Raw genomic sequence first — 72,089 nt, 5'->3', positions numbered from 1 at the left:
CCAGATGCTTTGTGCACCTGGACGAAAGCACACACACACACACACACACACACACACACACACACACACACACTTTCACTTTACAGATGATGTGTGGGCTTGCTGATGCTTCATTACCTACTGGAAGCATGGTTCTCCTTGTAAACATTTGTCCAAAATGAGTAAAAACAAACAGTCATAATTTGCAAGATATTGTGCTTGTGTAGATTAAGTTCTACAGGCTAGTTGAGAGTCAAGTGAAACACTCATCCATCTACTTAGATATTCCAGCATACATATCAAAATATCTGCCATGTTATCTTACATCTTTGTGCCTTATGAATGTACAACATTTAAAATATGAAGGATCTCTTATGGTTTCAGTTCCTTATAAAATAAAAAATTCAAGGACAATAACCTTGCATACAGTGGAACATTAACTGTGGACAGATGGCAGTGGGGAAAAGCTGGATCAATCTTAGATCAGAGTTTCAAAATTTTTGTCCTGCAGATCCTCTGAAGTGTTTAGTGTTTTCTTCACTCTAACAGTTATTATTCAGTTTATCGTCAAATCCTCAAGTCCTTTGTGAGTGTAATATGTGTTGGAGCAAATTCATCAAGTCCTTTGTGCATGGGTGCTCCAGAACTAGAACAAAGGCAGTTCTTTCCTATAGATTAAAAAATGGAAATCCTCTATGTGATGGATCTAGACTTCTATGGTATACTGTATATGGTTGGACATATGCCCATTGACAGGTTTTTACCCTCTGAAGCTAGACATACTCAAGATGACTCATTATTTTCACAGACTTTTCAGCTTCTTAGAAATAATAATTCCTAATACACGTGCTGTGCTTTAATGAGTCTGACCCGCATTATTCACTGACTTTTATTACTTCAGAGTTGTTTAGGGAATTATTTGATTGCTTCCCCACATTTTTGCTTAGTAACATGAAAGCAAAAGACTCAAAGTGCACTAAAGTACATTCAAGCCAAATATCGCTTTTTCCTCTATAACTGTCCTATAAGTCATTTTGATGGCACAGTATGAAAAGTATAATCATAGGCAATAACATGTCTATAAATGAAGTGGTAAAATAAAAACAATTATTTTAGGCTGAGAGATCTCCAAATCTATCATTTTAATATATGTTTAGTAGTTCTTTGTTAAGCCTAGTGAATGTGTGTGGGTGCCATCATTAAGTATACCATTTCCCCACTCATTTCACTATTCCTACCACGCATTATTTGATATGTGGCCTTTTACCCCTGCTGGAAGATAACTTACAAATAGCCTTACAGTGAAATATTTAAGTGGATTTAGTGTAACACTTATTGGATGCAAAGCAATAATGAAATAGTAACAAGTACATTTGTAATTCTGGTTTTTAACAGTCGTGAAATCAAACAACTGTCCTTTTTGTTGTGCATCTGTATAATCATTGAGAACACAGAGCAGGCCCAGACTATAAAATATAACAGCAGAAAAGACAATCCAGCCCTGCTGAATGTTTGCTGAACTAATTAGCAGAGCAGAGAGATGAGAACCAGTGGACCAAATGTAAAAGTCCTTCATGGTAAGTTTATTTCCAGTTTTTATATCTGGTTGCTACAGTGAACTCTTTGTTGGGGTTTTTGGTGTAGAAGTATGTGCTTCAGTTTATGTTGATTGATGCTCTCTGATAACTTTCACTAACATCAACCGACTGTGTGTAAGAGGATACAGTATAGAAACATGTTTCATGTTATAGTTCTGCATTGATTTCTTTGTTTTTTATGTTTTAGCCTGATTTTCGATTGGTACACTGGATGAGATTACTTTAAAGGATGCTTGGTGAAATGCATAACCTGCTTAACATCTTTAATCACTGATCATCCAAACATGACTAATCCCTGCATCTATCTATACATTTTATACGGAGTGCAGTTTGCTGTCTAGATTGTCATTTACAGATTGTGTCATTTTGATTTTAAATGTTTTGATTGTAAATGTATAGTACAAAATGAAGCCTTATTATCGAAGCACTAGGCATTCATTGTACTTGCATGTGGGTTGGAGTAATTTTAAAAGGATGCTTGGCAATAAATCAGATATTACTCAGGAGACTCTTCTTGTTATACTGTAGTAATACATTTTGAGGTCCAGGATGGATTTCCCCAGGGAAACAGCTTGTTGAACAGGCTTTGGGTTACAGCATTCAGCATAATTACAAAAACTGAAGAAAAGTTTCTACTACTAGTTCATCATAAGTATAATTCATACCTTTGTGAATTGAGTGCCCTAAAAACAGAAGAGTGCAATTGTTCTAAAGAATGTGAAATATAATGAGTCTGAGCTTTGGTAGCAAAGAGGAATAAAACTAAATCAATACAGAAAAAGAAAATATTTTAACATTGATGTTTAAACTCCATTTTGGCAACATTGTACCTCAGAATGCTTCAACATTAAGATAAAAATGATCCCAAATGTGACAAATCTTAGGCAAATATTCATTTAAAAAAAATTGGATCTTGAAATTCATTGTCTTAGAATGTTTATTGGGGCTCTTTTAATTCTCTCCTTATTCTGTATGGTACTAATAGCTTGCAGTAATGGCAACCCTTATTTGAAACCTGCTATACACAGTGGTAATTTCCAATTAATCTTGGTTCATTTGCACATCTTTGCTCAATTTTCATTGCAACTGCTCAAGCTGTGACCTAGAGAGTCAATGAGACATCAGTATTTTGACTGGAAACCTCAACCTCATGGGCATACTTATGGTTGACCATCGATTACCATGGCAACGCTGCATGGTAGGGCAACCTTTTTTGTTGCTATATTAGAAGTCTAATAAGCAACTGATAGAGAAAATATTTTCAATTTTGTAAGAAATAGAAAGTGTCCTTGCTACCTAGATCCAGTCCGAAACAGAAAACAATCATCATGCCTATGATTACACATGTCTCTTTATGTCTTTGTGGGAGGAACATTGGAGCAGAGGGACAACCTTTCAGATTCGTCCCCCCGCAGATTTGTACTTCCCTGTGTACAGATCCCAAGATTATGTGGAATGGTATTTCCTCTTTATTTTGAATTGTGAATGTCTTTATTATGTTCTGGAACCTAACAGAGATATGTTTATTATCTCAGATGTACTCAAAGCTGTTCTGTTTCTGCACAGGTAGGGTCATTGAACAAATATATGACTTTTTGAAACAATGTTTCGCATACACAGCTCCTTCTTCCTCCACATTGGCCTACACACATTCACAATCACCCACCTACTAACCACCAACATCTGCTATGCACACCTGATTTAAATACAGCGATACAATGAGAGGTTATAAAGACACTCAGTGTTTCTGTGCATTACAAAGTAGTGTTGAATCCTTAGTCTAGTCTGTGCCTTGTTTCTTCATGTCTGTTATGTCAGCTCGCAACTTCATTTAGACTTTGATATATGAGTTCATGACAATACAACTCTTTTCCACATAATAAAGTTCAATGCTTATACACCCAGCCTACACAGGGGACTATAATACAGAAACTCAAATTCTACATTATCTGTTTGGTAACCATGACAATTTTAGTTATCTAATATTAACAATTTTAGCCCTCTAATTGACAATAGATATAACTTTCTAAGTTCATTATCTTATCTCCAATAAAAAGAGTTTAACTTAAGCATCATAACTTGCCAAATACCCTAAAAAAGGGTCCTAATAATAAAATAGCTCCAATTATATCCTATCATATTTTTTGCTTGCATTTCTACTATTTTAAAATTTATAATGAAATGGTGTATTTCACAGGAAACTGTCACATCAGCACATAAAATTCAAATTTTTTTTTTCCATTTTTGTCCAACAGGAACTGTTTAAAAATAACATGAGAAGCCACAAGAGGAGACATGGAGGTCTTGTCATGATGACCTCTTAACCATAACCATGGTAAATAACAAAATGGTAAAACCAACACAACTTTGATCGTCTTAATCTTTTTAGTGTTAACAAAATTAGGTCCCAATATAGGATATAATGTAAATTTGGTACAAAGAAATTCTAACTTGAACTTGACAGATCTGTTTTGTTATATATTTATTGACTTGTTAAAAATAGTATTTATTTCTTTATTTCTTTATTTTTATGGACATCAACACATGGATTAGTGAGGACTGAAATCAGTTCACTCTATTTTTAAATTCAAAATCTGGGACATGCCAAAAATCTTTCAAACTGTCTTGTTCATTTCTGTTCTTGATTGTATTAATTTATGGTTTCATCATATATACTGTATAGTTCCTGGCTGTGCATTTGTTCCTCTAAAACTAATATTCATTAAAATGATTAATTAAAAATGGGTCTCTGCAAGGATCTTAAAATGTGTGGTTGACCAAACTGAAGTCAGTGCCTTGCACATCAGATGTAGATAATACTTAATATGTTTAATTTCATGCTTTATTTATTTCCACCATACCTTTGCTTTTGTTGGAGGTGGGAGGATAGACATCATAATATACTTGTTGTGACATCCAGTCAAAATCTCATTTTTTCAACTTAAGATGGCAAATCTACTAATGGATTGCAGGGAGCACTAGTCTCACAGAGCTGGAGGGTCATTGCAAGGGCTTTATACTAACCAGATAACTCTGCTACAGTCAAAGAGTCATGACGAAGACAGAAAGGCAGTTGCTGCAAGCCGGACCTCCAAAGTTCATCCATTTTTCTTATTTTTTTTTACTGAAACATTCAAAAAGTAAATAGATTTTTGGTGTGTGCATAAGACAGAGAATAGGTCTGGTTGTAATTAAAAGGAGCTAGAAGTGTTAGAATGTAGGGGCATGTTGATTACAACCTGGCTTATTCAGTAACTGTGGACATAATCAGCAACAGGAACACAGGCATTCCTCTGATGGCAAAACAAATGTAAAACAAAGAAAGACAGAAATGAGGAGCATGGCAACTGTAATATTACCGCTAATTCTAGCAAGAGTACGGTGGTACAATAGGATTTATGTAAACAATATATACAATACAATGACAATCCAAACAATGACAGCACACACAATGACAACACAGGTGCAACAGAAGATGAGGGTGAGTTTCAGCACAAAAGCTGACCAGAACTTTCCATTTTAGCAAAGTTGAATTTGTGAGTCTTTTTTTTTTAATGTAAAATATGCATGTGGTATGTACAGAAGTGAGTTTAGCCAGTGTTACAATCAATTTTTTTTTTTTAAAGAGTAAATGAAAAACATGTATTTACACTATGTTTTGGTAACTAGATGGATTTTGGGTACAGCAGGCCACAGTGATATAAGGCCTGATGTTTGGTGTCCTACTGACTTCATATTGAGTGGGTAAATCCCATTCTATTGGCTGAAACTGCTGATTCCTGCTGGGTAAGAGGATACTGCTCTGCATGTTACTGTAGGCTCTAAGGGAGCCTGTGTGGATTAGAGGAATGTAGGGCTGGCGCTTAAATGGCAGGTGAGACGCTTTTAGACTAGATTTACAAGTGAAGGAGTGTAAATAAGGCTTATGGAGCTTTTGTATTTTCATGGAGTTTAGCTAGGTGCTTTCTGAAGTTTGTGAAAACTTGAGAGAGAGAGAGAGAGAGAGAGAGAGAGAGAGAGAGAGAGAGAGAGAGAGAGAGAGGAGCCTCTCTTGCTTAGAGATGTGAGCAGTTTATTTGTGATATTACACACATTATAGTCTTTCAGCCTGTTCTCCATATTTTTTTCAGAAGTGCAGTTGTGGGAGTTAAGCCACGTTCTTGTTTTCTTAATGTTAATAATATTAGGTCGTATGTGTTTTTTTGTGAAATAAATAGCTATTTTTGTCTAGGTTTGCCTATATTGTCTCCACCTGCTTATCCCATATTCCACTCCATTTGGTAGTGTGTTTTTGCTATTCATTGAAACGTATAAGGCAGAGCTTACAAATATCAGCTGAGATGAGGCTTATTATCTCATGCAACATAGGATGCCCGCAGGATGGTGGTTATTCTGTATGTCTGATCTCTGTCCCAGGGGAAAAAGGTAAACATAGCAGAAAAAAACACTAAAACTGTTTGCTTCTGATTTATAAGGCAGCTAAAGAAAGGGCAACAACAGAACAGTCATGGTTTACCCACACTTGACAGATTATCAGCTAAGCATGTAAGACTTCACAAACATAAATCCAACCCCCTCCATGATTCTTATTATCAAAGCACCATGATAATAAAGTCCACACTGAGACAGCCTCTGTCTCTGATCACTGAGATTCACAGAAGACAAATCAGGCATAATAAGATGGACTTATGCATGGTGAAGCATGCACATGGCTAATGTGCTTTTATTGATGAAACAAACATTTGGCCTGTTTATGGGATGGCTGCTGGTAATTCCTTAATCAGCATCATCATGATGTTTGATTTTCTTTCTGCTTTCTTTTCTGATTGTATAGACTTGAGCCAGTGCTGAGCTCTTATGGTACTGATGGTTTTGCTGACAGAGAGGCCTCTGGCATCGAACTGGCTTTAAAACACGCTGGCCTACAAATGTATTAAATGGTTTGATGGCATAAGGGAATTTTAAACTGTACTTTAGTTCTTCCACTACTCTCTCTCCACACTTCTGCCAAATGTAATCTGACATAGTGTTCTGCTTATCTGACTTGCTCTTTCCCTCCATAAAACAAACAACAAAAAAAGATGATAGTTTACCATCGCATTTTATGTATGCAGCATATGACATAGATACATATTTATTTGTTATCCTTCCAGTAATATTTTGTTTTTGCTTGTTGGTTGCATAGAAAAACACCTACCCTTTATAAACCCATCTACCCTTCGACATGTTTTCATATGCTGGAAGCATGAACATTGCTCCCTATTGTAACTGAGCACACACTCTATGTTCCTAACATGTTTCTACCATGTTCTTAATTCCTGAATCATTTGAAGAGTATGACAGTCCAGCTTTACTGCAGTGATAAATACATACGTTAAAGAGCATTATGGCTTTTAATTGAATGATTGAGTTGTATATTATAAAAATGCTTTAAAGCATAATATGTGTCTGACTGAATACATGTTCTACTGAGAATGTGCTAAACATTCACTCATCCCTAGGTGGTTGCTCAAGAGGAGGGCTTTAGGTGTAAAACTACACTTTACATCACAGTTTATGACCCCGACTAGGGGATTGAATCAATAAAAAATCCTGCCCACATTTTAATTGCAAGAGACAGCTAAGTCCTTGATCTTAAAGTGAAATGAAAGGTTTAAAAAGCTATTCTAAAATAAGCACAACACATACTGAATTTTCTAATAATTTAAAATGACCATATGAAATTTTAAATAAACAATTAGAGAAAAGTTACCTATTCACCCATATATTATAAATACCACATGTGCTTGTTTTTGTTAAATACATTAATTACCATATTTCTAACCTTGAATCATCACCCACATGCAAATTATGCATTGCTAATGCACAACAATTATATTTCAGACTCATAACAAAAGCATAATATATTCAATCTGACTGCTTGAAACAAACTACACCATTGCGTCAGCCTTTGCCTTCTTACCACCTGCACTGTGAATAGTCTTCAGCAGTCTCAATCTGTGGACAGTAAAATACAGACAAACAAACAAAAACATATCTGACAGTGTTCTTCGGAATATTGCGACATTCATGTTCTTGTTTCCAAGTAGAATATCATTTTTGCCATTGGTGGATTATTGCCCCTTACCCCACAGATAATAGGATAATTATATGTAATTTCCTTCTTTTTTTTTTTTTCCATTTTGGCTCTTATTACCACAAAAGATTTGCAAACTTCTAACTCAATGCACCAATACTACACTGTGATTAACAAATGTTATACCAAAGTACAGCTGAATGTCTACGACATACATAAACACAAAAACGTTAGAACGTCTGTATGTATTACACAAAACATTATGTCTTCAGCCTCAGTACATCATATGGAATATAACACATATTTCCCTCAACATTACATTGATTACATAATTTATATTTTGTGTAAATATACTTAGACAACATTTAAATAAAGTGGCACTTGAAACTCATTTCAACCATTACTATATAATTTTAAATCATTTTCAATGGACTCAGTGCTATGATGGTTTTGGAACATTCAGCACATGTTATACGGTTAGGGGGTAGGGGGTGTTAGCAGTATGCTTAAAAGCAGTATAAGGGGGAAAGGTCAAGCTCTGCGAGGGATAATGGTGAGCCTCACAAGGTCTATAGCTTTAAGGTAAGGTTGAACTAATTTAGAATAAGTCATGTACAATCGCTCCCCCCAGGAAGAAAGTCAAGAGAAGAATTTGTCGTCTTAAGGGATTTGCTCTCTAACTTTGTCCTTTTTGCTGCTAGTGTCCTTAAACACTGAACTCTACTCTGCTCATGCTTTAATGTGGATGTTGTACTCTAACTTGTTATACCCTAACTCTGACTTAGTATACCAACTGCTGAAGTGGCCAGATGAAATTTAATTCTGACTAGGAATAATTAAAGATGCTTTTCCTTACCTGGATTTTACTACTTAAACACTAAATAGCCTTGTAAACTATCTGTATCATTACAATGTCTACATAACACTATCAGATAATTGAACTTACTCATTTCCCATTACCATATAATTGGTATGGATATTGCGATTGCAGTGTGATGTTTTTAATAGTCGCCTCACATTCTGTGGCCATTTGCCGTCTTCGTGCTATTGTAGGGAAAGATAATCTTGATAGTAAGCATAGATTCCTTTGATAATGTTGTAATCAATAGTGGTTGTAATGTAAAAGTACTGATCATATGGCTAGTTACAAAATATATATTTATGTATTTATTAATCGAGTAGCGCATATATATATATATATATATATATATATATATATATATATATATATATATATATATATATATATATATATATATATATATATATATATATATATATATATATATCTCATACTGGAAACTATACATTGCATCAGCAGCTCATATTTGGGGGTTCCAGGTTGATATCAATCTTAGAGTGAAAAATACATAAGTTAAAGCTGTATGTTTTAATTCTATAAAGCATAAATAATGGATGTTTTTACTTACAGAATGATCTTAATTTATGCACCAAAATGTCATCTGCAACTCAGCAAATAATTTTATGCATATGCAACATGTAACTAATTAACTTAGTAAATAAATGCTCATTCTCACTGATGTATTCTGCTAAAAGTTTATTCTATTCTCCCTATTCTACGAATCAGTTGAGTTTATTTATTAAGGCTGGTATTTATTTATGCAGATTTATTGCACAGAATTACTTTAGATCTGAAGTACTTTTATGCCCAGTGCCCTTGTACATATTTCCACTTAAAAAAAAACAAACAAAAAGGTCTACATTGCATTTCTCTGTGTAGAGAGTCATTTTCTGCTAGATGTATTATTCAGTGCATTGCAGTGGTAGGGTTAGTAGGACTGGAGCTCTCCTTTCCAGAGCCATGCGGTAGGGGCTGAGGGGCAGAGAGCGGGGTGAGAGTGGAGGGGTATCGGGGGGTTCGAGAAAGGGGGGTTAGAGAGGGAAGCGTCTGCCACATCCAGATGGCAAAAATCTGCTCTTGTTCACACTCTCTGCCCTGCTCGGATGCATGGATAGGTACTCTGTTGTTTGCGGGGCTGTGCCTGTCATTTTCTGAGGAAATAAGAGAATATCACCATTGCTTTTCTGATGTGATTTGCCCACTTCATTTCATCATATCAGAGCATATTGCACTGTTTGCCAAATCATACCAAAGCATTCAGACTGCATGTGAAATATGGTTCCATGGTGTGGTTCTCTTGAGCATTTATGCAATGTCACAGAAGACATCGATATTTTACAGACATAAAATCATGTTTTGGAGTAATTTTGGAGAAAAGCAACACTGGCACTATCACTTAAAACTACTTTATACAAGTTAAACCTTTTTTGCTTTTTTTTTTTTTTTTTGCTTTTAATACAAGCAAAACATTATATTCCAAACTATCACATGGCATGCCCAGCTAATGCGTCTCAGCACTCTCTATTAGGCATGTACCCAGAACAAATAACCTTTTTAATTAAATAACATTTTTTACATTTCACATCCTAAGTGAACAAGATGAGTCAGCAAGACAATAGACAGGAAAACAAATAACCAACAACAACTGACAGCTGAGAATGGCTACGTCTGAAACTGCACCCTCCTAGGCATTCCATTCCCTATTCGCCAGTACTGTTAACTGCGGCAAGAGTCACACTACTGCCTGTAGTGTTTGTATTGCACATTTGGTAGCCATCTGTATGTCTTGTTCACATGTTCTATACTTGGATATTGAAGTGTCCGATGAGGAACCATATTTGATCATGTCCTCCTACCAATGCTGTATGAAGCAGTGTATCCTGTGAATATGTTCCCTAGGTCTGTCATCCATCCCACCAGTTCCCAGCCTCACTTCTAGGCCTCTTCAGCCTCTCTAGCCTTGTCCTTCAGACTCTTGGAACAATGGCTGTGTGCATTAAATTGTGACATCACTTGATGGTTATCACATGGTTATCACATATGGTGAGACCCCTTTATATTTTTCAGACGCTACCAGCGTTCTTTTCCACTTTTCCTCAGTTCTTTTCATGGAAAACAATGATAGCCCATTTCTGTGATGGCTCAGCTTGATAATGACCCCTTGTCACAATTATATTGCATTCCATCAGTGGTGATGCCCCACAATGGTCCTGGTTCCAGGCCCAGACAGGTTGTGCTTATTTCTACTTTTGTCTGTTTACCTCAATTTATTTCTGTCCCTCAAACCATTTTTAGTTTTTGGGGTTTTTTTCCCATATGTGGACATAACACAGTTGTGCTCTCTCCTACAGCTTCACTTTCTGCCCTGCCTAATTTATTCTCTGGCTTTCCCTCTGCAATGGCTACTCTGTCTAATCTGGCCACAGGCAACCCACTGACATCGGTTTTTACCTTGCCTACTCTGTTTTCGTCTTTGCAGTCATCTCCTCTTTAGCACATCTCTGGTCCACTCTCTTGTCCTCACTGCCAAATACTCTTAAGTGCAAAGTTTTTTTAAGTGCAGCTTCTTTTTTTAAGTCCCACTCTTCCACTGCCACCAATATCCATTTGTCCATTCATATCACCATTCACTTCAAAAGCTGTCCAAGATTTTCTATCAATCTGACCCATTGTCTGATTGATTTTCCTGAATGCATATTTGCTGCTATTTGTTCTCCACCTCTGATTCCTATTTCATCAACCATTCTCCTCTTGCCTATGGCATCTCCTCTCTCTCCTTAACCTTCCATTACCTTGGTGTTTATTAGGTCCCTTCCAAATCTTTAGATTTCTTCAATGTCCTGCTAGCTGCAGTCTCTCTTCATCAAATGAAGCTCAGTTTCTTCTCTCTTTCTTGGTAGAGCTCATCCAAGTCCTTCACCTTATACATCAGGACCCATTCCTCCATGTCCCACTTTCATGATCTCATGACATCAGTGCCTTTACTGCATGAAACCATTTCTCTGGATGGCCTTTGCCTCATGAAGCTTTAGCTTTTGACTGCTCTTCCTTCAACACTTAAGATGACAATACCTTTTCAATGATTTGTAGTTTTTCCTAGATGTTGCTATATGTACTAGTTTTTATGCTTACTGTAGAGGTCAGCAGTTAACTTCTTCCTGGCTGGTTCCTTAGTCCCTTGGGAGTTAATTTTTTTTTGTCATTGCCATTCTTTGGGAACACAACTACACAAGTTCATATCAATAATTTAGCAGCTGTCCAAATCAGTGCTTAGGATATTGATTATAATTGGTGCAAAACTCATATGAAACAGCAGCATGCATAAAGCATACACTCCTCTCCATTATGCACATTATGCATTACCTTAAATTGTTGGATTCCAAAATACAGCTCAGCAGTCCTGAAATTGCAATTACTATTGACAAAAGTAGAATATATGCTGCAGACTAGATGTTAGCCAGGAATACCTCTCATAGGTCATCTTACAGATTCAACGTACATAAGTATTTCCATTCTGACTAAGATTTATTGATGGAACTAGCCGCGCCTCACTGAGATATTCTGAGGTTTTCATTGAAGCATAGTCTTGAAAAAGGCTTTTAAAATAGGTATTCAACAATGTCTGTCTCAAATGTAGTTGCCATTCAAAGCTAGCTGGCTACAGTAACTTGTTCATAGACTATGACATTTTACTAAAGAATAATGCTGAGAAAGGCCAGGCTTACTGTAATTGGTCAGATTTACTGTCATTTTGCTAAAAGACTTTGCTAAAAGATATTGCAGAACCCTTCAAAATATCATCAGAAGAAGCACGTAGGCACATATGCTGCAACATGTCCCCACAGCCTTTCTAATGAGCAGTTTAGATTTGTTCCACTCTCAGATAGAAATATGTGCTATAGTAACCAAAAATCTATAAAGTAGTCTATATGAATAGATTATTTATATTTCACTTTATGGATGAAATATGTTTAAATAGATTTTTTTTTTGGCACCGTTTTTTTGAAGGGCCTGACTGCACACAACTGACAGAAAATGCCATGCAGCTTCTTGATTGCTAAGTATCTCATGCATCCCTCATTGAAATTCAAATGCAATTGCACAACCTCAGAAGAGATTATAAGCAGCTCATGCTAACATCGTCTAGTTTTGGGGGACTAGCATTCAAGCACAGAGCAGAAACCCTTTGAACTCTACTCCAAGTTTTCTGAGTTCTTTCCCCTTTCTGCAGATAGTTACTGAAGAGATTGTCCAAACTTGTAAAATTTAGTTTTTGAGGTAAATGACTAAGCCTTCCAGTGCACTGTTAAGCATATATACTCTACTGACAACAATTCTTCTTTTGTCACCAGTTTATATGGCACATTTAAAAGTGAGATTAAATATAAAAATCATTCATTCATTAACATAAATAATGATAAGCCTTGTAAACTGAATACAGCCATGTATCTTATCCAGACATAAATGGCCATATGTAAGCTTAGATAGCAGTGGCACACAAACTCTTGTGGTGTCCTTTTGGTCCTTAGAAATTGTTTTCCTTCATCTGAAAGGAAACTACTTTGGCTCACTTCTCTAGGCATCCACTTTGTAAAATGAGTTCAGTCAGTGGTTTTGCGATGCACTATAGAACAGAATGAGGCAATAAATTCACGCACTCTCAAAACACTGCCCAGTGGTGGCAAAATAATTCTGTTTAGATGAGTGGGGTAGGAAAAGGCCCTATCTAGCAACACTGGTCTGTATCCATGTTATGACTAGGCTGGCTTCATCTGTCTCCTTTTTGAGCAGGAGGACTGTTCATGTCCAGATGTCAGAGTGCAAAGGACATTCAATTATTAAACACATCATTTGTAATATTCAGTTTGTCTGGATATAGCCAACTTGGCCATGTTCAGCCAAAACTTGGCCATGTTCAGCCAAAATGTTAACATAACACTCTAAAAAGATAAATCTCTAACCTGCAGGTATGGTTGTAGTGCTATCAGTTTTTTTTTGTTGTTGGTTGTATTATGTTAGTGTGTCCTTTTGTCTTTTATGTGGGTCTCTTCTGTTATTTTTTATACATTTGGCCTTTAAAGTGTAGAATCAATCCCAGGGTAAAATGCTGCTGCTGCTGTTGTTGTTGTTGTTGTTGTTGTTGTTGTTGTTGTTGTTGTTGTTGTTTTCTGTGATTTCCTATGGAAAGAGAGCTGGCTAGAAATGACCAACAGAATCTATTTGGTGTTTGGAAACAGCAAGAGTAAGCACTTCATCGCACAGTTAACACTGGAGTGCAAGGTGAGCAGACACCTCCTAACCTTTGAGCGGGCCTGGTGGATTGCTTCAGAAGTCAGTAGGGAATGCATTCACGGCCATTAGGAGGTTCACTTCCAATCTCCCCTACCAAAGCAACAGCGCTCGGATGGCAGCAACAGAAAACAATATCAGAGAAGGGAAAAATAACATTTAGTACCATAGGAAAAAAACATGAAATAGCGACACAGTTGGTTTCACAGAAGTATGCCTGGACAGTTCAATGTGAACAAACACATCATCATACATATACAGTAAGTGTCAAGTGCTTGATTTATATTTTGGTATTAAATTAAAATCTCTCCTTTGTCATGATTAGTACATCTTCATCCATCATCATCATCATCATCATCATCATCATCATCATTATCACCTTTCTCTTTATTAACATCCAAAAAATGCTCTGGTCTACACATAAGGAAATAATTTTATAGGTATTATAAATAAAAAACATAATGATGTAAAGAACAGGTGTCCCAACTTTCTGTACATATTTGATAATACTAAACTTAATATCATTAAATAACTTAATACACAAACATTAATACAACTAAAATAAAAATAAATATAAATTGTCCTATTACTAAATGAGTACTTCTAAGAAATTACAGCAGACAGATAGATAGATAGATAGATAGATAGATAGATAGATAGATAGATAGATAGATTGATTGATTGATTGATTGATTGATTGATTGATTGATTTTTCTGCATTCCTTCACTGATAAGGCCTTGTACCCCTCCATAACAGCTACTCAAGATTGTTTGTCAAAACAAGATTCAACAACGTATCATGTTGTGTTGACTTGTGTTCATTTAACTGCTGGGATTACTACTGTGCATGGCCATATTGCTAATTAAAATGCAACTTTTAATGTCACAGGCCCAGCAGGAGTGAGCCTTCAGCATTAATCTGGATGCTTAGGATTTGCACTGGATCACGTTATGTTTCATGGCATAGTTGTTTCCAAGAACAAAAATTACATGTGTGTAAGATATTAGTTTTGATGATGGTAATGGTGGTGGAGCTGGCACTGAGTTCTAAATTTAAGCGAAGGGCTGGAATGGCACATAGTGGTTCTGAGTTGAAAATTACATGAATATTGAGTGTTTTTCAGCCACAGATCCTCTGGGTCAGAAGTAAAGTGAAAGGTTAGACTGAATCAAAAAGGAGATTAAACAGGATGGCAAATATGGTCATAAAGCTTGGCAAGAACAATATTAATTTATTTGTCCTACAAACTAAATTTAGTGGACTTTATAGCATATTTTTCCTTTGAATTTGAATATGTTTTTAGACCTTTTCTATTACGCATGGTTTTTAAGTGACAGAGCAATTCAATTGTACAATAAGTCTATTTAAGTATATTTTACATTAATAAATAAAGCTTTTATTACATTTGCAATACTTCTAATATGTAGAGTTATATGATTTTTGCCTATATTTGGCCTCAGGAACGTCTCTCTTCAGTGTCCAACAATAGTCCACCAACACAGAGGGACTCCACTTTCCTTAGTACTGCTTTCCCACAGCATATATTATGATATACAAAAAAATATATAAATGAGTATACAAAAACATTAAAAACCCCAGAAAAAACAACAACAAAACAACATATGGCCAATAGAGAAATTCTGAAAACATATTTGGATAAGTGATGCTGAGATATTTTATATTTCCTTCAAAAGTTCTCTCCTGATATTTCATCTTCAATGTGTTTTTTATGTAAGTGCATAATGTAACATGAAATGAGGGGCTGATAGAGGTTTGTCCTGTATTGGCTTCATAATTATAAGTGTGAATAACACATTTCTGTCCTTAATACACAGTCTTACATCAATGGGTGAAATAATTAACAGTACAACAGTCATACATGCGCCTTCACACTGATGTGATCTGAATGCATAATTGTTCACATTTGTACAGATGACAGAATATCTGTTCTCATTAGCAGCAAATAAGCAAGATTTTGCCAAAATCGTATTGTATCAAAAGATACAAAAATCATAATATCTTTCAAACATGCTGCAGAATTGCTCTTTTCTACTGTCAACATACTTTGTTTCTGTTGAATCCAATGCCAAAAGACATTTTATGGGCACTAAAGCCAGGGCCTGTCGGTCAGATAATGACATTGTTAACTTTCCAGTAGAGCCTTTGATGCTGACTCCATACTGTGGCTCATCACTACTGTAGCTATTGTTTAGTGTGATGTTTGACCCTCCAAACAGGTCCCAAAACAGACAAAAGGGCACAAGAACTGGAGGACATAGAAGATTTATGGTACCCCATGCAGAGTCTGTAGGACCCTTGGTCTCCTGCTCAAGGACACAGCAACACTTTCCAACACAGATGGAAGGACACGGAAGCATTTTTATTTAAGGTGTAAGAGTGGTATTTTCATATTTACTCAGGTTAAAGTCGTTGTTTTTTCAGTTTTTAGTGTTTCTTCCTACCTTACCCTTTACATTGTGTAGGTCTTTCCGCTAGCTGCTTCTTTAATGTTGCCCAGAGGCTTCTAGCACGCATCCCAAGCCAAAACTGTTCATTGCTCCAAGGCCTCATGTGGCTCTCCAAACAGCATTTGAATTGTAAAAGTGCTGTGAAACAATATTCCACATGTTAAAGAATTTAAGACATAAGGAAAAATAAAGCTCAGCAATGTGATGCTTAGTGTACAGAATATGATTAACACCTGTTTTTAGTCCTCTGACTGTAATAGTAAAAGACTGATGCTCTAGCCCAAGGATCAATCTGATACTCCACTTTAGACTGAGTTTGATTGTTTGATGTTTTAGTAGTGAAATATTATGTCAATCACCAAGCCTCCTGTTTGTCAGAACACAAATCAATGTTTGCTTTAAGACTGACATTATGGCTATTGAGAGAACTCTTACCAATAAAAATAACATTCAAGGTAAAGTAAAATAGTCACAAGAGGCTCACTGGACAGTCATAAAAAAGAGACAGCTTTAAATCCAGATTACTTTCTATCATGCATTGGACACATAATTCAAACTTAAGCTGTTGAAGAGAACCTATGAGCCAATGTTGCTAAACAGCTTTCACATGAATGTTACAGTAATTAATCTATCTATCTATCCTTGTGACAGGACAACTCCTTCAGGACAAGGTAATGCATATTTACCAGTCTCTCCGATACCATTAACCACCAGTGATTATACCAGTGATAAAAAAGATTGGATTTAGATTTGAGGCCACTAGTATCCAACATACTCCTTTGATGAATTTATTCAGTGTTCTGCTGATCTGCATCACACACCAAAGCTGAATCTATGTCTTGATTAACAGGCTAAACAAAGAGCTTTCTGCGTTTGAAGTAGTCAGTCAGGCCTGTGGCTTGATGTAAACACGTGTGCCTGCCATTAGAATACTTTGCATTTCTTTGGCTTTCTTTAAGGGCCTGCAGTTGTCAGTCAGACATACGGACCTGCCCTTTAACGTCAAACAATTAGAACGTCTGGGTCGGACAGCAAGCGAGGAGGAGCTGCTTTCCGTCAATATTAAGCTGATGTAGCCTATGCATGATAGACAGCGAGACAGCAGCTCAGGCAGACACATGATGAGCAGCGTGGATGAATAGGATGCACATTCTGCATAAAGGGTGGGAATACAGCTCAAGCACAAAAATCACCTCAACGGCCATACATTTGACTACCGTATCTTCATCTCTGACCATTTAGACAGCATGAGGGTAGAAGTGACTTTGAACATCAGAAAAGATCTTTAATCTAGCAATTTGTGAAGCATCCTTATTGACGGTCATTTTCTAGTTTTGCCAGTGCTTATTAATTAATTCCGACATTCAGACATCCATCCACGTCATTCCTCCACAAATTGTTTGCATTGTGATCTGTTGTAATTTTAAGGTGGCTTGTGTTAAAAGGAACTTAAGAGTAGCTACCTGAATATAGTCCATAGTTCGTGACACGATTTCGTGTTTAGAAATGACAGTCGGGTTTTCTTGTCAGTCAGAGCGCACCCCTGTGCCTGTACGGTTTAGGTGTTCTTGGGTTGAAGAAGTCAAGATGGGCTCAAGAGAGTCAGTAGATGGCAGTCGTGTCCCTTTTGCCATAGACAGAAAGCTGCGGAGAATCTCTCTCTCTCTCTCTCTCTCTCTCTCTCTCTCTCTCTCTCTCTCTCTCTCTCTCTCTCGCGCTCTCTCGCTCTCTCTCTCCCCACGTGCGCGCGCGCACACACACACACACACACACACACACACACACAGTCTAGCAGGCACCGGAACCGCGAAACACGCGTTCACATTTCCACATGACTCCCCGGGCAGATACTCTCATGGCGTTCAGGGTTATTGTTATTGACCAATCAGTAGTAGGCTGATAGGAGGTAATTGGATAATTATATTTCACCTATCCGAGACGCTGGTGAGTGAATTGTTATATAAGAAGAAACCGAAATAAGGACTCTATGCACATTACAGAATGATACTAGATCCTTAAGCGTTACTTGCGGGGCCGTGAGCGAAATCTGTGGCGTACAAGAAGTCACGGTGTACAGAATAAATGTCCTCCTACGTCTTACAGGCGTGAGGAAGTGGACTCGTATACGTAGTGCAGGAACAGTTGAACACAACTAGTGGAGGTGCGTGTTAATGTGCAAATCTTTACCCAAGGTTTTCCTGTCCAAAGGATTTTATACTTGTGACGTTTTTCCTCAAATATTTCTTCATTCTGCATAATCTCATTGCACTGTGAGAGTCGACATGGAATGAAGGGAGAGCCATTGCTACTGTTCGGATGTTTGTGGCATACCCCGCTGTGTGTATCAGTGGATACCTTGCACCAGAACGACCGACTTGTCTTTGAAACGCTGAAATGAGCGACTGGATGCGATGAGTTAGCGACGAGCGCTTGGCGGATGACTGGTGGATGTACCCTTAGATGAATGCATCATATGCAAATCCAACAAGTTTATATTATTCTCAAAAGGAACCATACACTATGACTTCTTTCAACAACGGTTCTCATACAGTTGGTTGAGAAGTAAAAAGGACGAGGACATCTGACTCTGAACGCGTTATTCAGATGTAGCTTTTGGGATGTGTTTGTGGAAGGCGCTGTGGGTCTTGTATCAACTAGGTTTCGAAAGGAATTGCTTAGAAACACAGAAGTGATTTGTTAAAATGTACCTTTTCTTTTTGATGTTCTCAAACATGCCTAACCCGGAGAAGCATTCCTGAGGACGTAACAACATTTAAAGGAAATAAGCGTCTTGAAATCCGCACTGGGCTGTGAGTAGAAACCTAATCAGATTCTCCGCGTTTAGGGCGAAGAGAGGGAGAAGAAAAGTTCCATCTTAACCCATTACGATGGAATAAAATATCCACAATCATTTACATTTATGTTCTGATGAAGAATACGACGGGATATGCAGAGAACAGTCGGTCTCAGGAATAAGACTAAAATGTTTTGATTGTGTGTGAAAACAACAATGCAGATAATTAAGTAAAGCGAGTGAAGACCGGGACATCAGCCAAGGAAAAACTGAATTAATTTCGATTCAATGTTAGATGAAAAAGAAATAGCTATAGATGCAACGATGGATAGAAAGATGTCCGGTTAACACGGCAAGGTTTCGCACGGCATCGAAATCTCGTCTAGAGGCACCTGTGCGTGTCAGTTTTATGTCTAATGGAGAAAGTATACTGAACAGATTATGGATACACATATTTCAGCTCTAAACATTTCATGATTTCAGAGCTGGTTGAAGGAATTTCTGAAGGAATTTCCGAAAACGCGGTGTGAGCTCAATGAATAGCCTCAGACCTACACGTTAAAGAACTGTTCCCTTGGATCGTGCAAAATTGCATGAAAATTGCGGATGGAGTTTCGGTGCAGTTGTCGTGGGGAGGGAGCTGACGGTCACGCTCCCTATATTTGACTCCAATTTGAGCTACTTCTGTATTTGAGCTTCGAGAAAAGTAAGTAATCAATCATTTCAGTACGTCGAGGGCTACTTTTTAGACCTTTTACTGCCATCGCGTCACTATTGCGATGTGGCGTTTAGCAGAAATGGTTCAAAATCCTATTTCGGAATGTTGCTTTGTTGCTTCACATCCTATATTAGTAACAACGGATGTTTAATATAATATAACTTATCACAGATATACGTGTGCATCACAAATATAAAAAGACGATGACCACCTGTACATTGTGGCTATTAGGCTAACTCATATTTTATTTAAATCTCTCTCTCTCTCTCTCTCTCTCTCTCTCTCTCTCTCTCTCTCTCTCTCTCTCTCTCTCTCTCTCTCTCTCTCTCTCTCTCTGTGTGTCTGCCAACATGGCTTGGTTTCTTGCCGGATCGAGATGCAGTCTACTGCATATTATTTGTTTGAGTCGGATGTTAGACGGTATATGAAATCCGCTTAAAATTAACAGGTGTTCAGTTTAGCTGAAAACGTTGATATCGCAGATATTCTGAATTTGGTACCAATACCATACTTAAACATAAAGTGATTAAAACAATGCTTTTTGAATTTATGTAAGCATATCTCAAGCTAACCTTGCAATTTACTGCAACATTTACCTTTCTTTACCTTTGTTAATTCAAAATGTGTATTAAGCGCAAAACATCTTTTCAGTGAGGAGTATAAAAAGAGCAGGGCCACACTTCGGGAGCTGTCCATAACCCCGTGGTGCTGATATCAGTGCCTAAATCCAATGGATAGCACGCGGTGTCACCTACAGAAGAGACACAAAATATGTATATTAAATGTTCATTCTTACAAGAGTAACTTAATTAATTGAGTTAACCATCTTTGATCTAATAATTGTTTATTTATGGTTGTAATTTATATTGGCAGTATATATTGATAGTTTTCATTAATTTGGACACATATAAATAAATCAAGATAGTTCATTTATGAATCATATTTAATATTTGTATCCATGATGATAAGGCCTATACTGATAGAATGCATCTTATGCCTCACACCTTATTCCATAATACACTTTCACTTAGTCACAAGTTCATCTTTCTAGAAAAGGCATAAAAACTATTTACAGAAAGAGTTTGGGATTTATGCATACCTATACATTTTAATTCACATTCTGCAATGTTTTCAGAGTGAGGCACTTATAGGCTTTATAGGTCAGTTGTCTCATGGCAACAGTAATCTTTCATAGATAAACGTACAAGAGTCTTTGTGTACTACAACATTTGTATTAACTAATTGGGTTTGCTCATTCCTGACTTTCTCCTAAAAAGTGCATGATTTCCTCCAAAACAGTCTTGGTTTTTTTTCTGTGGTTCTCTGTGCTGTCTTAATGAATATGCAGGCCCCTCACAAATCTAATTCAAAGAAGTTCTTTTGCATTGCCCTTTTTGAGGTCATGTAGTAAATTAGAAATGGTAATTTTAGGTTCCATGAAGGCTGAGGCAAGTTAATTACAGGCAGTGTGTATGTGTAGTGAGTGAACTACTTCCATCAGTCCAGTGAAAATACTCCATTTTGTCTTCTCGAAACAGCCAAATCACACCCACCCACACACTGTCATCCCTTAGTGAGAGCTTCCTGTTGGCATAATGCCCATCCTGAAGCTTACAAGGCTGTGTCAGTTCAGGCACTCCTTCTTTTAGAGGCTTCCAGGTACGTGGGTCATGTGTGCAGAGTGGATTTGTATCCATTCATTACTCTGATCATGAAAAGGACATCTTTATATCCATGTAATATCTGTCATTGTAAGGAACCCATGGAGGGGTCAAGCTGTGAATGGCTGTTAAGTTGTGAATAGCTAATGTACATAAACAGTCTTCATCAGAGTCTGAGATTTACAAGAGTAGAAAATGAGATATTCTGTATCTAGCTGGAACCATTCGCTGATGTTTTTTTACCTGTCAACATACTGAGCGTATAATATCTTTGCTATGTTATGTAACTGCAATTATTTAAACTCCACTACAGTAAAGCCTGCAAAATTCAGATAGTGAGAAAAATATACTAAAGTCAGCAGTGCTGCAGTTTTCTCTTGGTTAAATTAAAGCCACAAACACTGCATTCATTAATACAGCATCTCCTGCACCTGAAAACACATGGATCCTATTCCCTAAGGTGAACGAGTGATTCTTCTTCTTTCACCACACAATGTGCAGAGGAGCAGTGGAATGATGGAGTGGTGTTGCCTTGGGGAGATGAATTAGGCTGCTCATTTTATGTTCTTCCCCTGTCAGGGGTTCGCACATGATGAATCTGCAGGGCTGATCAGAAAGATGACATTTGTTTGTTGGTGAATGATGCAGAGTGATTCATGTCTGCATAGAGACACTCCATTATTTATTCTCCACATCTCCCCAACTTTCTCGCCTGGCTTTGCTTTAGCCTGTGCATGCACCAGACCCTTATTTTCAACAGCCATGTTTACCCCTGGTGTGGACTGTGGCACATTTGGATATGGTATGACCACAGAGTCTCATACTGAGGATGAAGGAAATGGTGAAATAATGAAACTCAGAGTAAAGAAGGCTGCAAAGGTATAAAAATAGATTAGCAGTGAATTGTGGTAAATTCCTGGAAACGATAGGCACCTCTGTGCCTGTTTATTTCACTCTTCAAACATGACACTAGTGGAGTCCCCAGAGCCTCTTGGGCCATTTGCAGACTGCAGCAAAGCAGGTGCAGCATGGATATTAACAGGCACACAAGTTCACCATCTACATAGTGGGAGTGTCTCTCTTACAGAAGGCTGTTTTTATATCTTTTTGTCTCGAAAATGTATGGCATGTTGCATCCATCTATTAGTGTGTATGTCCATATGTCTGGCTGTGTGTGTGTCTGATACCATTTTGCACAGAAAATTAATGAACTTGTCAAGCAGAAAGAACACACCTATAGCATAAGGCTATCATTCATTTAGACAAACAAGAGCTGTCAGTGCACATACCTTCTGCACCCTGGAATTTCCTCAGACATTTTAAGGGTTCAAAGCAAGACCACGAGGTTCTTTTTTCTAACACATTGGACACCCCCTGTTAAAAACAAAAGGATAGATTAGCCTGTGTAAAACCCATCTTAGGCAATCTTGAGTATTCATGCCTTAAACCGCCGCAAATGTCTATCAATAATGGAAACCGCCCATCAATTTTCCATCTCCTCAGGGTATGCATTTTCCCAGGGGATTTGATTCAGCATGATGGGGAAATTAAACACAGAGGGAGATCCATGTTATCTACCTTCCTCTGTGCCATAATCTCCACCCCATATGGTATAACATTGAGGACTTTTTCCTAAGACTGGACCCACAGAAGTCTGGAGGTGAGATTATGTGGAAGGAATGCATATTTGTTATCATTAGAAGAAAATTCTAGGAATATATATGCAGAGACATATGTGTACATTGTTTAGTGCAGCTGAACAGTATGGGTAGTATGTTCTAATGGAAATGCTGTTGCATGCATGGGAAATGCCAACACCGAAAGGTAAATGTCCACACTACAGCTCCCAGTGCTGGAAGAATCTATGTTCAGAGTGGGAAAGAAGGGGTATCTTCATCAGTTGGAGCTGTCACCAGCCCTTAATCCTTAGAAGAGAAGGAACCAGCCATCATTCTCTGTTTAACATGCTATCATATGTCATCTACATACCCACAAATATAACGGTCCCCATGTTCACCCACTCCTTTCACAAATACACACACATGCACACATGCTCATAATTACATATGGACCCCACGCACATGCACACAGAGTCATGCCATCTCTCTCGTTCGCTCTTCCTTTCTCTCTGTCTTGCTCTCTCTCACTCACGCACATGCACGCCTCTGCACATGCAGTGGACTCTCATTAATCTCTCTATCTGACCCGAATGTCTGAATGTTAGAGTGTTCCTCTGGAGAGGTCTTCCTTCTGGCAGCCTTTTCTGTAGCATGAGCACAGCACATTCCCCCAGTCGATGCCCCAATCAATCAGCACTCTGCCTCGTGTCATTAATCTTTTGGAATACTCTGCCGGACATCGTAAATCGAACGTTCTGATGATTCTGATAGACATTTCTCTGAATCTTTTCCTCTTATGCACTTTCACCTCTTTGCCATTGGTACCAGTCTCTCTTATCATCACCACTTTGATACAGCCAAACATGGATGAGGAATCGTCACAACACATGCATTTTGAGACTGGTTCAATCAAATAAATCCCCAGTTTGCCTGCAGGCATGCACTCGTTAGGCGTTTTCATAATAATCCAGAACCATCTTCATCTACTCCTTCATCCTCATTTTTAACCTTTATTAGAGAACCTGCAGAGTGCTCAAAAAAGGCCAGCATAATCCTCCAGTGTAAGGGTATGTGCAGCCATCACAGACATACAACCAGTTAAGTCCAAACCAATTTAATGACTCAATATTGTGGGTGCCTTCTCATTCCACTCCAAAACTTCGTTAAAGTAAATGACCTGAATTCCACGTGGCACATGAGTAATTCCCAAGATTACATCAGCAGTCCATGTTTGGACCTACGTGTCCTCTCTTATTTTTATCTTCCATCCTTTATTGCAGACCTTTAGCAGAGGTAAATGTTGCTGTTGAATGTGTTTGTATGTGAAGTAGTCTCTGCTATAGAGAATATGTTAGGCATGTAGTGTGTGTGTGGGGTGTGTGTGTGTGTGTGTGTGTGCAGCTGAAAACGATGCAGAATAAGCTCTAACCATAGCTCAACTACACCTGGGAGGCATCTGTTTTATATGATATGGTGGTGGGTCTCTATATTAATTCTACCTGCTAATTTGAAAGGTTAAAATAGGCTGTGTTGAAGGTGACATGTCATTGCTCACCTGCTCCTCCTAAAGCACCTGTTTAATGGAGGTGAAGTTCCCTTGTCATCGGCGAGGAAGAGAAACGGAGTGGGAGAAAGAGTGAGTGAGAGAGAGAAAATATGCAGAAAGCCAAAAAAGAGTGGAGGAGTGAGAACGTTAACGATGGGAGCAGGACGAATCTGCATGTAATAGGTTATTTGAGCAAGAAGAAAAAAGAGAAAGCACAGCTGGAGCTGATTGTTCTTATCTGAGTTCATTAATGTAATTTCCTCCCACAAAAGGCCAGTACAGAAAGACTCAGACTCAAATAATGACTGGATCAGTCCAATGCAGACGGCCTGCTCAGTTCTGCACCGCTCATAAAAAGTAACTGACACACACACACACACACACACACACACACACACACACACACACACACACACACACACACACACACACACACACACACATGCACTCACCCCTTCATTACATGCCTGCCGAACACAATCAGATGCATCAGAACCTTCTTTTCCGTTCCTTGCATAGTGTATTTGGAACCAGGAGATGTGATGCGAGAGCAGCGTTTCTTTAGGAATTGCCTGCTGGGGTGAGCTGGATGGATGACCTGTTGAAAACCTGGAAATGTGTGCTCTTTAAGGTACCTTTCTGATCACCAGTGTGATTCATCAGTGCACTTTCTACAGTTCTCTTTGAGCTACCCATGAACAGTGTCACCGTTGCAGAGATTTCACACCGTCTTAAGCGCTGCTCTTCTCACATTTCTCTTCCACATTTTTGTGAAAGCTCAGGAATGCATCAAATATACAGCAAAAAGCAGTGAGGTCAACTCATCATGAGTTGGCTAATGAATTCGTTAACTTCATTAATGTAGTTGACTTCTTTGTTAACATTTGACTAGTCAAAAGTCAGCAAAACTCTTTTTCTGCTAGTCAAGTGAACTGTCTATGGGAAATACTTGTCAAAAGGTCTATTAGGTAATACTTTTATTACCTAATAATAAGGTAATAAAATAGGTATATATAGCCTCCAGCACTAGGCAGCAGGACTGTGGCATTACTGAGCCTCAGACATCAACGTTCAGCTGCTAGTTCACTGAATTTAAGTCTTGTACTGTTACATTCTGTTAAATTAACAAATGGTTAAATTTAAATGGAATTTTAAGGACTATTTAGGAGTCATAAGGACTATTGAAAGCATTATCGGTATGTGCACAATGCTAACCTATTTTAATAACCATGAATATGAAGGACCTATATATTTAAATATATTATTATTGTTATTATTGAAATATATTATTGCTATTTGTTAGTGATAAGCTTTTCTGATTATATGATCACATGAGATCTCATTTGAGTTTAAGAAAGACGTTATATAAATGCAACTAATAATAATAATAATAATAATAATAATAATAATAATAATAACAATAATAATATTTATGATGATATTTCTGATATTTATGTACAATATCATTCTAACATACATCTTTATCAGGTATCTTTATCTTTGTATTTTGCTCCCTTGCTACATCTGTGTGTTAATTCAGCAGTCACACTTTGTATCAGAGTCTTTTCAATCACTTATAAACACCCTGCATCCAATTACATGTTCCCTAACAAATAAATACAATCAACAAGATATCCATATACTCATTATCAGTATATCACAAATAAACAATGCTAATATAGCATCTGGTAACTGTCATCTAAATGTGTTGCGTGACATTCATCTGTGCTGATTCAGACACTCATCATTCATTAGGTTAAAAGAAGGCAACAAATTGCCAAGAGTGTTACAGAGTACTGACACTGTGAAGCCACTAGTCTAGTCTCATATAAGCAGGTGCAAGGAGCTTCATTCAAAGCCATTTAAAGCGAGTTATATGAGCCGTATATAACACTTACAAAGTGTTAGTGTTCGTAAGGGAGAGGATCTTGGAGGATTATCCAGAAAGAGAAAGCAAGCAATTTCATTCTGAATGATTTTGACTAGAACACTGAATGGTCATAAGGTCATAAGGTCATAAGGTCTGGTAATGAGTGTAAATAAATACATTTAGGTTGCCCCACATTTTGATGAATCACCCTGATAATTACTTTAATCATAATTCCAACATATCCACATTCCCAGTTTCAGGCTACTAAGCCATACCACATACCATCTCAACAGTTAATACTTAAATAGAGATCATAGAGAAAGAGGAGGGATTCATTATTTTTGTGATTGTAAGACCAGCACTAACCAAAGTATACCCAAAGGGCAGCCTTGTTTTGTTTTGTGTCGCAAAGGAAACAGCAGAGATTTGTTTAGAAATTGTTTAGCAAAAGATGGGCCAAAGCAAAATGTTTGCAAAACCAGCACAAATTAACACAATGCCAGCATGCTTTTTCAGCATTCAGCGGGAAGCCCTCCTACAGCCTATACTACTCCCTCTCTCCGGAAGGATGAGAGTAAGACTGGATGATATTTTCACACTCAGCCTCTCCTGATCAATAACAAGAACAATAACAAAACATGCCACACAATGTTAAAGATGGAATAATTTGAGCCGCCATAAATTAATTTCTTGGTTATAAATTAAGAAATGTGTAATTCACCGAGTACTCACAATGTCAGGTTTAACATTTAGCACATATGATTTTGAGTATCAGAGTAATTATTAGCGAGGAAAATTTCAAAGAGTTTTGTTGGACTAAGGATAATTTAACTTGTTATTAGAGTGAATGGCTGGTACCTGTCAAATAAAAGATGAAGGTGGTTCACTATAACAGGAGATATCAGAGTTGGCTCACTCAAGGGTAGTGATCTTGGTGCTTCCTTCTGATGTGTGTGTTGTAAGACTACTCCTGAGAGAACACAAAGACCATGTTACCCTGGCCTGTCAGCCTTATGGATGTGTGTATAATCCTCTGGAGTCTAGTTCTTGTGATAGTCATTGGTGATTGAGTGGAGTGACATGGTGTGTAGCTGAAGGCCGCGCAGGGGCCCCTCTTGTGTGTGTTGCGTGTGTGTGTGTGTGTGCATGTGTGTGAATATTCCAGGGCAGCAGGTGTGGGTTTTCTGTATAAACAGCTCAGGTGCAGACAGCCAGTCAACATTCTGGTACCTGTCTTCCAAATTCCCTCTTCACTTCGGAAACTAAATCATCGAGCAGTCAAATCAAGAGTTCTGCATAATTAATTGTCTTGATATCTCTCTGCTTCTCTCTTCAACACACACATTTGCAAACCGTTTTTCTACTCCTGACACACACTGGTTGCTGGTATTGTGCCCTTAGGCCTGAGGACCTGTGGGTACTCTTCAGACACGACCACGATGTGTTACAATTGTGGACACATGCCACGGTGTTCAGTCCTGTGTCTCCCTCCTCCTGACATACTCTCTATCAGTGTTTCTCCCTCTCTCTCACTCTCTCCCTCTCTCACAAAGAAGTTATTTTTTCTCTCACTTCTTTTACTCCACTGTAGATTGGTTTGCTTGCTTGCATCACTTGGCTTGTCATTTTGTATCACCCTTTTTCTTTTCTGTCTCCTTTTCTTTCTCACTCAACTTTTTCTTCCATTCTCTCTCTCTCTCTCTCTCTCTCTCTCTCTCTCTCTCGCTCGCTCGCTCTGTTTCACACACACACACACGCACGCACGCACGCACGCACGCACACACACACACACACACACACACACACACACACACACACACACACACACACACACATTCCAGATTTTATTGTCCTTGTTGCCTTTTTTGATATACCATTTTGTTGCTTCAGCAGATTCTACACTACCCTAGCCAACCCTCACTCTTACCTGTTTTCTTTTCTGGTCTCTCTCCTTCTTCACCTGAGCCTTGCCCTACCAAACCTCCACAGGAGTTCTTTGATTTGAGTCTGCCCCCTGCTGGATGAGGAGTGTACTGGGTTGAACAGAAGGATGTTAGTGATGTGGGAGACGCAAATGATGTTAGAGTGTCAATGCATGTTGGCACATGTCCTGTTTGCCTGCCAGGCCTCTCACCAAAGGGGTTCCTGGAGCATTTTACCCAAATCTGCTGGCTGTCTTCTCTTTGAGACACATAGGCATTTGTGCGGCCAATGGTTGCACTCCTTTTAATGTCAGACAAGCTGGTTGGTATGAATGAATATGACATTGGGTCTGTAAATGTTTGTTAATGCTGGCGACATGACAGTCTGGCTTTAAGAGCGAGAGGACAGGAAGACAGACACTGATGGATGAGCAGGGGGAAGGACAGACAGGCGAAGTCAGACAAAGATAGAGAAGCTCATCTGCAAGACATTTGTGTCAGTTTCAAAAATAGTAATTCCTAGAATCCTGCTCTACATATGCATATGACCCCAATTTCACTCAGTAACATGTTTCAGTAGGGAGACCATCACTATGATCTGAGGGGGTCCTCAGTATCTATCCAAATGTAGGCCATATTTTACCCATAATGAGATGTGGGTGGCAATTAATTTGAAATGAAATATTGATAAGATGCCTAATTATGGCAGCATTGAGCTAAAATGGACTCGTCTTTATTTCAAACATCACGAATGCCACAATTATGTCAGGAAAAAGCTCTGCCACTGAGACTGAGTTGAATCTAATCTGATTGGTTGTGGGAAAATCCCCTGACAGAAGAATGATGGCACGACTATTCTCCAGTGTCTTTCTGTCAGTTTTGGGTCCAGTTTGTGCAGTGATGTGATTTGTTGGAATGAAACTACTATCTTGTATTTGAAAAGTCTTTGTCTGCCCAGAAGAGGAGTACTGGGTCTGCTCTCCTGGTGCAGTGAGGCTAGATGACACCATTTCCTGGCCACTGTCTGCCTTCCACTTAATATGAGGACCAAAATCAGTAATCTCACTGTCAAACCTTCAAATAAAAGATCCGTAACACTTCCAATTAACTTTACTTGTGATTCTCTTATGTGACTTCAAGAGGCCTAATGCACAATGCAGGGAAGCAAATTAGACTCATTGCTTTGTTCATACATACTGTTTATTTCATGCTTTTGGTACTAATTTCTCACATTTCCAGCAGGCACAAAGTTACCTAATACAGACTATAATGACTGATTTCATTGTCTTTCTTCACCATTGTAACCCACAGTCATTTCATCACATCCGGTGCAGTAGCTTTCATTCCAAGCTGTTCAGACATTCCTGTATTAACCTTTAGATTTAATTTCACCAACCCAAACTTTGTACTTACAAAGAAAAGTCAATGATGCATTGAAAGAAAGGTGTTTATTTTGTTTCATGGCAAAGAGAATTGGAAACTTAATGAAGACAGAGAGCTGAAGGTGAGGCCTAAGAGCTAGTGTGTGGCTTTGGCCTTGTCCATGGGGCATTTGTTGCATCTATTTAAGAATGGCAGCTATCAATCTGAAAATGTAAGTCATGTAATTTAGCCTCATATTATGAAATGTGTGGTCATAAGTGTCAAAAATGAAATGGACCACAAGAAAAGGCTGTGTGGATGTGGATCGCACCCACCGACCCACCACCACCAAACTAGGGTTTATTTTTCCCTCCGGGCAATGAAAAGCCCTGCAGAGTCTCGTTCTGCCATTTAGGCACAGTAGGTGGCAGATCTGCAGCCCGTGCAGGTGCCTGTGTTCAGCAGAGAAACCTGATAACAGTCACCACTACCCCAAAGGGTTGTGTGAAACCACACTAAGCACAAATCTGCTGGTGATTTGTATAATTAGAAAGTGAACTCTCAGAGTATACTTCATGTGTTCTTATTTTGTTTTTGCATTTAATATTGTTTGTAATGTTGTATTGGGCATAGTAAATATGTCTGATAAAAAAAATAATAATGTGGAGCTAGATCAAAGGTTAGAGCATGCTAACTCACAGATCTAGCACAGATCATGCTCACAGAACTGTTATTTACTTCACTGAGGCATTTAGCCAAAGCATGGATCAAACACCCTCCGCCCACCATGCAGTGCTGTGTCGGCAGAGACACAGTCTCTCACTCTCCTTAAAGTAGCACAAATAACTGTTATATAAAAAAATACCACACAGATTGCAAATGCAGTTCATCTCATGCATGTGTGTCTCAGTAAGTGTGTAGTACCACCTTTGGGGACTTTGCATTTTTACATTAGGCAGAGCTGTGCTCCTGTCTGCTTTTATTTGCAGCCGGAGAGGTCAAGTAATTGGCATGTGCTTCTGCCTTCCCTTTGGACCCTGTCAGGCCTCCACAGCACTATTACCAAAGACTCCTTGCTTCGGGGAAAAACCGCAGGCCAGCTATTCAGAGGCCTCCTTGGAATGAGCGATGCTGGCTGGAGCATGGGAGGACACACGGTAACGCTTTCCTCGGGGTCTCTCTCCTGGAGTCAAATGCATACAAGCTTCCATGCTGATGCTTCTCAGGCTGAGCCAGCCAACTCCTCCAACCTCCTCCTTACTGCACTTCCATCCTACCTCCCATTCTGTCATGGCCTGCAGACATGAACAGCAGGTTGTATGTGTTTTAAAATGATTTTTGTGCCACTTCTGTTTCTCTCTCTCTCTCTCTCTCTCTCTCTCTCTCTCTCTCTCTCTCTCTCTATCTATCTCTTTTTTTTTAACTGTGTATTCCTTCCCCTATCTTTATTTGCCTTTCCCCGTTGGGTTAATGATGAGTACTTGTGTCTAACTAATCTCAACATGTTGTGCCGTGAGTGCTGTAATTGGTGTCGAGGGCTGTTTATTCGATGTGTCCACATGTCTTTGTATCCTGTGAGCCAGCCAATCCCCTCACAGTAAGTCAGGTACATGATCCACAGGGCAGTGACACCCCGGCCACTTTTCCATAGGTAATGGGAGCAGCAAGAAATAAGGATGTTATCTGATAAACACAGGAATGTACACACACGCACAAACATGCACAAACATGCACACAGCAATAGACACACTCATGTGCTCCAGAAAGCCCAGGCATGGATAGCACAGATGCTATTCTTAGCTGAGGCAGAACATTAAGGAAGTTGGTGGCATAGGCTTGAGCCAGACTTGCTTGCAGTGGCAAGAACTAAACTAACCCATCCAACTACAGCTACAGCTGTGTTCCTCCTTTCAAAATCTACATGTTTGGCCCCAACACAGAGACTTTGTCTTTTCCTGGAGCAGGATACAAGCAGATGGAGATTTCACTGTTGGCTTTAGCCTTGTTGTCAGAGCACTGTGCTGTTACTGCAGTGACCAAAGCTTGGTCTAATTGCAGATTTAGGCCACTCTGTCATATAATTACATTCATCCATTACAGGCCTGATAAAAATGGGTTAGAATGCAGTGTTACATACTGCAGACCATATTTCCATACATTAGGCAGTGTTCAGGAGAATTGTAATGGAGCGGCTCCTTGGTTCGATAAGCAAAGAAGGCTGCTTGAAGTATGACTGCAGACTTTCATAGAGCTGGAGGCTGGAGTGGGATCTGAAGAACCTGCATGGAGAATCTATCACACACACATCCGGCAGCCATGACTGATTAGAACGCATGATTAATTATGAGACAGATTGCTAAACGCTTGTGTGCTCCTTCAACGCAATGAGGTAAAGAGTCTCTATGGAACAAAAAAAAAAAAGCCTTCCCAACCTAATATCACTCTCTCTCTCTCTTTCTCTCTCTCTCTCTCTCTCTCTCTCTCTCGCTCACTCGCTCTCTCTCTCTCGCTCTCTGCCTATATAAAGCTCTTCTGGGCTAATCAGTCCTCTAGGACTCAAGCCCAACAATACAGCATTGACACACAGCTGTGCGCTGTCAATGCCCATCAACGCTCCAGCTCTCTGAGCAGCCCTTTCAACCAACCACCACAAGACAGGCACAGGCCTCAGCCTATGGCTCGCTTGCTTTCCCTCACTCCCTCTTTCTCTCTTTTTTCACACTGCATATTCACTTGTGAAATCAGATAACACAATTTTCATGAGGATAAATACATATTCTCTCTCGCTTTCATTTCATTTAATTTCTCTCTTTCCCACTCATCCTCCACTAGGCAGTCTTTTCCTTTGAGCTCAGGTCCTCTACCAGAGGCCTGGGAGCTTGCGTGTCCTGTGTAGTATCTTAGCTGTTCCCAGGACTCAACCCTTCTGAACAAAGATCTCAGATGTTGTTCCTGGGATCTGCTGGAGCTGTTCTCCGAGTTTGGGGGTCATAGCACCTAGTGCTCCAGTTACTACAGGAACCACTGTTGCCTTCAATTTTCCCATCTTTTATAGCTCTTCTCTCAGCCCTTGGTTTTTCTCAAGCTTTTTGTGTTCCTTGTTCCTGATGTTGCGATCACTTGGAATTGCTACATCTATCACTACGGCCCTCTTCTGCTCTTTATTCATCAGTACTATGTCTGGTTGGTTAGCCATTACCATTTTGTCAGTGTGTATCTGGAAGTCCCACAGGATCTTAGCTCTGTCATTCTCCACAAGCTTTGTTGGTGCATCCCACGTTGACCTTGGAATTTCCAGCCCGTACTTGGTACAAATGTTTCTGTGTACAGTGCCAATCACTTGGTTATGGTGTTCTATGTACTTTCTGCCTGCTAGCATCTTGCATCCCACTATTATCTGCTGGATCGTATTTACAAGTCCGCATCTGGGGTCTGGCCTGCTGTGATAGAGCCCAGCTTCTGTTGATCACATATTCAGAGCTTGTTCCTCTGCTGCCATCATTAGTGCCTCCATGCTGTCTTTCAAACTAGCCTTTTCCAGGCTTTCTCTATATCAGCTACTTCTGCTATTTGATAATGATGCATATTGTGCAGGGTTGATGGTTCCATGATGGTTCATGATGGTTCATGATGGTCCACGATGGTTCATACTCCTCCCTATTTCCATCCCACTTGGGTTTATGCTGTCTGAGGTACTCATTAAGAAGTAATGATCACTAAGGGCCATCTTCCTTGTGTACTCCTGGATTTTGGTTGTCTCATCCTGGATAGTGTCCCTGACGCTCACTAGTCCTCAGACCCCCTCCTTCCGGTTATTGTTTGAAACCCTCAGCTTGGGATGAAACCCTCCATGCATTGTGAGCAGTTTCCTTGTCTTGATGTCAGTGACTTCTATTTCCTCCTTTGGTCTGCTTATTATGCCAGTGGGTATCTGGTGGCTGGTAGAATGGGTGTTGATAGCCTGGATCTTGTTCTTCCCATTCAGCTTTGTATGTATTTGCATGTAGTTGCTATTGTTCAGTCTATAGCTTTGGTGGGACTGTTCTTGTGCTGTTACCCTGCTACCAAGTGTACACTTTGGATGGCTCATGGGAAAACAATCTGTTTATTCTCCTGGTTTCTATCCTTCTTGTTTTCAGTTGGGCAGCCAGACCTGTTAATCTTTGCTTGGCAGACTCCAAGTCCCAGGTATGAACAGATTGTTGTACTTCTCATGTACCTTTATCATGCCTTTCTGCAGTTCTGATAGTTGGCCATCTTCTCTCTGTGTTGGCCTTATCCTTCTCCGTGGTCGATACTTTTCCTTGATGATGTTCATCTTGTAGCCAAGCATCTTAAGTATCACTGATGCTGTGGCATATATCAGCTGCTTGTTCTCAGTGATGGTCACAGTAATAATCATCTTTAGTGCTGCATTCATTTTCCAGATGCTTTTCGGGTACTTTACTTGGTCTTGGTAGTCTGCCCATCTTAGCCATGATCTTCAATCACAGGTCAGCAGCTCTGGTGTTTGAACTTGATGCATGGGCTCATTGGGTCTTGGTTCTTGGTTTAAGACATCAGCTGTTATAGAAAATGTTATATAAATAAATGCGACTTTGAAATTTGACTTTATCTATCTATCTATCTATCTATCTATCTATCTATCTATCTATCTATCTATCTATCTATCTATCTATCTATCTATCTATCTATCTATCTATCTATCTATCTATCTCTCTCTTTCTCTCTCTCACTCTCACATGGTCATATTTTTACCATAGTCTTAGGGAGGGTTGTATTTTAAATTATATCTATGTATATGGAAGGAGTAGATGTTGCACTGATGAATGTGTTGGTCACTGCCACTGACTCCTTTCCGTCCCCTGTGCTGTGAAGCAGGCAGAGAGATTCCCAGCAGACCACTAAAGTAAATATGTAAAGCCATACTCACACAGCAGCCATAATGAGCAAGTTTTGGAGGCTGAGCAGTGGGCCCCAGCTGAGGCAGCAGAGTGGAGCCACTCTAACTTTATCCTGCAGGCCTGTTTCTCACAGCATCCAAAAAGCATGCACCACTTAGGTCAAGAACAGCTCATGCTACTAGAAGGCTAGTTATTAACAGTTAATGAGTAAAAAGGATGAACAAATAACAGAAGTAATAGAAATATTAATGGATTATATGTGCGCCTAGTTGTAGTTTGGATTTATTAAATGGTGTTACACTCTGTAAGAAAGCCTCTTTAAATATTTATCAAGTGTGCACTGTTGTACAGTGACTTGTCATATGTTTTCATTGCTGGATGAGACACCAGGGATGGCAAATAGGTTGGAGGCCAGTTCATAGTCTGAAGATGGTATGAATGTTTCATATAGATGCACTTAGTGAAATACAACAAGGACTTTTGAAGTAGAGCTCCCATCACTAGAGCTGTCACTTTTATCAGCTAGAATGCTAAATAAGGATCCTCTGTAAATAATCCATTTGGGAAAAACACAATGCCTAAAATATAGTAGGAGTATGGCTCTTTGCTTTTATCAAAGCATACTCACCAGGACTGAACATATCCAAACAATGATGTATACACTAACACACTAACTTCATGTCAAAACTTTGTGATGCATGATTGATGTAAACTCTCTGAGGCTTACCTATCAAAATAGCTGCCAACAAATACATTAATAAAAAACAATGTCAAAACAGTCATCTGTTTTGGATAGGTGGGAATCTTTTCCCCCATATTCTAGATTACCTCCCACACAGACTCAGACCCAGCCTCAGAAATTAGGAGACGCTTTTTGAAAGGAAATAAGTAGGTTCGGTCCATGTGTCCCACCATTCTCAGTGTGTCTTTTTCTCTGTTCCTCTCTCTCTCTCTCTCTCTCTCTCTCTCTCTCTCTCTCTCTCTCTCTCTTGAATGGCAGCCATTTGGAGAGGAAATGTGTGTCTGTGACTCATTTTATTTTGCATCTCTCACTCGCTCTTCCTGTACTTTTCTCTCGCCCCCTTTTCTAAAAATAATTTCACAAACCTGCTTATTATTATTGTTATATTACAACCAGGAACATTATGGGTTGGTGGGTGGATGGGAATATGAAGAGCTCATTCACTTCAGAGCTCATTCTATTATTAAACACATGTATGTAAACTAGCTATACCTAGCTGGAACTATCAGGGACTGATGGCTGAATAGAGTATTTTATGTTCATGTGCACAAAAGAAAAACTCAGGAAGTACCTTGACTGGCAAATAAAACATTCCTTCCAAATTCTTACCGGTTTCTGGTCCCAGAGTTATTTACTAACATCCTAAACTCCAGATTTTATAAGATTATTCATTTTAAGACATATTATCCAGTAACTACTGTGAATTATGCAGTAATAACTTTGAAGCCAATATGTTACATAGGAACATATGTAGGTAGAAGACTCATGAATGGACCTTCCAGTGGAAGTGTTAGATAACGCAGGTAAAGTCTCAGTTTTGGTGAAGCCATGTTTTGACTACTGAATGATTAAATAATGAATATATTAATATTCAAACTGATTATCTCTCCCATGGGCAAATATGCAAAGTGTAGTAGTCTGAAAATGGAGTAGTATTTATGACCATTTCAGACTTTCAAAGTTCCAAAGTTTACAAATGCAAGTTTATATTATGATCCAGACATATAGAAAACTGAGATTTATTCAACATTGACCTAAGGAGTCTTTGCCAAGAGGAATTAACACTAGGAGATATATTTACTATGCGTAATATTACAATCCAAACAAACATTACTCCAGGTATTTTATATTGCAGATACTCATAGGGTCAAGTACTAAGAGTACTATAAGTTCAAGTACACATTTGGAATTTGAACAAAATTTGGTATTATTAATGGTTAAGGCTAAATATTTTTACTGCCCACCAAAATGGAAACATTTTTGATTCTGTGTAATTTTGTATTATGTATATCAATCTAAAATTAATATGTTGATGACAGAACTATTTTTTATATTCATAGTTCAGTACATGTATTTTAGTAACTGTATTGTATTGCCTTTACTCCAGCATTATTGATATAAACAATGTTGTCTCTTAGTTTGGTTGCACTTAACTTCACTGCAGTCACAGCCTCTCTGTGTACGTAGCTTCACATTTTGGTTCGGCGATGTTCTGTAAATTCACTAAGCTTGGGAACTTTTTTTAACTCACTGTGTTAGATACTCTGGTACTCTCCTGGCAGAGGTGGGAACAAGTCACTAAGTTGCAAATAACAAGTAAGTCAAGTCCTGACACTCAAGTCCTGAGTCCCAATTCAAGTGAGTCCCGAGTCAAGTCTCAAGTCAAGACAGGCAAGTCAAGTCCTAAATTTCAAGATGAAGCTCTCCCACAAGCTCATGCTGTTATAAAACAGTAGTGCTCAACCTGGCAGTCAAATTCACACTCAGAATTTATTATAATCACTGAGACAATGTTTTTGACAAGTCAAAAAATCAACATAAATAGTAGTGTTGGGTGAGAGATTAATTCAAATTAGGTGTTCGACTCGTCATTTTTTGTTAGTTATTTACTAGGCTACCCACATGCATAAGCACAGATGCACCTCCATTGGTAATCTTCACCCTACACACATGAGTGCAGACTCATCTCCTTTGGTGATTTTAACCCCACATGTTTTGCATGTTGCAGTTGTTTTTTATTCACAATAGCATATTTTATAGTTGAAAAGGATTCTTTTTTCAAACATACACATACTTTAACACTGCTGCCCGTCAAGGTTCCCATGACTGATTGTAGAATTTCTCTGGTTGCTAGGTGATAGGTATAAAGTGATAGGTATGAGTAGCTCAGCTCATTAGAATTACAGCTAAAGTCAAAGTGCGGTTGAAAGTCTTTTATGACATTGTTGAGTTGAGTCTTAAGTCATCAAATTCATGACTTGAGTCCACACTCCTCTCAGCTGGAGGAATGGTTGAGGTGAAAAATACCAACAGTTAAAGCATTGTAATGTCAAGGGAATATTAGAGGATGAATAGAATTGTGTTAGATGTTCTACAGTACAGTATATAACTACATGGATGTAGTATGCCGTATTGGTAGGAAGTTGGGAAGTACCGGTGCTTAGGATGCCCTTTACACAACCCAACAACACTACAGAAGCCTTTACAGGCATATCTGTTATAAAGATCATGCATTAAACCTTCATACTTACTAACAACCATTCTTCTATCAATGGTTGAAATGTTTGTGCACTAGAAAATATTGTTTCCAACTCTAGAAATAAAATGAGCAAATGTGGTCTTGGAATAAACACAGCCGAATTCCATTTTAAAAGTCATCCAATATATTGATTCATATGGCAAACCACTCGAACGGGCTAAAACAGCTAGCAGCAATGCAAGGTTGAACCATGGGGAATTAAATAAATGAAAGTATAGTCAATTTGCAACAAAGTGATTCACAGTCATTTAAGGATGTACTTTCTCAAGTGAATGAGAAAAATGACTAGCCAGCATGCAGTCCAAATGCTTTGCACTTGGCCCACCACTGGACCTTAATGTACTAGAATGGCTGTAGTGGCATGTGATTATTTATCCAGCAGAGTGTAACTAAACCTAGTATGCAGTGCTTTTTTTCCCCCCAAGAGAGCCATCGATCTGTTCTCTATCTGTTCTCTACTGGACCTGATTCCCAATCATTCATTGTAATATCTGATTTGGCAGTGTGGCCTAAAATCTGGTACACTGTGAGCAGTTAACTGCAGTGCATCTCCATGGAGCCTGCCCCTTCACAACGTCCCACTGCTTCTCCAGTGGCGTTTATCCTGCATCACGAGGAGCGAAAGATGGAGGGAGGAGCAGAAAGTCTGCAAGGGAAGATGAAAGGATAGAGAAAAAAGAATGGGAAGCAGTGGATAAGTGAGGAAAAGTGATTTTGTCTGAGTGCATTGATGTCCCTCGCCTTTCAGATATGCTTAATGCCAGAACCTGCTCTCACCGTGCTGTGGATGAGGAGGTTGTTGCTCAATGGACCTGTTTCTATTTAAGAAAGCAATCCAGACTGCCTACACTGCACCATTTTCATTGTGGCATCACCTCATCTCAAGATGCTTGCAAAGGGGCCTCATGAAACCATATAATATATCTGCTCTCCTTGACGATTTTGTAGTGTTAGTCAGGTTTCATGTATGGGAGCCCCCTTGTCAGGGCACGGACGCTCAGCGTGGCGTAATGGTGCACGAAGTGGAAATCGGCTGGCACAGAGCACCTGACGCAGTTCTCACCGTGGGAATGCAGGGACACCACACTGCAATGCCAGTGCCATTTTAATTATGCTACCCCACGAAATAAAACCTCAGTCAGAACCTTGGCTTGATTACTACAGGGAAAGGTTCTCCACACTGAGCAGCAAGTACACTTCCAGTCGTTTGTTTTCAATTGGACTTATTTTTAGCATACTGACGCCTCTTCGTGTCTCGGCGGTGCCTCCCAGGTGAGAGACTCCTTCGAATGAATTTGACACCTTCGCTCATTAAAAGCGGTGGAGAGTTAAGACGGAGGCCTGGTTAAGCCCCCCACTGCTGCTCACTGCCTCAGCACAGGGGAAGTGCTCCATGCCCATTTACTCCACTGATTCAGGTTTATTTCACACTCTAACTATATTTCATCCCACCCCTGGTGGAGTATGTGTCGGTGAAGTTCTCTCAGTGAGTATGAGCTGCGGAAAACCTAGCAGGAGCTTTCTGAGTCTGATTCACTAGAGGACCAGTGATATTTGGTGGGTGGGGGGGGGGTTGTCTAATAAGGTAGGCTCGCTGGCAGATCTTTTAATGACATAAAGCACATAGAACCCTGTGTCTCGGAAGGAAAAATGGGTTGGAGCTGAACATGGTGTGCCACAGCGTAGCCGCTTGAACTGAGAAAAACAGAATCTACAGAGGGAGGTAGTGTCTTTGGAATGAGCAGCTATTTCTAAGCCGTGATAGCGAGCAACAGTTCCATGCTGGAGATGGGGAAGGAGAAGCAGGATCCCAGGAGAACATGTGTGCAGTCTCCGCACAGGGTAATTCCACAGAGACGCCGATGCTACCCTTCCATTCCCGCATCTCCAGATGAAAAATAAATAACCTCTTCAGACTGGCTCCCTCTCCCACAGAAAAAGACCTGCCCCCCCGATCACTCTCCATCTGTACCCTGCCTCCAGCTATCACTCTCTCTCTATTGTACTCCTCCAGGCTTCCTCTGCCTCTTTCTTTCTTGCCCTGTGTCTCTCTCTGTCTTTGTCTACGTCCCACACCCCCACTTGCCAGTCTTTCTGTCCTTCCATCGCATGGTCACACATCATGCAAATAAAAAACCCTGAAAACACTTTTTACTGGTACAATATTAAGCATCCACAGTTCATATGTCTAACAGTGCTCCCTGGATACATATTGCTCCCTGTCTCATCCTTTTTGCCTTGTGCTTGTTTGCTAATCATAGGTGTCTGGGTAGTTAATGCCCACCTTGTTATGGCCATAACAAGCACAGAGCACAGAGCAAGCTAAGGACATTTGACTGAGCAATATGTCTGGTGCTGGGCTCTATCCCAGATAGATATGGCTTATAGACATAGATCACACACTGGGTGATAAACATGAACAGTTTTGGTGTGTCCCTGTCACTTGCAAAAGCAACTCACATGTTGAGTTTTCGTTTCTTCAATTTTATTACTCTTTTAGCCAATTGGTCATTAGCCCCACCCCCTATTTTATGATTTGCAGCATGCTGGAGAAATCTAAAATTACATTATTCAGAAATTACATTATGCCTGTGTAACATCCGAATGTGGTTTCGTGCAAGCACATTTACAGGTAGGCACATGGGTATTTGTGTTGTCATGCTGCTCTGCTGAGTTTCTGATGGGGTGGTGGGAGATCGCCCACAGGTAGAGAGTGCTAGCAGCCGGTGGTGGGCCACGTCAGGCAAGATTGGCTTTGGATCTGCCTTGTTTCCGGAAGGCTTTGGAACACTGCTCCTAGGGAAAACATCGATGGCTACTGAAGTGTGACATGTTCGGTCCATCATCATCAAACTGTCATTCTTTAGAGAAGAACATGGAACAGTTTATTGCATGGGCATGCACGATGGTTCACCTTCTGCTGAAATTATTAATCAGGGTGTACCTTGTGTTTCTGAATTTTTGGGGCTGCTATGAGCATGTGGGTGTGGGGGGTGGAGGGTGGGTGTGCTATTATTACTACCTCTACAAGTCTAGTTTTTTGATGAATGTCATTATTTATTTATTTGGTTGTTTATTTATGTTTGGTTGCCTGCAAAATAAAAATTTCCCACATCACATGCCTGCTTGCAAGGTAGCGAGCTAGGATAAACCTGTAAAAGCATAACATACCACATTGCATTATCTTTAAATGGCTTGCTCAGGTTTTTTACCTGACTGCAGGCCTCTTGGCCATACTGTGTGAGGCACAAATGCGTCTTTCCCTCCCCCTAACATCTGAAGTGCCTACTGCACCATTAAGTACTTTCATTGTAAGGCTTACATATTTGCCTCAATAAAATTAGGTATACGGACACAAAGCAAACTGTGGTAAAAAAAAAAAAAAAATTGTTAAAAATATCAATATGCAAAAAAGTTCATTTTACAAACAAGATGATCTGCAAAATTGGCAAGATAATAAATAAACATTAATATAATACAGTAGTTCAAGATATTTTTGGCCAAGGCTGTCACACTAAAATGTTAAACCAACTTCTACCTTGTGTGGGCCATGTGTAAGTGTGTGTGTGTGTGTGGGGGGGGGGGGGGGGGGGGGGGGGCGGGGAGGTGTTTTGTGCACATTTAAATTTCATTGTGTTACATTCTGAAGGTTAATGAAGAGCTTTTCTGCAAGGTTACACTATTGCAGGACATTGTGCCTTTAGGCTGATCTGAGACCAGTTTTATAATTCCTTGAGTGATGGTTTATGAATAGGATTGGGTGAGGAGGTAAGCTACAGGCTGGAAGGCTCTGAAGCTCTGAGGAAGAAGACTCTTGCATGACACGGGTATAGGTCTATCACTGGCACCTTTCCCTACCCCTCACACAAATATAAAGAGGAAGGAGTGAATGATGGAGTCCTGTGTTATACCCCCTAATTTACTGAAGCAATATTCTCTTTTTTAGATGGCAATTTCATATTACCATCACCATAATCATCGCCATTTATGTTAACATTACCATAGGAAATGATGATTTTCCTCATCTGTTACAAATAAGCTGTATTGTAATAATAATTTTTATCAATCATACTTAGTTTAATTTACATATCCACTTCATAGATCACTTGGAATATTTCTGCTGTGTTACCTCCTCATGGTTTCTCTGCTTCACAGACATTGCCCCTTCTGCTGACCTAATCTCCTCCTTTCTGTGTTCATATCATTAGAGGAGAAATAGCAGACTAGCATCTAAACAGGATAGAAGGCTAATGTCTTCTATCCTTTGATGTAATCCAACAGTAGTAGCAGTACATGCCATGGTGTAAGTGACATTCATCTGACACTTAGCATCCTTGATGCAAGTCTGGTAATCTCCCTTTTGCTTGTGCAACGCTACGTCGTGGACCACGTCAGCACACAGAGACTTAACTCTTCCACATCTTGAGATACCTGTAATGAATGTGCTGGTTTTGCTTGATATCTGAAATCCTCTTAGGAAATCCAATGACAGCACTTATTTGTGCTTATACAGGGAATGTTGTTCAGTTCTGTTCAGCCCCAGCCCCACCAGTGGGCTGAGCACACTTGCCAATTTTGCACAACAACATGAAACATGTTGATGAGGATTTGCAGCAGAGGAGCATGCACTTCAGTTTAAGCATGTGAGAACACAGGCTTACATGCACTCCAGTGTAAGCGTGTGAGAACACAGGCTTATGAGCACTTCAGTGTAAGCATGTGAAAACAAAGGCTTACATGCACTCCAGTGTGAGTGCGTGAGAGCATGGGCTTGCATCCAGTCCGGTGTAAACGTGTCAGAACACAGACTCACTTGCACTCCGGTGTAAGCATGTGAGAACACAGCAGCTACAGCACAGCTGTACTCCGATGGCCACAGGGAAATGAGCTCAATGTGGCGCAGAGTAGTAGCTGCATAAATACCTTTATACTGTGCTTTTGGCAAACACTGCTCAAAGATAGCTTCTAGGCTTATGCTTGACAGGTCTGGGATTGGACTGCTGGTGTGGAAGCTGTAGTCACCAGGCCTGTTGTGGGGCATCAGGAAGTCAGGGGTTGAAGAGGGTCTCTGAACAATAATGCTCCACGACACCTTCTAATCCTTCTTCTTACTTTTATTCTGCTGGACCATATGCACAGTGTAAAGATCAGTCCATCATCTCCACCTCAGCCCTTGCCTCCTCTCCAAAACATAAGCAAGCAAAATACTTTAGATATGATTAACTTATTATTATTTAACATTACAAACCATTTTATTTTTCATGTCTTTTCATTTAGCCGTTATTCACACCGATTACCTGTTTATCTTTGTGATTAAATGTATTCCTTTTCCAACAATTTCCTTTGAAATTCTAATAGTTCTAACAGTACATTTTGTATATTCTAAAAGTTATTTTTGTGTCATACATTCTATGTAGAGACTTGCAATGTCTACGATGTCAAGGACACAAACCCATTACTTTACTCTTTGTAAAATACAGAAGGCAGTCTTCAATTTTACAGTCAGATGGATTTGAATAACTTTGAATAACTGTCTTCATCATAGATTGATTAACTTAGGTGGGTAAGGCTAACGGTAAGAATCTGGTAGATCATTGCAAAGGGTATCACATTACACAGATGAATAAGTTAGTGTATGTTTCCATACAGCAGTTTTCCCTCCAGCAGGGACAGTGTAAATAAATATTGTGTGATGCAGCCACAATGTTTTATCCCTTAACAGATTATCTCCTCATTCCTTAGACATCAATAGTCCCATTCCTGTTGGTATTAGCAGATCTGAAATTGCCCTGGTGCAGTTAAGAGGTTCAGAGTGATATTGATAGAAGCAATTCATCAATTCACACACCATCTGTCATGACCATTAGTCTGATTACACTGAGCTGCCCTTGTAGATACCAGAAGATGTTTAGTATTCTGGCAGTATTGGGACTGGGGAGGATGACAACCATTTTGGTACTGGAAACATGACATACCTAGTAGTGACATCTATTGACAAAATGGCAAAGTTTGTTAAAATAAGTTTTTTGTTGTGTATGCATATTGTTGCATATATTTATCTGGTCTATTCCCCCCCACCCTTTCTCTATGTACTTCTCATACTCACACACACACACACACACACACACACACACACACACACACACACACATCAGAGAGTTAAACATCCAATAAACATCCCATCTGTACACAAAGAACATATAGCTTGATAATCTATTAATTATGACTCATGCTGCTAATGAAATTATGGTGAATTTAAATTAATTAAAAGAACACATCCTCATGCTGGGTGTGATTCCACAAAAATAACACCTTTGACTGTGATAAATGAGCTGATATTCATTCCCTTTGCCGATTATGTACAACATCAGCATCATCAGAGCATTGACAGTGGGAGGTGCAATGGAGTAAATATCAAATCATTCATTTGTTCATTTGTATTTTCTTAAGCATGTTGAAATAGGTGTATAACACTCACCCATTCTGGTTCTGATGAGGAGTACACTAAATTCTGTACAAATCCAAATACACTATCAGTTCTTATCATCCACTTTAGCTATGTTCCTAATATACTCTTTCTTGCTCGCTTGCTCTTTTGTCTCTCTCTGTCTGTCTGTCTGTCTCTCTCTCTCTCTCTCTCTCTCTCTCTCTCTCTCTCTCTCTCTCTCTCTCTCTCTCTCTCTCTCTGCATGATGTCTCATCATTACATGCCCTGTCAGGTAACTGTTAGCTGCCCTCCGTGTGCGACCCTGCACAGACATAGATGGATTTACCATTAGATGATGAGAAATGGACTGGCCGTGGTCGCTGATTTCAGTGCTGTGTTGCGTGTGGCGAGCCAGCCAAGCCCAGCGAGGTCACAGGGAGGGAGGCCTTTTGCACCTCTTCTTTCAGTTAGAGAGGAACTGCTGGCAATTGATTCAGCAGCAATGAGTGCAGCTCATTTGATTTGGCCTGACCTCACAAGTTCATACCATGATAGGACAGCTAGGATGTGTAGCAACCCAAAGAAATGGAGAGAAAGAGGAAGTGTGCGTGTGCGTGTTTGTGTGTGTGTGTGTGTGTGTGTGTGTGTGTGTGTGAGAGAGAGAGAGAGAGAGAGAGAGAGAGAGAGAGAGAGAGAGAGAGAGAGAGAGAGAGAGAGAGAAAATATGACAGGTTAAATGTAAGTGGAACAGAAGGAGTGGCAATCTGTGAAATGAGGAGATCATCTCGCCACCCAGTGAATTAGTTGCATTTGCCATTGTATTTGCACTCTGGCTCCAACACTGAGTTCTTTACTTCAAAGATGAAAAGCTTCAGAACCTCACAGCAGGTTTCAGAGGACCTCTGGGCTGCAGGCTGGAGTTTTAGATCATTCAGGTCGAGTCTGATGCCTGCAATGACTGTAGCATGTCTTACAATCATTAGTTCATGGTTGCTTTTCAAATAATACAACAGCAAATCAGTAGTGCTCTCTACAGCAGTGGCCTCTTATATTCCTTCTTTCACATGCAGTCCTGGATTTTTATTTTTTATTTTTGGCAATGGCTCATAAAATTAGACTTTCAGTTTCTGGGAAAGCATGGATATTGTTATAGTTATTTCCTATGATGTGTATTACAGTTTTTCTCAATTGCACACATTTCCGGAGACATTATTTCTGCTCAAAAATATCTTGACTTTTTTTTTTTCAACACTATACACACAGCCTCATATACTGTAAGCAAAATTAAACACTAGCTTCAGAAGTACTAACATTTCCCTCAAAATGATATATTCACACCATAATGCTAGACATACTTATATTAGGGATTTCCTCAAAATCCATGCTTTCACTCTGCACTAATAAAACAGTCACAAACTGATTCACCAAATAACACATTTCCATTGCAAACACATTTTCTACAGTTTCAATTCAAAATAAATCACACTTTTTGCAAAGCATTGCATACAATTCTCTATATTAGGTTACAAGTATATCGCTAGAGTACAAGAGCACAGTTTGTGCTGTGCACCATGGCCTGCGCTCGTGGTCAGCCCTGATGATGCACGAGGTCTTTCTTCTGCGCCTCCTGCTGCTTCTCCTGTGCATATCCCTCCTTCCTTTCCCACTAACTTTTTAATGTGCAGTAGTTAGATCTACAGGCCTGTCACTTACTGCTGCTTACTGCTACGCTTAAATCACTATTTATTTGATTTCCAGCGACCCTGCATGTAATGTCATTGAAGAAATAGTGCAGGTCTAGGCAGTTCCATCAGTTTATATAGGAATGATGCTTCCATCCATGTATGGCATTTTAATATAAATCAAAATAGATACACTGTACTCTAGACACTTTACAACATATTTCTCTACATCACTTTACATTTTCCTATATGAGAAATAGCATTTAACTAATTATCCAGTACTGATAGAGAAGTGTAGAGAAAAACTCAGTAAACAGTGCAGGAACAGTCTTGCTGAGGTCAGAGTTCTGTCATTGATTCTCTGAGGTTATATTGAAATCTGCTTAGAAATCAGCATGAGTTTCATGTGAAGTGTTTTAAAAAGCATGTATAAGGGATCTTTAATGATGCAAACGTCTGGTAAAATGCCTTTAGAGTTTTGCACCAATACCATAAACAGAAGACTCCTGAGCTCTAGTTATTGAGAACATTTTATTTTATGTTATCTTAATTTAAAATTGTATTTTATTTTATTTTATCCTAAAGAGAATGTGTAAATGAGAATTGTGATTCAGTTTGCTTGATGCCCCCAAAATACTTTACACACACACACACACACACACACACACACACACTATACTATGTCCCTGGATTTCAGCATAAAATCAGGTGAACAAGTTTTCAGTGGATCAATTTCAGTGTGAATCCACATATGATTGGGAAAATCAGATGAACTAAGCAGCTTTGTACGAAGAATAGCAATCGTTGGTAGACTAGATGGGGTCAGTTTTTCGAAAACTACCGGCATTGTGGGGTTTTCACATACATTGGTGTTGAAAGTATACCAAGAAAGGTGTGATTGTACAGAAATATCCAACAAAGGGGGAACCTGTGCACGTAAACAACTTGTCGGCACAAGATCACAGGCGGATGTCAGAAAGGTGGTGCACAGTCAAGCAATGCATGTGCTCCAACTCACACATCCAAAAGATCTCTTTTGTTCCTTAGCACACTTGGTCTATAATAGCAGATGACCAGCTCAAGTGCCAGTAAAAGTAAGGCAAAAATCTAGTGGGCAAAATAGTGCAGAAAAGTGTATCACTGAGCAGTGGAAAAACATTATCTGTTCAGATGAATCCAGATCTCTGTTACACCTTGCTGATGGGAGGGTCAGAATTTGGCACATGCAGCATGAATTGATGAGTCCTTCCTTTCAGGTGTCAACAGTTCAGGCTGGTGGAGGTGAAGTCATGGCGTGGGGAATGTTTTCTTGGCACATCCTGGGTCCTCAGATACCTGTGGATGGACATTTGTACAGTAGGGTTTACCTAAGCATTGTAGCTGACCAAGTTCATCCAAGTTCACCCTTTGGCAGATGGACACTTTCAGCAGGACAATGCAGCATACAACAAGGGATATATAGTCATGGACTGGTTCCAGGAACATGCCAGCAAGTTTTTTTGCTTCCTTGGCTTTCACATTCCCCAGATCTTAATCCCATTGAGCATCTCTGAGACAAGGTAGAACTAACTGTTCAGAGCATGGCAGTACCTACATCTGAAGCAACTGCTACAAGCTATTGTGCCAAACATTCCTGCAGAATAATTTCAACACCAAGTGAAATCTATGTCACAATAAATTGTTGCAGTTCTGAAGGCAAAGAAGGTCCAATGCACTACTAGATAGGTGTAAGTATATATATATATATATATATGGCTGTACACTTACATTTACATTTATGGCATTTAGCTAACACTTTCATTCAAAGCGACTTACAATTATGACTGAGTACAGCTTCAGTCATTGAGTAAGGCCCTTGCTCAGGGGCCCAACAGTGGCATCTTGGCAGGGGCAGTGGCAACCTTCCAATTACAAGTCAAGTAACTCTGTGTACTTAAACTTTTTTTTTCCCTCACACTTGGGCCTTCTAGAGATTTCTGTGTTTAAGTTTGAAACAGAAGTCCTTCGACAGCTGTGTATCATGTACAACGTGCCTAGGCTATTCCTAACATTCATGTCTAAGCCTAACTATGGTAAGGTTGATGAACACAACAAGTCCTCTTAAACTGCTTGTAGTGATTTAAGAACAAATCTGTCCATTTAGATGATTCTTGCGAGAGGCCCAATGTGTAAAAAACTGACAGAAAATAAACCTTCACTGGCGTTTTTTCATCATTCATTGACAATGTCTCTTTTAGATTCAATCCCAAAAATGTTTGTCTTGTTCTCTAAATTATAAGTACTGTTAAAAATCAGTAAGAGCATTTTTCACAACACTAACATCTGTGCAAACAAATCTTAAACACTGAAAAAGCAATAATCACATATGTCCAAACAGAAAGCCAATCACTACAACACTGTGACCAAGTGGATAGCACCCTTTGATCATTATGTAAACACTGACAATAAATGCTAAATATTTTCATCAGAACTGGTCTGTGTTGATGGTGTTCCTGGCAAGAACTAAATATTGTCAATACATAATAAAAAAGAAAATAGATTTATTATAATATTAATATAATATTAATATATCCCAAATTTCCACACAATGGCAAAATTAAACTATGGAAATTTGTTAGAGGAAAAAAAAAACAATTAAAATATATTGAAAATAAAACAATGCATAATTTTTTGAATAATGGAACGTCACTATAATTACAGTAAAGTAAGAGGCATTGATTTGAAGGCAGGTGTGTGATTAACCTTGGTCAAACTGCAATAACTGGCATGAACAGTTACACACTCAGTATTTAGTTTGCCCTCAAATCTTCAAACTCAACCCTGATTTCCTGCCTTTCAAAGCACAGAGGGAAAGTTCTTCCCTTGGCAATGCTCAGCTGAGATGTCCTCACAGCCAGGATCCATTACCTGGAGTAAAGACATCTGGTTATGGGGCTGACTATAGCACGCCCTCCACTTCCATGCTGGGAAGAATGCCTCGTCACACTGTTTTTTTGTTTTTCACCTGTCAGAAACATACTGGGGAAGTGACTCACTGGCCCTTTTTTTGGTACATGCAACGTTTGGCATTCATGTGTTTTTTTCTGCATGTAATGATTTACGCAGGGAACGTCGATGTCAGCATGAGCAAGAAGCATTTGTATCCAAGTGACAAAAGGACAGCCTGTTTTAACTGGCACATCACAGTCAGAAGAAGAATCGCATGTGTGCCATAACAATTACATCTAGTGTGTTGGCAAAAGTGTTTTAGCATTTGCATTTAGTGTGAACACAAGGAGAGCTGAACTAAAGCAATGGCCATTTGCAGTGATGTTGTGAGGATTCATGGCACTAGAATGAGGTTAGTGTTTTAGCAAACGTGTCTGAGCAATTAAACTGTAATAGGAGAAAAAAAACTGTAATATGGTTCTTATATTAGGAACACACAGAGCAATGAGACGTCTGTGACTTTGACTTTGGTCTAAGTAGCATCCTTTTAAAGATGCAGAATATAAACATTCTCAGTGTTGTTTATCGTGCATTATCTGTCAAGACTTTCACAAACACTGATCTGCGTTAAGTCTGTACTGGTCTCTACTCTACCATAAATATGTGAGGAAACTCACTGTGAACTGTCAGAACAAATCTCTGCCATCTGAAAAAATATGCTTTCACTGTGTTTTGAGAAAAAAAGGGAACTGATGGCACAGGCTATTTTGCAGATTAGGTCATACATTACTGCATAATTTCTTAGAGTGGATTAAACAGGGCTGCTTAACCCAGAAATCTTCTCTGTCTCTGCTACATTATGGACTAATGTATGCATGTATGAATATGTATGTGTCTCAGTACTAATTATAGCTGGCTTATATTCCCTTACTCTGAGAGCTACGTAGCTACCTTGTTCTGGGGCAAAAACAAAACGATGATGATGAAGGAGTTATCAGCAGGAGGTATGAGAGAAATATTGTTAGGGTGATTGGGTGATGGAAAAGACGATGATGGCAATGATGAAGATGGTGGAAATTAGAACAAACATGATTACTCTGATTCCTGTTCCAGCATTAGAAGCTGCCTGTCAAATGTGTTCTTGGTTTGCAAATGTAAGTAAAGAAATGTGATGTCTGGTCAAACACACATGCACACACACCCACGCACACACACACACACACACACACACACACGGATGCAAACGATGCCAGGGGCCATGGTTACACAGGGTCTTGTAGTCATTAATGAGCAGGCACATTTGAGATAATGCTGGAGTGCTCTAGCAGTTGCATCAGTGTTTGACCCTCTTTTCATTGACTCGCTTCCAACACTGACTGCTGCCCAAAACTTAGCCACTTTTAAATCCAGGCCAAAACCATTCCTGTTCTCCTGTTCTCCTCCTCTTGTGTCTTTGATTTATTTTAATCTGATTTCTTTAGCTTTTTATAAATAATTGACTTGTTTCTTCAAATCCATGAAATTCCTTTTTTTGTGTTAATATGTTTTATTTCTGCTTTATTGAAACATTCACACATGGTTTTGGCTAATTTTGGTTTTATTCTTGTTTATTTATTTTTTATTTATAAATAAATTTACATTGCATACTAACTAGTTTCTGGAGTGGTAGGATGCAAAAAATGATACTGTTTACACCTTGATATTAATTGGTCCTGCTATTCATTTATTTAAGATAAGCTGTCCCTGTGTGTGATAGTGACATTGCATCCCCAAGGAACAGTCTCCTCCCTATCTAGGAAACAGAGAGGTGTCAATCTCTCTCTCTGTTTCCCTCTATTGTGAGTGCATTAAACTCCCCTTTTTCTGAGAACAGCAAAACAACAAACAGCATCTGTGTGTTAATAGAGATGTTATCGGCTTGGACAATGTTGTTTAGTGAGTGAACATAACAGACAAATAGGACAAACGGAGTTAATGTGATGATCTATTAACATTGGGTTTTTGATTGATTGATCAGCAGCGGCTCTGTGTGTGTCCAAATCAAGAATGTGCATGTGAGTCTGACTGGTCAGTAACAGTGTGATATCATATTTTCCTGCTTGGCAAATGTAGTTAATCATTAATTGTGTGCATTGACATAAAAAAAAAAAAACAATCATTAAAACAAACTGGATATGTATTGTTTGGTCGGCTGCTTGATTTGATGGTCTGTTTAAGAGAAGTTCTGTTTAAGTTGTGAAATACAGTATAAACTTGGTCCCTTCCTGTCTTCTGCACGCCTAGGACAGTCCTCCCCATATTTCAGGAAAACACTCATTTTATATTCAGCAAAGCCCTTAGGCGCATGAAATTTAAGGACCACACTGAAACTCTTGCTTGTTTTGCAGAATTATTGTCTGAGTCATCTCCTGGTGATGGGAAATGTTTGTAAAATTCTACACCCTGCGTTAGCTTAGAACAGGTTATAAAGTTATAAGCTGATAACAGCTGGATAACACATTAATTAATCTTAATTATTCAAACTCTGCACATGCTAAAATACATCCACATGTTCTATGTTCATGCTGACTTGGTCTCGAGGGATTCATGGTAACAACATATTGCAGTTTAGTAAATAAAAAATGGAAAAATAGAAGCAAGTTTTAAAAATGAAATTATTTTTCTTAACTTTCTTTCTGTTAATTAATTGTTTATTCAGAGGGGCAATATTTCAGTTTCAGTTGTTTCCTGCTCTGCTTGTCTGCATTTTTACGCATGATCCTTCCCGCACTTCAGGAAAACAGTCAAAGCCCTTAGACACATGAAATTTAAGGACCATGCTGAAATTCTTGTTTTGCAGTATTATGTCTGAGTCACCTCCTGTTCATGGTCAGCTCTTTGTTAAATCCTATACCATGTGCTAGCCAGTAACTTTAAAATGTAATGGTAGAATGGAATAAACAAGTAGCTGTATAACTCATGACCTAATGTAATGCTACATGTTCTACGTCTATACTGACTTGGTCTCAAAGAGCTTGTGTTAACAGAAAAATAGAAGGAAAATAGGAGGGAATGAGCTAATGTGTGGATTGATAAACCACTGCTGTGTGTGTGTGTGTGTGTGTGTGTGTGTGTGTGTGTGTGTGTGTGTGTCATGTGCGCATGTTAGAACACATCCTTGTTACAAGGCATTGTTGAGAGGCTCTGCTCTTTTTTATTTTTTAAATAAGCTTCCAGTGTTTCATACAGCATCAATGGAGGGGGAGAGAGAAAGAGAGAGTAAGAGAAGGAGAGAGAGAGAGAGAGAGAGAGAGAGAGAGAGGCAGGCACAGAGAGATGGAGTGAGACAGAGTGTGGTTGTGCTCATATAAATCTTTCTGTTCTTCTTGTTTGTGTAGGACCAGCCACAGAGTGAAACTAAGTGTGAAGATGTTCCGAAACTGCTGGCACTGTGGATAACTTGGCAGGTGAGTGAGACTATGAAAGATACTTAAGAGCATATTCAACTGATGTGATGACAGGCTTTATTTTATTTTGTGACAGACATTATGGAGCTTGTTCTGCCTGCCATGAGGATTAACTCACTATTAGCTTTCATATATTTGCTTTCAGTTATCAGTTATCTGGTTTGCATATTGAATGACTTGCCTGGATTCATCATATGTACTTTACTCATATGGTACTCAGTATATTATAGCAACATATGCAATTTGACAGAGCTCTTTTATGATTAAGTGGTTAAACAGTTGAAGCTTACTAAGTACATTGCAAAAGATATTTCATAAACGCTTCAAAATGTAAAATAATCTATTTTGAAAAAATTATAGAAGTCTCATAAATGAAGATATTAATAGAAAAAGAGGAAGACTAAATTATAAAATATATAGTTCCAACGTGCAGCACTGATTACTGCATATCCAGAGCATAATTATCAACAATCATGTGTCACAACAGGCTGTATGTTGAAAATGATTTGATACTGCCGTGGTAATTGTACTTTTGGATCAAAGGTATGCAAGACCACATTCAATCAAACAGAATACACAATTACTCACTGTCAGTATTTGCATAACAGCTTTATTACATGCATTAGTAAATGAGTAATTTTTACATATAATATTCTAATACATCTGTGGTGTAAACATTTAGTTTTGTTTATCCTGTTGCTTTTCTGGACAGATAGTTATCCAGGTCTTTCTAATTACATGCATGAACAGCACCAGTCAGAAGAATAAGCACCGTTTGTCTTGATAATAGCTTTGCACACTTAGGCTGTTCTTGGGACCAGTTTTATGTAGTTGTGACTATTAGTACCTTTTTCCTGCATACACTCAGCATCTGTTGGCTGAGGACTTAAACTTATACATGAAAACTAATTGTTATGGGGCCCTTCAACAAAGTATCCTTGCTTTACACTAATGAGAATGATGGAAATTCAACAATGATATTCTCTTAAAATAATCTGGTGTTGATCGCACAGCCCATATACGCATAAGTCAAAACTGATGAAAGAGGCCAACAAACGCCTGCCATAATTAAGAAAAGCTATACTGCTTGGTACAGTAACTTTAGCTAAAAGACATTTACACTCAAAAGATTCCGTAAATTGTACAAAACTAAACAAAACCCAACCTTTTTATGCAATATGTGACTCCCCAGGAGGCAAAGATTGTATAAATAACAGATGGCCAACAGTGGAAGGCAGCTGAAAAGCTAGTAGTAATTGAGTCACCCAGCATTACTCTGTTCCTCAGAAGAGCTCTTGCATGTCATGCATATTGACATTTGATCAGCATAAATTGAATTAACTGAATCACTCTCAAGGTTTATTCATTTTTTTGACAGAACTTTGGGATAATTTGATGATGAATATGAATGAACATGATTCACTCACTCATGAGAGAGGGAGCTACCATAAGGCTAACCTGCGTCAGTAGGGGAGGAGTCTTGTTTTACTGGACAGTACATTTGTGAATAATAATCCCTGATGAGCAAAGAAAGGGACAGATTCATCACTGCTGTGAATCTTAACTGATATGGCTTCTGGACAAAGAAGAGGTTGGCATAAATCTCATAAGGAGTTGTACACCCAGGAGCCCAAGAATTCTCCATACACAAGAGTGTTGTGAAACCACAGTGTTAATACAAAAAAAATGTTTAAAACAGTTTTCTGTCCTCACCATTCATGTTTGGTGAAACAAGATTCTAACATAGTGAAACCATTTTCTAGAGATCACTTAACCTACAGATCACATAATAGGTCTAGTTAGTTTATCTCTGTCTATGTAATGTCAAATCCCATGGTTGACAATCAGTGAATGAACTGGATATAGGTGAGAGAAAAAAGCCATTGTATTTATGCAAGTCCACATACATAAATGGAGGATTAGCTCAAATTTTCTAGTAGCTACCACTTTTTTGCAGTTTTTAATTTTAGTATGCATATTTACCTTTGGGTTTCATGTTATAAAGCTGTAAGACAGGTGCCTCACTGGTAGCACTGAAGACCTTAAACTGTAATAACTTGCATTCAACTTGAACAGTACACAAAAAGCATTTATTCTTTTTGTGTGCAAAAACATTTTGCTTGTGGCTTTGACCATTAGAAGATTAATTGATAACCTAATTTGAAATCATGAAAGCATGAAAGACATCTTCTGGCACAAGGACTACCAATGCTAAATTGGAGGCATAAGCCTGGCAGAACACAGTGACACCTACATGCTGGGTGTAGTGAGTGTGATTATGCCTGGAGCTAAATTATCTGTTACTAATCCAGCAAATGTAGTGAAACATGAGAACAGTTAATCTCCACTAGGCATAGGGTGGTCAGGTGCCACCACTACTTCAAAATACTTACTTTAACACATAATATGTAGGTATGGAAATCTTGTATTATTTTTGATTTATTAGAGATTTTTATATAGTTCTTAACCTGCACCATTCTCTGGGGAGTCTGTAGTCTTTTTGTTACCAGAGTTATCAAAGTCAGATAGAGGATATTACAACAGAGAGTTAGTTATTACCATTCTCTACGCTTCACAAATCATCTCCATTGTATTTAATGTTAGCGACCCACAGTGCCCTTATAGGACAGCTGTTCCCTGCTCTATATGTGTGTGTGTGTTTGTGTGTGTGTGTTTGTGTGCGTGTGTCTGTGTGCGTGTGTCTGTGTGCGTGTGTGTGTGTGTGTGTTTGTGTGCGTGTGTCTGTGTGCGTGTGTGTGCATGTGTGTGTGTGTGTGTGTGTGTGTGTGTGTGTGTGTGTCCCCACATATTTGCTTGTGTGTAAGTGTAAGGAACTCAGCTGTGATGTCTGCAGCCCACCTGCATTTGCTGGGAGAAAGTGCTGACTGTGCAGCGTTCTTTATGAAGGCTGGATGGCTATGCTAGGGCATTAGGCTGTGGTGGGTGGACCCGCCTTGGCCAGGCCAGGAATGGATAAAAGGAATGGGGCAAATCCATGGCCAAGAGGATCAGTATAGCTACACTCCTATAACCATGGGGTTATACCTGGCCTCCTACACCCACTTGAGAACCTAAGAAGGGTAACCCATCAATTTGTCAATTTGTCAACAACACCCCCGCCCCCCCCCCCAACACATGGATTTATTCAAAATAAACACAAAGACATCACATCACATATACTATGATTTGTGTGCAGACACCATGTGTTTACTTACAAACACACACAAAGTAGTATATGATAAAGCTCTTGGAACATTGATCGTAAAAGTAAATGTGTAAGGAGATTGATCTAGACCGATAGCCATCTCCTGAGCAATGCCCTCACACCCACTTATCCCCTCTCCAGGCAGGTCTGATCGATAATGCGTCTGTGTGTCAGACATGCTCCTGCTTAATTACACAAATAAATCAAACCAGGTAGCAGCAATGCCACGCCTCTGACGACAAACGTGCCTTGTGCAGTTGGTGCACCTGTGTTGGTGTGTGCGCATGTGTTTGTGTGTGTATGTGTGTGTGTCTGTGCGTGTGTGTATGTGTGTGTGTGTATGTGTGTGTGTGTGTGTGTGTGTGTGCATGTACCATGTACCTATCTGTCTGTCTGTCTTTGGGACTGAGCAGGAAGGAAACAAGGAATGTAAGTATATGGTATATGGTATGCAGGTTTACATGATTATTGAGCCTGTGTGTGTGTGTGTGTGTGTGTGTGTGTGTGTGTGTGTGTGGGTGTGTGTGTGTGGGGGGGGGGTGTCTAGCCATCTAGCCTGTAGTCCAAATTGAGCTTTAGATGAGATGGCTGAGTCTGGAGAGGCCAATCGGAATTAGTATGCCTCATTTACCTGGAGCAGCCTACAGGCAGAATGCTCACCTCTATCTATCTATCTATCTATCTATCTATCTATCTATCTATCTATCTATCTATCTATCTATCTATCTATCTATCTATCTATCTATCTATCTATCTATCTATCTATCTATCTATCTATCTATCTATCTATCTATCTATCCTTGATATTTTATTCTTTTTCTTTCTTTCTTTCTTTTTTCTTCTACTGGCACTGTCCATGGAAGTAATCTGAGATCATTTTAGTGAAAGCATTGACCTGCAGACACACTGACTAGATACCCTCTTGCTTTTTGATGACGTTAAACGCCTGTTACTATTTAGATAATGATACCTAAATCGCCAAGCCAAGATCTTTCAGATAGACGAATGAACCACGAGGGGAAATGTGAAGACTTCCATGAAAGCTATTCACATCTGAATATAACTTTATAGCAGCAAGAGTTATTGGCAGACCAAAGAAGATGATAGAAAATCATCCCTTTAACATATTGTAATATCTGAAGCATTTTACACATACACTGGGTTTCAGGAAATGCATATAACTCATACTAGCATTCATAAAATCTTTATCTGCGTTATGTTTTAGCCCCAATTCATCAGATGGTTCTTTACCTGGAGCCATGTTTTGGAGAAAATTGCCTTACCATATATCTGTAAATGACCAATTTGTTATAGTTTTACTATAATTCTTCCCATCACATTTTCAAGTTTGAATGGAATGTTATGTACTTCATTTGACCAAAAGGCTATGTGTAATTAACATATGTTCTTAAAATTCTTAATGTTCTTAAAATATTGATTAGAATTTAAATATTAAATATATACTTTAGATGTTGTATTTCTGTCTTTCTCTTTCTATGTCTCTCTTTCTCCATCCCTCTTCCCTGGTCTACCCCATATATATTTATCATTTATTTTTAGATATATGCTATACATTCTTTTCAGATGACACATGTAACTAAAGATATTCTGCTTGTTTAAACAGGGGAGAAACTATGATTAGAAATGCAATATTCACTAAGAGCCACTGGTGTGTAATATTGCTCTGTACACTGAGGTTCTCGTCAAGGGTGTGCTTTTCCTCTGGAGCATATGGACATTGTGATACTCATAAAGTGGATTTTATTTATCCATCTACCTTTTTTCCCCTCACCATTTGTTGCTTTTCTGTTGCCAACGGGACGCTCAGGGGCCACTTAGCATGTAACATTAGAGAACTCACACTGAGAAAAATCCTTTCCTGGGATAACTGCTAATTTTTTTTTTCTTTTTTTGTGGTCAAAAGTCTGTCTGCCTCTTTCTGTCTTGCTTTCACTCATTTTTTCTCTCCCTGTTCTGTCTCTCTCTCTCTCTGCACACAAACATACTCATTCCCTCTTTCCTTTCCTTCGCCTGTAGGAGTTCTGAGCCCTCACATCATACTATTCCTTTCTTTAAGCTCCTATGGAATTCATTGAGCAGCTAATCTTTTTTTTTATCTAGTGACTTTCTTACTAATTTCTTAAGTTCACAACACAACTCGCCATACAATGACAAACAGATAAATCACATACATCCATTCATGAATATTAGAAGAAGAAAAATAATCCATATCCTGTCTATTTAAGGTTTTAAGATCTTGAAAATGTTTTACTGTATAAAATGATTGTTATCCATTATTCCAGTAGACTACACCTTCAGGCTTACTCAAAACGTACTTCAGGTTTACTTAAAAAATACAGCCTTTTAGTTGATCCATGACAAATTGAAAAATTGACAATTGAAAATGGAAAAAAAATGTTTGGGGCTGAGATAATCAAGGCCATTTTGCTGCAATATATCTTAATCACGCATGCCTAGCAGTGATGTCTCCTCACAAGGGGTTGGCATGGCGACCAAGGACAGGAAGTAAAGTGATGCCAGCTGAAGAGTGGTCACTAAGGAAACAGATCAGATACTTTCTTTGGTCCATTGGTAAAGTGTGGGCTGATACAGCTAGGCCCTGTGGGGCAGAGGTTTGTAAAATATTTTGCATCTTAGGTTGGTGTGTATTTACAGATAAGATATGCCCAGACTGGATACTCTACAGGCAATGTACATCATACATACATTAATTACAGAATTGTAATACATAGCTAGACACCAGATGGCCACTCACTGCAGTGGTAATGGCTGTTGTACTGCAGTTTGTCAGATTTTTTTTTTTTCCAGGCCAACAAATACATGTTGTTTCTATTAATCACTTGTATAATATATTTATTTTTCTACAAGGAACAATAGGGTTTTATCATCAATGATAAAGGAACCTGGCAGATTTACAGTGGTATTTTAGATATGCATTATTATTTTGTAATGTTAGGAAGTTATACTGACCAATTATAAATGTAGCTAAAATACCTAAGAACAAAAAACCCTATTCAAAAGTGTTACACTTAAAAAAAAGATATTTATGAAATGAGCTGTTAAATGATTGTGTGATCATAGATTCCCCTACATTTGACAACAGTGCATCTAGGTGTCAATATGAAACAAAACACACTCTGCTAAGATCTTTAGTAATCCATTCAGTTGCACTTGTTATAGTTTGTATAGCCTGCAAAATTTTAATCTTCTAGCAAGTGATCTACTGGTGGCGGAGAGAGAGAGAGAGAGAGAGAGAGAGAGAGAGAGAGAGAGAGAGAGAGAGAGAGAGAGAGAGAGAGAGAGAGAGAGAGAGAGAGAGAGAGAGAGAGAGAGAGAGAGAGAGAGAGAGAGAAGTTATGCCTGTAGGCACTAAGGCTTCACATGTGGTAAAGCCTTCCTTAATAGGCATCTCTGCCATTTTATTTCCCCCTGGTTTCCCCTTAATTTCAGTACCATAAAAAGCCTTTTTTTTTTCTTTCTAGAAGCTGACCTCATACTCTTTAGCATCTCATTATGTCCATAGATCCTCTTATATAGCTCTAAACAGTCATATCTGCAGGTCTCTCTCTCTCCCTCTCTTTCTGTCTCTCTCCTCTCTCTAAGGCAGCTCAAAATACATTCATACCGATGTTCAAAAGATCCTACACAGATCAAAGATGAACCTATGATAAAATCACAAACTGAATACAGATTCAGGATAAGCTGAAAAGCTTTGTTCAATTTTATTCTCCTTCTACTTCTTCTGTTGCTACTACCAATACCCCTCTCTCTGTCTCTTTCCCAGAATGACATATTTGTAGGTTAAAGGAATAGAGACAGAGACAGCTTTTTTCTTTGTGAGACTGGATTGTAAGGTTAGACAGAAGCAACTCTATCATGCTCAATTCCATGCTGGACAGTGTCTCCCGGTCCCTGTCAGCGACTTATGTGACCCTGCTGGGTTGCAGGGGTAGGAACACTAGCCCATACTGTTCCTAAAAAAAATCTGTGTTTTGTTTCTATGCCTGTCTATTACTTCACCATAGTGCCTTGTTTTCTAGCTGACAGCCTTCTCACTTTGTTTCATGTCATGTTCAAATATGAGTTGTTGTTATTGTTGTTGTTTTGTTGTTTTTTTAGGACTGCTCTGCCATATCTTGCTATGCTACTGTTTTACACATGTAGCATGACTCCTACATGTTACATCTGCCCCTCATGCCTGTCACTATACTTCTGGACTGCAACTCCCAGAATCCCCCTGTTGAACTTGTCAGATCTGATCCCCTTGTCTATCAATTTCAGCTGCTCTCCATTTCCTCTCATTATGTTATGTATATAAGCTTTTCCTATGTGTCGGTCTTTATGTAGTCATACCTGAGTTCCATCTTGCATGTATAATTTTTCTCCCATTTGCTCTGTTTATGCCTACCATATGATCTTTTTCTGTTTCTGGTCTTCCTGTTTTGTTTTGTTTTTTTTCCTAGCTCTTGCTTGTTACTGTTTGCCTGGTTTATTGTCTATCTGTTGCCAACCCTTGCCTGTACTGGATATTGCTTTTGGATTGCCCTCTGGTTTTGTCTGCCTGGCTTTGATTAAACTTTTTTATATATTGTATGAACTTACTCGACTCCATTTTTGAAACCCAGCCTGACAGTACTCACATATTTTAGACTGTCTCTTAGACCTCCTCTGTGATAAGCAAAGACCTGTACTGTACTGTGTGCATGTATGGTAGGGGAGGTGCACCATAGTACTCTTCACATGTTGTTGTATGTCTTAATGAGAGCTCTGTTTCTAAAATACACTCTCCAGACACTTAAAAAAACCTTGGACCTAAGGGTTGCTACTGGCTGGATATTGTGCAGCACCACTGACACATGTCCAAACACCTGCAACCCCATCTTAACACCCACGACTGTGCCACTACCAGTTTTAATGATCTGTGGTACTCTGGACAAAATCTGGTCAAAATGGGCCATGGGCTACAGAGTGGCAGACGATCGTCTATGCCAACACATGGGTGATCTAGATAGTGCCTGTGTATTTATAAAATGCACCTGTGAGATAGAAAGGTGTCCAGTGTGTGTAGGTGTTTGTAGGTAGGGTGGGTAGGTGGCTGTTTAAAGTAGGTGTACTGTGCATAAATCCATCATAAGGACCATAAACCTTATTTTCAAGGGTTTTGTTTTTTATAATGGGATAATGCAATATATATGAATGGAAGACTCAAAACACAATCTCTATATTGGTTAGAAACAGATCTCATTCTACACTACATGTGCTATTGTGTTCTTGGCAGATAAATTAAGCACCAACTGTGTGACAAGCATGATATCAGTTGATATTGACTTTCTTATTCTGAAAATGCACCAAAAGCTTCTCCTTGTAGTTTAGTTTTCTTTCCTGGTGGCAAACAGCATTTGTGCTGCAACTGTGTGTACCTCCCTGGAAGGTCTTCCCTCCTCTCTCTCACTCTTCACACTTTTACTTTGGCTGGAGGCACATCTCACGTGCTGTATGACACACCTGACCAGCAGTACATATAGAAGCTGTGCTGCTGCAGCAGGTGGCCTAGTGCATGAAGAAACCCTTTCCTATTAATTCTGCTCTGTGAGCCTCCATATTTTAGACCCTGCTTTGAAACCAATTGCTAGTCCATGAAGCTAAGGGCCAAGCCGTTATGGTTTATAGATGCTGTCCAGCAAATTCATGAATTTTGCACCAGCAGCCTGGGGTGCAAGATAAAGTTTGCAGGGCAAATCCGAACCTGGCTCTTTTTTTTCTCCAAATCTTCTAAAAATCCTAAAAACCCTGCTGGCCCAGAGTAGAAGGCCTGGATCTCACACCTGCTTTAGGCCCTGGATGCTGTATCCAGCAAAGACAGCACCGGCAGCCATTTCTCCCAGCTGGAGCTTACCATTGCTACCATTTTTGTCTGAATCATCAAGATAATTGGCATCTGTGGCCCTGCTGACATCTGCCTGTGCACTGCCAAATGTCTCTGTAACCTGTGTCTCCCACAGTGGATGAATCAGGACACCATAATAAAAGTAGGCTTTTTGTCATTCCTCTGCACAGTTTTGATCAGAGATATCCAGGATCTATGTGTCATTTATGGGGACATGTAGCCAGATTTTCCTCTCAATGGTTTTATCATTCACTTCTTTTTGGGAGCAAAAATGAACATCGTCAGCTTATTATTAAATGTTGACATCATCAAATAAAATCAGCAACATTCAGAAGTTCATAGAAATGCACTAGAATTATGTCATCTGTTCCACTTAAAAGCAAATATTTAACTATTGTAAAGGCATTTCAAGGTAATGAAGAAAATACACAGAATATTTTAAGACAAAACTTATCAACCTGATAAATCATCATTACTGAAAAATAAATAAATCTTGAAAAAAGGTCCCTCAACTTGAGGAGCATGGAAATTGTTTATATTGAAACTGTCAAGGAGCAGGTAATTCAATGCAAAATGGTGAACATAAGTGCACATGCTCTTCTGCATATGTAGTCTAGCCAAGTAGAAGTCTTGGAAATAATAATATTATAATATTATTTAATTTTCATTAATAAAACAACCAACAACCACTTATTACAAACACACTGCAGCTGTCCAGTGTTGAGCTGTTGCCATGCATAGTCTGTTTTACCCATCCTCACAGGGCCATTATTGGCTAGATATTTATAAGATAAAATAAGATGCACTTTATTGATCCCCAGAGGGAAATTCACTAAATTATGGGTAGCGAACCACTTAGCAGTGACTGACTCTTTTAAAATATTGCCAAGTTGTGTTTGATAAGAGGCCAGTGAGTAGAGGCACAAAATGGCTGGTGGGTCTATTTAGTCCAGTTCATCTGAAACTTTGGAACATTCGAAATGCAGGATGTAAAAGAAAAAAAAAAAGATCATAGTTACAAAGTATGTACAATTTTAATTTTTTTTTACCTGTGTGCAATGCTTTATTGAGGCTTTTGCTATGTTGTATTGCCTTTTATGATAGTGGAAAGTGTTGTTCAGATTGAATTTAGAGCCCATTATTCATATTATTCAAGCCCTGCTGTGAACTGACATGCAAGAAGGCACATGTGTTCCTCTATTAATGCTGGCTGTTGAAGGATCCACCTTCGTGTTATTCACTCTGTTGGGATCGTACCTTCTGATGCCTTGATTCTTTTTTTCTTGGCCAAACAAGCTTCTGCCAGCACACTATTTTTTACAGAGATTAAAGTTGAAAATTTATTCATAATCATGTTTTTTTAATCATTTTTTAACCTTTTTCCCTCACCTCTGCTAAATCCAATTTTGTCAGCCTCATTGTTTGAGATGCCAAGAGATTTCTACAGAAAGCCAATTTTGTACTCCTCTCTGTTCAGTTTAGTTGTGTATTTTGGAAACAATATTAATTTGTACAAATGTAAAATTAAAACAAGGAAATAAATATTTTAAAAATGTATTCATATTATTAGAATTAGTACTAGTAGTATTATTAGTATTGAGTATTGTTTATTATTATTATTATTATTATTATTATTATTATTATTATTATTATTATGTTTGAAAATAGGTTCTTGATTGCTTTAATATCAATTACAACTTAATTGTTTTAATTAAATCTCATTCTATTTGTAGTCGGTGGTTTTCTACAAGGCCTAATTATAAACAATTAACAGCTATATAACATAATGTGTTTTTCAGTCTTATGTGTGATCCCTGTCAACAATCCTGTGGTCTGTTGTATAGAAACACATGTCTTCTAACCCTCAGGCTCTCTGAGTTTTTAAGGGAACCCATTTTCCAATTACAGGATAATCATCTGATTACTCTGTGGTTACTTTAACAAAGTGGCACTCAACTGGCAAGGAAGAAGGTGCTGTTCGCTTACAGCACTGATAGGCACCAACAGCTGAGCTCTCACTCTATAGAACAAATGTACTAGTATTGCATTAAGCATGGCTTCCCTAGCAGTCTTAAGCATAAAGCATTGCAGCCCAAACCTAGTCATAATCTAATATCCTATACTTCCATATACACAGAGATGCTTGCTAATACAAATGTATTTGTCTGTATACATTTACTCAACTTATTGGCTGAAAAACAGGGAGAGTAAATGGACTGATATTGTTTATGTATTTCATTCTCTTTCCTTCTCACTTACACTTTTTTTCTCTCTCTCACACTCACACACACACACACACACACACACACACACACACACACACACACACACACACACACACACACACCTAGCAGTGCACTAGGAAGAACAGTGCACACTCTCGATTGACAATTACACATATACAGAGCCAGGGGAGTCAGCAGAATGTGGAGCAGCAGGATACCAACCATGGCCCATTCTGAGTCCCTACCACACACGCTGCCCCGCATGCACCCATGCTGCTGTGCTCTATTCCCAATTCAGTCACATTCGTGCCTCTGAGCACCTCTAAGAGTTGCAATCAGATCTCTCTGGATATGTTAGCTCGATTGAAGGACTGTGACGTGGCAAGTTCCAGAGTTATTTATGAGCCCCCCAGTCTGCGAAAATAAATCAAACCCCACTAGCTGACATGCTGGCCGGTACCTCTCTGCCAGGGGAGAAGAGGAAAGCAGGACTAACTGTTAAGCTTCTGCTTTGTGTGAATAATACGGAAAGTGGTGTGGGAAAACAGCGCACATGAAATGCCGCTGGATAAAAACCACACTGCTAAGGTCAGGTCAACCATGCAGCATGTCCATGGGGAATTTTATATTTTGAGATGTTTTGAGATTTACTGGGTTCATGCTCTTAGAGAGTGCATAAACTGCGATGGAGGATATCTGTGTGTGTCTGTATGTGCGCACGCTGCACATCTTTGTGTGCTGGTCCTTATGTATGTGTGCATTTTATATTTAGTGTGTTTCAATAATTAAAACATCCTGTCAAATACCTGTTACTACAGTATGCAATATTATGCAATATTTTTACTTGCAGATTTTGCAATCTTTTTCTCACTTATCTCAATACCACGTCCACTTCTTCAAAACTCTTCACACGGTGTGCTTTTGAAAAATGCACCTTAAGCGCATCAGTTGATCTTCAACCAGCAAAACACTTCATAATTCATTTAAAAGTGACTCATGATGCCATAACTATAACATATGCTTTCACCCACAAGACTGCTTTTTCATGTCAATGTACAATGAACTTCAGAATACAAACAACATTTTAAAATACATATACTATGTGTTTATCTTTCCTCTATTTTTGCATCCATGAATATTTCAAATTAGCTAAAGAAACTTTGGGTATATCTCTCACTATAGATGTCATGACTGAGTGTATTAAATTTACAATAAACTGTAAAAGAATGATTGTTTTATTGTATCTGAAACCCAGAATAACAATATTTACTGTATAATCTAAAACAATATATGATAGAGAAAGAAATCACAAAAGCCACAGTATTCCTCAGGGAGTTTACTGTATTTTGCCATTTGTGCTCACAGTGCAATGTACAATCAATAACAGTACTGTAATTCACACATATTTGTCTGCCTCTCCGTATCATAAGTGTACCGTTGGCCTGGTCCATCCATCCTGTCCACTGCATTAGGCCATAGATTTTCATCAACATCACACAGAATATATGGAAACAGCACCAAAAAAAAAAAAAAAACACCTGGGTAAGTTGATACACTGGAGCAAAATCTCCTCAGTGAAAGCTACATCTATACATTTACATTTCAATGCAAGTATGACCACTTTTGTATTGACAAGGCTGAAAAAAAGAATCCAAATAAACTATACATTTCTGCAAAAATTAGTGTAATCTGTCTTAAGGTGTATATTTTCATTTGTTTGTCAAAATGCAATATATTTTCATTGACAGTGAACAAACTTTTGTTGAGTTTTGAACTGAATGTTAACTGAGTATCGAAATGCCTGCAACCTTTATTGTAGCTGTACAGATTTTTGCTAATGGTGAATGCTGACAAAGTTATTCATGATTTTTGGAAGAAGTCGTGATTCAATGCCTTTTGTATCAAAGCAATGCAAAAGTATAGACAGTTTAGTTCACATAGCCTATTGATATGATGAATGTGTTAAGTGTTTTGAAAATGTGGGCATGCTATTGAGACCAGCGTGGAAACTCTTGTAAAAAACAAATTTATTACTTTTTAATATTTTCCTAAATGATCATTATGCACATAGAAGAGTATATCTGTAGTACACTGCATTATAATATAAACATGATAAACATCAAAACTAAGAGTATTCTTTATAAGCAACCCATACATGGGATGGTTTTAAACTCTAACCTACTTCCCTCTCATTTTCTCCTAGCTTGCCCATTACAACACACCCCTAAGAGTGGACCACCAGCTTACGAATTATGAATGTTGTGCAAGATGACCTTCTCCCCACAGCAGCAGATGATGAGAGGTCCTAGGTGGAATCGAGCCTTGTCCGACCCATTGTTTGTGCTGTTGCTGGCCTTGCACCTTCTAGTGGTGGCTGGCTTGGTTAGAGCTCAGACCTGCCCATCTGTCTGTTCTTGTAGTAATCAGTTCAGTAAAGTCATCTGCACACGCCGTGGCCTGCGAGACGTGCCGGATGGCATCTCCACGAACACCCGCTACCTGAACCTCCAAGAGAACCTAATCCAGGTGATCAAGGTGGACAGCTTCAAGCATCTACGGCACCTGGAAATTCTGCAGCTCAGCAAGAACCACATCCGTAGCATTGAGATTGGAGCCTTTAATGGGCTGGCCAGTCTAAACACACTGGAACTCTTTGATAACAGGTTAACTACAATCCCAAATGGAGCTTTTGAATATCTTTCAAAGTTAAAGGAGTTATGGCTAAGAAACAATCCCATTGAGAGCATACCATCTTATGCCTTCAACCGAGTGCCCTCATTGCGAAGACTGGACTTGGGTGAGCTGAAAAGGCTTTCATATATTTCTGAAGGTGCTTTTGAAGGCTTGAGCAACTTGCGCTACCTGAACCTTGGTATGTGCAACCTGAAAGAGATCCCAAACCTCATCCCTCTGGTACGTTTGGATGAGCTGGAGATGTCAGGAAATCAGATCTCAATTATCCGACCAGGGTCTTTCAAAGGCCTCGTTCATTTACAGAAACTGTGGATGATGCATTCTCAGATCCAGACAATTGAGAGAAATGCTTTTGATGATCTTCAGTCACTTGTGGAGCTGAATCTGGCTCACAATAACCTTACTCTGCTCCCTCATGACCTCTTTACACCACTGCACCACTTGGAGAGGGTGCACTTGCATCACAACCCATGGAACTGCAACTGTGACATCCTTTGGCTCAGCTGGTGGCTAAAAGAAATGGTACCAGCCAACACCAGTTGCTGTGCTCGTTGCAGTACCCCTACCAACCATAAGGGGCGATACATTGGTGAGCTGGATCAGAACTATTTTCACTGTTATGCACCTGTTATTGTAGAGCCCCCTGCTGATCTAAATGTGACGGAGGGCATGGCTGCAGAGCTGAAATGCCGGGCAAATTCACTGACTTCAGTAAGCTGGATTACACCCAATGGATCTATCATGACACATGGAGCATACAAAGTGCGCATTTCTGTCCTTAATGATGGGACATTGAACTTTACAAATGTCACAATGCAGGACACAGGGACATATACATGTATGGTTAGCAACTCAGCAGGCAATACCACAGCCTCTGCTACACTAAATGTATCCTCAACAGAAAACAGCAGCTTCAGTTACTTTACCACAGTGACAGTGGAGACAATTGAGCCATCACATGATGAAGGACACACTGTCGTACAGCAAAAGGTGGGTCCTACTCCTTCTTCTGGGGTATGGGAGACAACTTCTGCCCCTTCACCCATCACAACCACCACAGCACGGATGCCACTTTCCACCAAGGTCACGGATAAAACCTATACTATCCCAGTTACAGCACTGGGTGATGGCTCCCTCAACACCCTGGATGAGGTGATGAAAACCACCAAGATCATCATTGGATGCTTTGTGGCCATTACTCTCATGGCAGCAGTTATGCTGATCATCTTCTACAAAATGCGCAAACAGCATCACCAGCAGAACCACCATGCACCAACACGAACCATCGAGATCATTAATGTGGATGAGGATTGTGTGACTGGTGGGCCAACAATGGAGGGTCACCTGACTCTACCACCTCTTGAGCATGAGCATCTTAACCACTACAACACCTACAAGACAGCATACAATCATGCCTCCACCATCAACTCCATACACAGCTCCGCACATGAACCTTTGCTTATTCGAGCCAGTTCAAAAGACAATGTACAAGAGACCCAGATCTGAACACTTTTTCATAATGGGAATTAAAAAGAGAAAAGAACTTTAACAAACTCTAAAGGAACACTATATGACATTTTGAATATTAAGAAGACGGCTCAATGAACTAAAGACATGGCAGAACTATGTGCAACAAATAAGCGAATGATGAAGGCTATTAAATGACATTGGGAACTAGGGTATGTTAATGGATTCAAAGTGTCTTTAATTAATAGAAGTTATTTATTTAAGAAAAAAAAACTATTGTGGTTTATTCAAGAAAAAAATGTATTCTGCAATTATTTTTTCAGCAATTCTTTCTCCATGATTATATATATATATATATATATATATATATATATATATATATATATATATATATATATATATATATATATATATATATATAATTTTATATATGAGGCTGGTTGGTTTACTAATATGCTTTGAAACTCTGTGTAAATCCTCAGAATATTTAATTCCATTCATTCAATGTAATGACTTGGTAAATCAGTCATGAGCCCCTCAATCCCATATTTTCCTCTAAGTTCTTACTTTTTTTAATTTTCACATCATCCATGCCATTTTTGAAAATGCTTTGCCACACCATATCTTTACTGACAAAATGTTAAATTTAATGGATTTTAATTTAGTGCTTGTTTAGAACTGGTCATGTTGGGGGTTGAATCCATTGGTTCATAATTAATAAAAATCTGATAATAACATTAAGCATGCCCTTCAAATACATTAGATGCAGGTATGTGGTTGGCTTTGCCAGCTTTGGGTTTTGGACATAGAGTATTAGAAATATGTTCTCATTTAAAATTGGCAAACTGTCAAGGTTTGGGGGTCTTTGAATCATATGTGATATAACTTAACACTTTATTTTGATAAAGTGCAGTTTTATGGATAATATTAACAAGATCCCAGTGTGCTTGTAGGAATTTAGTATTTTAAGGGCAAGACTCTGGCAACACGTGAACTAAATTGTATTGTATTGTATCAATAATGTTTTAGTTTTGAACTTTGCTTACATTTGCTAAACCTCTCCAGAATCTCTTAAATGATTTTTGGAGCACAATTAGTTCAACTTACCATTCCAGTGATGTCAGTGCTCACAACATTTTAACGGGACATTTGGATTGGAAAAACCTGCCTGCTCTTCAGCCAGCACATTGTGCCTATGCCATGCCAATAATGCCAGTCATGTTACAGGATGGGGTGGCGGGGCAGGATGTGTTGCAGCAGCCTTCAGCAGATGTGGAGGTTGCACCTGTGTCCCATCCATGGCACCATTTCCATTTTAATCAGTGTGTCATGGCGCTGGCCATGGACACAGCTTCACACAGATCCATCCTGGGAGCCCTTCAAAGCCTGAAGCATGAAAAAGGAGCTGTAAATACAGGAGCAATGCTAGTGCCCTTCAGATCCAAGGCTTCCAAAGATGCCCCAGGTGTCTCTTTATAGATTATGGGAACTGCCACTTCTTTTCCTCCATTTCCTCCAATTTCCCTCTTAGCTCAATTCATGCTGTCAAAAGCCTTAGACATTTAGGCCATTCCTATAAATCTTATGTTTAGATAAAATAAGCATTCAGTCTTTTTTTTTTAAATCACTATTTATTCTGGTAATTAATGAAAAAGGATGAAAATATAGCCAGCTACACATGCAGTTGTCGAGAAGTCTTTAACTAGGAAGGCATTCTCAACAATGCAGAGGGAACTTAAATAAATAAATAAATAAATACACAATAATAATAAAACCAATAATAATAATATGCTAAAATAGTCACCATAATAACCAGTGACCTTGACATGGAAGGCAATAGCTAATAGAGCACCCATGCTCATTCAGTGTCCTGACACTTTTAAATGTATTCAGAGTCAAATAGCACACACCGTCCCACATGAGTGCCACAAGGAGACTGATTTGAAGTTCACCCTTTGTCCTATGACTCTGCTTTTATCTCTTTTAAGTTCTTTCTATAGATCTCAATGGTCCATGAAACAGTTAAAAGCTAGATGCCATTTTACTACCTTAATCTGTCAGATTTATTATGAGCATCCTTAATACAATAATATAATGCAATTATCTGAAGCTTTGAATTTAGCATTGGAACATGAAGTGTAGTATTTATAAGATTGCAGGGCATAAAATTTAAAATCCCAGCTGGACAACTTGACTCAAAGTTGCATCTCACAGCAAAGATCTACAAGCTTTGATCATAGCTTTGATCAATCCTCAGAGAAAGAAAAGTGTTTGTAACACAAACATTTTGAGTAACACACACATGCCCTCTCCCCCCTCCACTCACACACACAGACACACACACACACACACACACACACACACACACACACACACACACACACACACACACACACACACACACAAACAATTATATACACACACACACACACACACACACACACACACACACACACAATTATACTCCTCATAGGCTTTGATATATCAAATCTATATAAACAAGCCCAGATAATGTCATGGTTTTAGTATACTATCAAGTATAGAAAGGCATTTTACACAAATAGACTTTTTTTTAATCTAAAGTGATTATTTTATAAACCTCATTTCATATCCAATGAAGCCAACCACATAAAGACTGATTCTGATGTAACAAGATCCTAATAATGCATTGAGTTCAGCACAGTGGTAAACCATGTTGAATGTTTTATAGACTTGTTTTTTGTGGACTGGGAGACTTAGATCAGTGTCTTAAAATCCCATTCTTTTGAACAGTCTTTGTCCCAGAGTTGTGCTTTGATTCCCTTTTAGTTGTTTCTAAGGAGCTCTATGGTGAATTATTGTGTGATGGCTATTTGATTTCCTCAAAATGGTCTCATTATGTAAGCATCTTTTTGTTTGGGGTTGAAGAAGGAGCAAGATATTTTCTCACTGTTCCATACAATTATTTTCTTCTTTAAGAAGGAATGCTGTTCTAGTGGTAGATTTATATAAAATACATTTTGAAAACAAAATAAAAAATAATAATAAAAATAAAACAAAACAAAAAGCAAACCTTTTTGGATTTTAATTTTACATGTGCCAACCTGTTCTAAAAGATGAAAATGGGAAACATTGTAAAAGAATGCAGAATTGATTTTCATGTAAGCATACTTTCATGACCTTTAAAAAAAAGATGAAGATCGATTATAGAAATCAGAGTTTGTAGTTCATACAAAAAAATAAGGTTACAAATAAACTATTGTTGTTTTTTCTGTCTGGTCTTTTTTTTTTATATACGGTTGTAAAAGAACAATACACAAATCTGCCAAAAGATTCAGGTTTGATGAAAAAATTGTTTTTAGATTTTTAGATATTTTAAGAAGTAGCCCCTTAAATTGCTTCAAAGAAAGAAAAAAAAACTATGATATGCATGATATTCAGTGGTAAAATAATTATTTGGAGAAAAAAAGGAAATAGTACATTTTAATTAACTTCATTTGCTAGCACATCCAACTCTAAATTCTTAAGACTGCTGAGTGTCAATGCTGGTTTACAAGTTAACAAAATAAATTGCACAAGCAATCAACAGCAAATTTCTTCACAGCAGTTCTCCTTGACATAGCAGAAATTTAATTCACAGGTATGATATAAACCAGTCTGAGGTATTTAAAAAATAAAAAAAAGTATACAGTAGCAATTTATTTTCTGGTTTAACTTAAGCTGGTGATCATTTTTCCTCATGCAGCATGGATGAAATTAGTTTCCTTCCTGTGTTCAAGTGGTCTGCATAAATCATTGAGCACAGCATACCTTAAAGAGCACCAGAAGAGAGCACCTCACTGAGACTGTTTACAACAAGAACAGCAGCTTCGGGAGTGAATGTGCCTTTTCCCACGCATCTAATTCAACCTTTTAAGAGTCCGGGAGAGCCTTCTGTTTTAACAGGAAGATGAGCGCTTCTGAATCTATAATGGGTTTCATGCTCTGGCATTATGTATTTGATGTTATTTTATGAATCACAAAATGCTTTACTTGTCAAAGTGTGCTAATAGTATATGCAAGGAATTGTTACCAGTGTCATATTAAATACTGCTATAGTCTTTAAAGCATTCTAATACAGGTGACAATAAAACACATATGAGAGTGATTGGTTTGTGTGAGAAACAGATTGTTTTCAC

General features: G+C 38.8%; 1 protein-coding gene across 1 annotated transcript; it reads left to right on the top strand.

Annotated features, from left to right (window-relative positions):
- Positions 1–18,158: 18,158 nt before the first annotated feature.
- Positions 18,159–68,253, top strand: lrrc4ca (leucine rich repeat containing 4C, genome duplicate a). Its single transcript, XM_027023626.2, has 3 exons — positions 18,159–19,773; positions 52,365–52,433; positions 65,975–68,253. The coding sequence occupies exon 3, from the start codon at positions 66,028–66,030 to the stop codon at positions 67,969–67,971; it is 1,944 nt and encodes a 647-aa protein (XP_026879427.2). The 5' UTR covers positions 18,159–19,773; positions 52,365–52,433; positions 65,975–66,027; the 3' UTR covers positions 67,972–68,253.
- The last annotated feature ends 3,836 nt before the right edge of the window (positions 68,254–72,089 follow it).

Source organism: Electrophorus electricus, chromosome 2 (assembly GCF_013358815.1).
Source record: "Electrophorus electricus isolate fEleEle1 chromosome 2, fEleEle1.pri, whole genome shotgun sequence".
Classification (NCBI taxonomy): Eukaryota; Metazoa; Chordata; class Actinopteri; order Gymnotiformes; family Gymnotidae; genus Electrophorus; species Electrophorus electricus.
The sequence above is the reverse complement of the archived record's forward strand: the minus strand, read 5'-3'. Positions and strand labels throughout refer to the sequence as shown.

Bases quoted from the DNA above. Each gene is read 5' to 3' on its own strand.
- lrrc4ca (XM_027023626.2), top strand. From the start codon at position 66,028: ATGTTGTGCAAGATGACCTTCTCCCCACAGCAGCAGATGATGAGAGGT.